Source organism: Hordeum vulgare, chromosome 5H (genome assembly GCF_904849725.1).
Source record: "Hordeum vulgare subsp. vulgare chromosome 5H, MorexV3_pseudomolecules_assembly, whole genome shotgun sequence".
NCBI lineage: Eukaryota > Viridiplantae > Streptophyta > Magnoliopsida > Poales > Poaceae > Hordeum > Hordeum vulgare.
Window position 1 is genome coordinate 192996725 of NC_058522.1, and position 72089 is coordinate 193068813.

General features: G+C 46.6%; 1 pseudogene; it reads right to left on the reverse strand.

The window, feature by feature from the left end:
- Positions 1-30947: 30947 nt before the first annotated feature.
- On the reverse strand, positions 30948-31567 carry LOC123396487 (annotated as a pseudogene).
- Between the last annotated feature and the right edge of the window lie 40522 nt (positions 31568-72089).

The window sequence follows — 72089 nt, forward strand, 5'->3', positions numbered from 1 at the left end:
GAGACTTCAACCCACCAAGGGTAACGGTTGCGAGAGTCCATGGAGGGTTCCACCCACAAGGGGTCCATGAAGAAGCGGCCTTGTCTATTCCACCATGCCTTTTGTCCATACAGGACTAACCTCACTCGGGGTAGATCTTCATGAAGTAGGCGATCTCCTTGCTTGTACAAACTTCTTGGTTCAACTCCACAACACGGAGTAGGAGGCTCCCAAGCGACACCTAACCAATCTAGGAGGCAGCACCCTCCAAAAGGAAATAGATGTGGTAGAATGATGAAGTCCTTGCACCTATGATTCAAAAGATAGTCTCCACAACACTCAATCAGTCTCTCACAAATTTGGCATGGGTAGAAGAGGTTGTTTGGTGGAAAGCAACTTGGGGAGAATAGAGATCAAGTTTCTAATGGATGGATTGGAATATCTTGATCTCGACACATGAGTAGGTGGCTCTCTATAAGAAAATTGATATGGCATGTGTAAGTGTGTTCGAGTGATTCCTCTTCGAATGAGAGGTGGTGGAGGGGTATATATAGGCATCTCCAAAAAATCCAACCATTACAACATTATTTCCCAACTTGGTGACACCCACAAGAATATAGATGGTACCGAGTTGCACTAAATGTGGCAACTTTTGAAATCTCGATGTGACCGATATAGGAATCTCGGTGGTACTGATATGGTGACCTAGGGTAGTTTCCAAACCTCTGTGAGATTGATTCAACACCCAAAAATTCAAATTCTTGCAATCGACACATATGAAAGTTGGCCATTGGTTTTCGGTGGCATCGAAGGGGAAGTTGGTGGTATCGATATTCTAGGGTTTTGCATAGTTTCCATCTCTGAAAAAATCGGTAGGGCCGAGTGGAAATTGTTTGTGGCACCGCTTTTGATGTTTAGGGTTTGGATAATGAATTTTTTGGGAGAATGGATGAGTATTTTCGGTTGCTATCTCTAAGCACTTGAGCAACAAATTCATCATAGATACGTAACCCCCTTTTGATATTATTGGCTTTCCTATGGACTCAAATGTGATTCCTCACAAATATAAATGTAGAGTCTTGTAGCTTGAAGCTTGGCCAATCCTATTCCTTTCCTTCTTTGGGGCTTCTCCACACAATCCTTAGCTAATCATCTGTGTGGACTATATCTTAAATATACTAGGTCAAGGTGTTAGTACAAGAGACAATGTATGTTGTCATGAATTATCAAAAACCGCCAAAGGAGCATATGTGCTTTCAATCTCCCCCTTTTTAGTAATTGATGACGACATATAATCAAAGCTTAAAATAAAGATAAGAAGTAGAATATGACAGCTTTGAGAGATACTATCAGCGTTTTGGGAATGGGGGTACCCAGACCTGCCTGCCTACGGCCCAGGGTTGGCCCACTTCTGTTGGCGTTCTGGGAATGGAGGTACCCAGACCTACCTGCCTGTAGCCCAGGGCTGGCCCACTTCATCAACTAGACACTTATAGACTCGGCATCACTCAAGGCAAGGCCCTCGCGAGGGTCCAAGCCTCACGAGGAGGAACAACATCAGGACCCGCAGGAAGCCTCCTCAGGACCCTTCCGGATCTGGGATATTCCGAGGAGAGGCCCGGTCCTAGGAGTCAAGGGTGACGCAAGGAAGGACAGACGAGCAGCAGGCAGCAGGGTGGTACAGTTTCCCCGTTTAGTGCAAAGGTCGGCAAGGACGTACTGGGTTTCCCAAGGTATCTTCCAAAGGTTTCCCGTCTAGTGCAACAAGACCGTCGCCACCCGCCAGCAGGACAGACGTCATCCCCGGGCCCGGCGCTACAACGCGGGAAACCACTTTGCATGCGAAGACCACCTTTGGGTAGGGGGAGCATGTTCCCATGTTACCCTTCAAAATTGGCCGTTCTGGGATCCCTTCCCGTGGAAACGATAAGGGGAGAGGACCCGGGCCACCACTATATATGGATTATAGGTTGCTTCGTAGAAAGCAGCGAACCATTCATTCACCCACTAACACCACGCAAGGTCACCCAACGTCAGGAGGCGCCTAAGCACTATACTAGTTCATCCACCAACCTCCGCGACAGGCAATCCACCAAAGAAGGATTACGGTTTTACGCTTCGCAGCAGCCCGAACCTAAGTAAACTGCTGGGTTCTATGTCTCCCTCAACATCGAGTGAGTTTACTATGATGTTCATCGAGTAGCGATTTGGGTGAGGTAGAGCCAAGAGAGATCTTCGTACACACTCGTGTGTTCGAACCTTGACGATTTTGCGGAGCGTGAAATCCGACTTTTGGCGTGCCAGGTAGGGGCGTTTCAAGGTCTCTCTCAGGGCCTGGCCAGCCGGAGTTGATCACACATATGGTAGGGAGACGTCAAATCCGCGCGGAGAGGCGCGCCACTTGCATGGTGCGAACGGCTCCAATGGGCCGAGACGCCCCACGATGCTGTGTTGTGCCGCCGGCCGGCGTTCGCACCGGATGAGCTTCCGATGAGCACTGGGCTACCGCCTTCACCAACCGATGGGCATCCCCGCGCTGCTCCGACCCTTCCATGCGTCCAGGCTATTACTTCGCCCTCCGAACCTGCTAGCATCCGACGCACAAACATCTCATGCTCCTGGTGGCGCACGAGCTCAAGCACCAGCGCACGGACTGCCGTCACCGCGTCGGAGGTCACGGGCACAATCTTGAACACAACAGCACAGGCGAAACCCAAGCGCGCCCCCATGAAAGCCACGCCCGTCGGCCCGTATCGCCTGGAGTTGCAATATGAGGACCGCGCGGACGCGCCCCGAACATCTATTCAGGCCCGCCCAGACTGGAGATTCGGCAGGAGCTGATGGAAGCGCGGGATCTGGCATCGCTGGGAAGGCGTCACCAAGCGTTCCCCTGCGTGGTTTGGAGAGCGAGGAGGGAGTATCGCAGGCCTCACTGGATCTACTCTTGGAGGCGCGCACAGTCCGATGACAACCGCATCGGCGCACCTTCTGGCTACGGAGGAAGCAACGCAGAACATCACTACAACACGAGGCACGCGCGCGACCTCGCGGGCAACCCCAGCGTGAATAGGTATGAACAGCACCACGGGGGTGGCCCGCAGGGGTGGCTTCGCGAGGACGCGCAACGCTGGTGTTCTCGTGGGGCACACGTCCTAGCTGGGAGTTGCCTCGAGCAAACGTCTCGGTCTGGGGACCGGGGACCTCTCGCCTTGGACAGGGTGTACGCACTCTCGTGTCTAGGTCGAGGGGCCCCAGCCTGGGGACTGAGGTTGGAACATACGGCCATGTTCCCGGGCTAGATGATCCCAACCTCGGGGCCGGGGGTGGTCTATCTGCCCCCACCCCCACGGCACGCGACGACCGCCTGGGGACTAAGGGTGGAACACATGCCCATGTCACTAGTGCGGGATTCGTTCGGTTGCCAGCAGGTGTTCGGGGTACCCGTCATTGCCCTTAGGCAGGGCTAGCCCGGCCAGGGGGCATGGCCCAAGGAACCAACATGCGAACCTGGGGAGCCCCAGCGAGGCGCGTTGGGGCAGCGCCCAGGGACGCAAGCTCTACCGTCTAGGCGAGCCTTCCGCCCAACGAGCGCTGCCCCCCCATGTTCGAGGGCTCGCTCGGGACGGACCACACCACACCACTGCCCGGGGCCTACGAGCGGGGCACGTGCCTATGGGGCATGGGGTTCCTGAAGCGTCCCCGAGACCTGCATCAACAGAGTCGACCCACGACTTCTGAAGCTCAGGCCCGAATGCCTCGGGGGTAGGGACACTCGCGAGGCCAAAGCGTCCTCGCGACCTCCCAGATCCACCCCCACCGTGACACTCTCACGTAATAACGAGCCGACACTCTATATGCCCAGGGCCCCCCGAGGATGCGAAAGGGTTCCACCCATCGCCTAGTGGAAGCCCTATGCTCAGCGTTGGGGGGAGACGGAGGCGGTGAATAGCTTAGGGGCCGAACACGACCATGTTATCGTTCTTCTCTCGCGCTTGAAGTCACGGCCCTCAGGGGCATCCCCTTTTTTATTTTTAGCTGTCAAAGGCTCGAAGATGTCTTTGTTTCATGTTTTTAATAGAAAAGATGGGCGCGGATTTATTCTCTACGTTTCTCTCGTGTTCTCTTTCTCCTTTTGTTTAGATTAGTGTTTCGTGGAAACCATAGGAGACCACCGGGTCTCCCGAGGCAACCACAAAGGGGGTGGAATGAGGAATCGCTCGAGCGCCAAAGGGGGCTCTTGAGGCGCACTTCAGGAGTCTTACCGGTCATAAGGCCACTTGCCCTCTTTGATGTCGTCCTGGAATTCCTGTCGGTATCAGGGGGGCGGGGCCCCGCTCCTTGGATGTGCCCTTCATGGCCATACCTAATGGGGGTGGGGAAATGTGCGGGACTGGGACCTGTCGGCGTAGAGCGGTTTGAGTGTCAATGGGGACTGATGAGCAACACGCCTCCGAAGCCTTACCAGTCGCAAGGCCACTCGGCCACACAGGTTACGCCCATGTTGGAACCCTGGGCATCGGGGTTTGCTCCGTGGGGGACGACCTTTAACGGGTTGTGCCACACGACGGCAAGGAAATGTGCTGGACCGGGACCTGCACACACAGAGTGCCGAAAGGGTCCTCAAACCGCCCCACAAACAGGGAGGAGGCGCCTTGAACGAAGCCATGCTTGGGGACTACGCCATGAGCCTTGCGGCAACACGGGCTGGCAGCGGCCATGGCCAAGGAGGAAGTGTCGTGCGCACCTCGCCTTCAGAAAACGCGTTTAAAAGGTACCCACTAGATACATCAAAGTTGCTATTCAACTTAATACATAACCCTATCAGGAGAGCTAAGTGGCGGATCTGGGGGACGCATCGTTGCCAGTGTCCGCGCCGTGGCCTTCGGGAGCAAGCCTTTCCACCAGCTCTTCCACGTGAACCTCGACCCATTCGGCCAAGGCGGCACGGACCGTCTCCGGCACTGGATCCAGCACTTCAGCGAAGTCGAAGTCCAGGTCGAGGCGAATGAGATGGCTGAAGACGTCCCAGGCCGCTTGGGTCAAGAGGTCACGACCCTTTTCCTCCGCGAACGCGAGGGCCTTTGCAGAACCTACCTCAAGATGCTCCACGACACGGAGGAAGAAGCCCTAGTACCCAGCGTCGTCATGGACCAAGGGGCCGGAGGCACTCTCACCAGAGATGTCGCTCAAAGCGTGGGAGGCTCTTCTCTCAAGGGACTGGAACATCCGGGAGCGTTCAAATAGAAGGCCGCAAACGCGGGCCGCGTCCTCAGAAGCCTCTCTAACCAGGGAAGCCGTGCCTTTCACCTGTTTGCAAACATGAGACAGTTTACCTTTGGCAGTGGCCTGTGCGTCCAGCGCGACCTGTCGACGTTTCACCTCCTTATCCAACCTCCTCTGTAGGCCAGTGACCTCGTTTTGCAGGTGACCACGGCACTCGAGGAAGCGGGACTCCTGGAGCCTCAACTTCACACGGTAGTCACGAAAAAGGGAGCGCCAAGCCTCCCCCACCCATCTGTTTATCGCCTCCTGGAGCTTCGCTTCACAAGAGGCGAGGGATTCCTCAGCAAGCGACACTTGACACTCCCTCATCTCCAAATGCTCCTGCTCTAACCTCTGCTCCACCAATACAAGCGCCAGATAATGGGCGGACGCTGGAGAACCCGCACTGGCGAGGAAAGACCATGTCGACGGACCCCCTGGCCTGGCCCTCAGCAGGGTTTGCTCTTCAAGATAGGCGATGAGGACGCAAAGATCCCTGTGGCGATCTTCGGAGGCCCTGCGCCGACAATCAGCCTCCTAAGCCTTGAAGAGAGCGCGCTCGCGGGCTTCGACCGCTGAAGCAAGGGACGCCTCCGTCTCTGCGCGGGCATGCTCCAGCTGCAGACGGCTAAGGTTCACGACGACATCGAGCTGGTGCCACCCTAACTCCAGGTGCCGGCTCTCACTTTCCCGACGGGTTTCGTGATAGGAAAGCCGCGCCTCCAGGCATTGAAGCGCACCAGCCGTGGTACGGAGCAAGCACCACCGCGCAGCCTTTGAGCCCATGACAGGCTCCACTGGCCACCAAGAGTCCTCACCTCCTGCGCAGCGAACAGGAGAGGCGCGTGGGGAGCCTCCCGGCCCGAGTCCATGATCGGGGGTTGGGGGCCCACGTGCAGATGTTTGACCAGAAATAAGCGCCCCTAAGTGTTCGAAATATGCCCTAGAGGCAATAATAAATTAGTTATTATTATATTTCCTTGTTCATAGTAATCGTTTATTATCCATGCTAGAATTGTATTGATTGGAAACTCAAATACCTGTGTGGATACATAGACAAACACATTGTCCCTAGTGAGCCTCTAGTTGACTAGTTCTTTGATCAAGATGGTCAAGGTTTCCTGACCATAGGCAAATGTTGTCACTTGATAATGGGATCACATCATTAGGAGAATCATGTGATGGACAAGACCCAAACTATGAACGTAGCATATTGATCATGTCGTTTTATTGCTATTGTTTTCTGCGTGTCAAGTATTTGTTCCTATGACCATGAGATCATATAACTCACTGACACTGGAGGAATACCTTGTGTGCATCAAATGTCACAACGTAACTGGGTGACTATAAAGCTGTTCTACATGTATCTCCGAAGGTGTCCGTTGAGTTAGTATGGATCAAGACTGGGATTTGTTACTCCGTGTGATGGAGAGGTATCTCGGGGTCCACTCGGTAATTCAACATCACACACAAGCCTTGCAAGCAATGTGACTAAGTGTAAGTCACGGGATCTTGTATTACCAAACGAGTAAAGAGAATTGCCAGTAACGAGATTAAAATAGGTATGTGGACACCGACGATCAAATCTCGGGTAAGTAACATACCGAAGGACAAAGGGAATGACATACGGGATTATATGAATCATTGACACTGAGGTTCAACCGATAAGATCTTCGGAGAATATGTAGGATCCAATATGAGTATTCAGGTCCCGCTATTGGATATTAACCGAGGAGTACCTCGGGGCATGTCTACATAGTTCTCGAACCCACAGGGTTTGCACACTTAAGGTTCGGCGATGTTTTAATATAGTTGAGTTATATATGTGTGGTTACCGAATGTTTTTTGGAGTCCCGGATGAGATCACGGACGTCAAGAGGGTTTCCGGAATGGTCTGGAGATGAAGATTGATATATAGGATGACTTCATTAGGTTACCGGAAAGTTTTCACGCATTACCGGGAATGTACCGGGAGTGACGAATGGGTTTCGGAAGTTCACCGGGAGGGGGGCAACCACGTATTTCCGTTGAGATGACACGGCATAGAATATGGTTTGGAGAAACCTAAGCTGTCGTTTCTTGAAAGTTTAGGGTTGCGACGCTTATGTGAAAAGTTTCAGTCTGATAAGCTCGAACCTAAAGCAGATAAATGCATCTTCATAGGTTATCCAAAACAGTTGGATACATCTCTTATCTCAGATCCGGGAGAAAAGTGTTTGTTTCTAGAAATGGGTCCTTTCTCGAGGAAATGTTTCTCTCGAAAGAATTGAGTGGGAGGGTGGTGGAACTTGATGTGGTTGGTGAACCGTCACTTCAACCAGTGTGTAGGAGGGCGCAGGAAGATGTTCATGTGGCGCCTACACCAATTGAAGGGGAAACTGCTGATGGTGATCATTGAGCTTTGGATCAAGTTACTACAAATCTCGTAGGCCGACAAGGTCACGTACTGCTGCAGAGTGGTACGGTAACCCTGTCTTGGAGGTCATGTTGTTGAACAACAATGAACCTACGAGCTATGGAGAAGCGAAGGTGAGCCCGAATTCCGACAAATGGCTAGAGGCCATAAAAGCCTAGAGAGGCTCCATGTATGAAGACAAAGTGTATACTTTGGAAGAACTACTTGATGGTAGTAAGACTATTAAGTATAGATGGATCTTTAAAATAAAGACAAACGATGATGGTGAAAAGTCGCCATTAAGAAAAGCTCGACTTGTCGCAAGGATGTTTTTGAGAAGTTCAAAGAGTTGACTATGATGAGACTTTCTCACTCATAGCGATGCTAAAAGTCTGTTGGAATTATGTTAGTAGTTGCTGCATTATTTTTGAAATATTGCACATAGGATGTCAAAACATTGTTTCCTCGACGTTTTCAATTGAGGAAAGGTTGTATGTGATACAACCAAAAGGTTTTGTCGATCCTAAAGATACTAACAAGTATGCAAGCTCTAGCGATCCTTTTATGGACTGGTGCAAGCATCTCGGAGTTGGAATATATGCTTTCATGTGATGATCAAAGCTTTTGGGTTTGTACAAGGTTTATGAGGAACTTGTATTTCCAAAGAAGTGAGTGGGAGCACTATATTATTTTTGATAAAGTATATCTGGTGGACATATTGTTGATCGGAAGTAATGTAGAATTTCCGTAAAGCATAAAGGTTGTTTGAAAGGGGTTTTTAAAAGGAATACCTCGATAGAGCTACTTGAACATTGAGCATCAAGATCTATGGAGATAGATCAAAACGCTAAACAGAACTTTCAAATGAAATGCATGCCTTGACAAGTTTTGGAATGAGTTCAAAATAGATAATCAAAGAAGGAGTTCTTGGCTGTGTTGTAAGGTGTGAATTTGAGTGAGACTCAAAAGCCCGACCACGGCAGAAGAAAGAGAAAGGACGAAGGTCGTCCCCTATGACTTAGCCATAGACTCTACAGTATGCCATGCTGTGTACCGCACCTGATGTGTGCCTTGCCACAAGTCTATTAAGAGGTACAGATAGTGCTCCATGATGGAATCACTGAACAACGGTCAAACTTATCCTTAGTAACTAATGGACTAAGTAATTTTTCTCGATTATGGAGGTGGTTGAAGAGTTCGTCGTAAAGGGTTACGTCGATGCAAGCTTTTACACTAATCCGAATAACTACGAGTAGTAAAACGGATTCATATAGTAGAGTAGATATTTGGCGTATTTCCGAATAGCATGTAGTAGCAGCATTTATAAGATGACATAAAGATTTGTAAAGCACACACGGATCTGAAAGATTTAGAACCGTTGAATAAAACCTCTCTCACGAGCAATAAGTGATCATACCCCAGAACTATATGGGTGTTGGATTCGTTAGAATCACATGGTGATGTGAACAAGATTATTGACTCTAGTGCAAGTGCGAGACTATTGGAAATATGCCCTAGAGGCAATAATAATTTAGTTATTATTATAATTCCTTGTTCATAATAATCGTTTATTATCCATGCTAGAATTTTATTGATTGGAAACTCAAATACATGTGTGGATACATAGACAAACACATTGTCCCTAGTGAGCATCTAGTTGACTAGTTCGTTGATCAAGATGGTCAGGGTTTATTAACCATAGGCAAGTGTTGTCACTTGATAATGGGATCACATCATTAGGAGAATCATGTGATGGACAAGACCCAAATTATGCACGTAGCATATTGATCGTGTCGTTTTATTTCTATTGTTTTCTGCCTGTCAAGTATTTGTTACTATGACAATGAGATCACATAACTCACTGGCACTGGAGAATTACCTTGTGTGCATAAAACGTCACAACGTAACTGGGTGACTATAAAGGTGTTATACAGGTATCTCCAAAGGTTTCCGTTGAGTTAGTATAGATCAAGACTGGGATTTTTCACTCCGTGTGACGGAGAGGTATCTTGGGGCCCACTCGGTAATACAACATCACACACAAGCCTTGCAAGCAATGTGACTAATTGTAATTCACTGGATCTTGTATTACTGAACGAGTAAAGAGACTTGCCGGTAACGACATTAAAATAGGTATGCGGATACCGACGATCAAACCTCGGGCAAGTAACATACCGAAGGACAAAGGGAATGACATACGGGATTATATGAATCCTTGACACTGAGGTTCAACCGATAAGATCTTTGGAGAACATGTAGGATCCAATATGAGTATTCAGGTCCAGCTATTGGATATTGACCGAGGAGTACCTCGGGGCATGTCTACATAGTTCTCGAACCCGCAGGGTTTGCACACTTAAGGCTCAGCGATGTTTTAATATAGTTGAGTTATATATGTGTGGTTACCGAATGTTGTTCGGAGTCCCGGATGATATCATGGACGTCACGATGGTTTCTGGAATGGTCTGGAGACGAAGATTGATATATAGGATGACTTCATTAGGTTACCGGAAAGTTTTCAGGCATTACCGAGAATGTACCGGGAGTGACGAATGGGTTTCAGAAGTTCACCGGGAGGGGGGAGACCCTCCCGGGGGAAGCCGAAGGGATTTATGGGTGGCGCACCATCCTTTAGTGGGCTGGTGGGTGATACGTCTCCAACGTATCTATAATTTTTGATGGTTTCATGCTATTATCTTGTCAAACTTTGGATGTTTTGCATGCTTTTTATTTATTTTCTAGGACTAACTTATTAACTCAGTGCCAAGTGCCAGTTCCTGTTTTTCCATGTTTATGACCCCTTTCAGAGGAGATTTTGAAACGGAGTCCAAACGGAATAAAATCCCCGAAAATAACATTTTGGAACGGAAGAAGATCAGAGAACATGGGAGCCAAGCCAGAGGAGCTCCAGGGGCCCCACAAGCCCCCACCCCGCGGCCTGGGGGCGCGCCATCCAGGCTTGTGGGCTTCCTGGAGGTCCCCTAACCTAGGTCTTGCGCCTTAATATTCCCAAATATTCCCAAAAAAATCAGGAGATCATCACAATAGCTTTTTCGCCGCCGCAAGCTTCTGTCTCCGCAAGATCCCATCTGGGGCATGTCCTGGTGCCCTGCCGGAGGGGGGATTCGGATACGGAGGGCTTCTTCATCAACACCATGACCTCTCCGATGGTGCGTGAGTAGTTCACCATAGACCTACGGGTCCATAGCTAGTAACTAGATGGCTTCTTCTCTCTCTTGGATCTTCAATACAAAGTTCTCCACGATCTTCATGGAGATCTATCGGATGTAATCTTCTTTTGGGGTGTGTCTGTCGAGATCCGATGAATTGTGGATTTATGATCAGATTATCTATGAATCTTATTTGCGTTTCTTCTGATCTCTCTTATGCATGATTTCATATCCTTGTAATTCTCTTCGAGTTTTGGGTTTTGTCTGGCCAACTAGATCTATGATTCTTGCAATGGGAGAAGTGCTTGGTTTTGGGTTCATACCATGCGGTGACCTCACCCAGTGACAGAAGGGGTAGCGAGGCACGCATCGTGTTGTTGCCATCAAGGGTAAAAAGATGGGGTTTTCATCATTGGTTGGAGAATATCCCTCTACATCATGTTGTCTTGCTTAAAGCGTTACTCTGTTCGTCATGAACTCAATACACTTGATGCATCTAGATTGCGGTCTTTGTGTGGAGTAATAGTAGTAGATGCAGAAAGTATCGGTCTACTTGTCTCGGATGTGATGCCTATATGCATGATCATTGCCTTAGATATCATCATGACTTTGCACGGTTCTATCAATTGCTCGACGGTAATTTGTTCACACACCGTGATATTTGCTATTATGAGAGAAGCCTCTAGTGAACACCATGGCCCCCAGGGTCTACTCGACACCATATTTTCGGCCTTACACTTTTTACTTCTAGATCGATACCTTGGTTCTCAAACTGAGGGAAATACTTACTGCTCCTGTGCTGCATCACCCTTTCCTCTTCAAGGGAAAAACCGACGCAAACAAGAGATGTAACAAGAAGAATTCCTAAGCGCCAGGGAAGGACTTCTGTTGCCGTAGCAGAAGAATTTCTGGCGCCGTTGCCGGGGAGGAAGATCAAGTCAAGAACTCATCCAAGTAGGTGTCGCAAACTCATCTCTTGCATTTACTTTGTTTTCCAGTTGCCTCTCGTTTCCTGTCCCCACTTTACCAATTTGCCTTTTTCGTTTCCCTTTTTTAGTTTCCCTTTTTTGTTCGCCCTTTTCTCTCGCTTTCTTTCTGTTCGCTTGTGTGCCATGTGCCTTCAAGATGCTTGCATCTTCGCTTGCTGAAAATCTAGTGATATGGATCCTCATCCACTTGTTAATCTCTTTAAGAGATCAAATTATGTTGATCCAATTACTAGTGAGTTGATTGCACTTGACTATCTTTATGGAGTTTTGCTTGATATGCGTGAATATGCAAATTGTGAGGAAGAAATTTATGAAGTGATTCACTAGGGCTCCTTGGATGAAAAGCATGATTGCAATGGTTTCACTATAAATTATATTACTGACAATCATGCTAAAAATATGCAAAACCCTAAGCTTGGGGATGCTAGTTTTGCTATGCCCACTACTTGTTGCAATGATCATGAGTGGGCGATGATTTTTCTTATGATCTTGAAAAAATTTCTACTCCTCATGATGAATATGATATTTGCAATATTAATGAAAGTGGGTTTGGATAAGTCATGACTTTAGTTGATGATAATCCCACTATTTTTGAAGAGCGTCAACTTTGCATGCATGTGGATCATGAAAATAATATCCTATGTGATAGTTACATTGTTGAATTCGAATATGATCCCACATGTAATTATTATGAGAGAGTAAAATATGGTGGTAGAAACTTTCATATCACTAAATCACCTCTCGTTATGTGGAGATTGCTATTGTCTCTTTCTTCTTCCTTGCATATGGCAACTATTGGTTGTCTTGACAATCTGTTTTCCTATAAAATGCCTATGCATAGGATGTATGTTAGACTTATATGTGATTTTCACATGCTTTATGATGCTCTCGTTGTGCTTCAATTCTTGTCTTTTATGTGATCTTCGTTGAATTATCAATGCCTAGCTAAGGGCGTTAAACAATAGCGCTTGTTGGGAGGCAACCCAATGAATTTATCTTTTTCCTTTCTGTTTTGTTGCGTCCACACTTTCATAATTCTGTTGTGATTGTGTTTTTTGTGTTTCTTTTTGTGTTTGATCCAAGAAAAACCTTTATGACTAGTCTTGGTAATGGTTGTTTGATCCTTCTGGAAAAAGACAGAAACTTTTCGCTCACGAGATGATTTTTCATTTTTATTCAGGAAGAGCTTGTCAGTTGATTAAGTTTTGCTGCTGATTGATATGATTTTTACCCAGGCCATCGTAATTTTTCCGTTTTTTTGAGGTACCAGAAGTATACGAAGTATACAGATTGCTACAGACTGGTCTTTTTTGACAGATTCTATTTTTGTTGAGTTGGTTCCTTGTTTTGATGAAACTATGGTTAGTATCGGGGGGTACTAGCCATGGAAAAGTGAGAATACAGTACCCATCATCAATATAGATGGAATTCAAGTTTGCTACAGTACCAAAAGAAGTGGTAGTTTGTTTTCTTGTACTAATGTTATCACTAGTTTCTATTGAAGTTTTGTGTTGTGAAGTTTTCAAGTTTTGGGTGATGTTCTCATGGACAAAGAGATAAGGAGTGGAAAGAGCTCAAGCTTGGGGATTCCCAAGGCATCCCAAGCCAAATTCAAGGACACCAAAAAGCCTAAGCTTGGGGATGCCACGGGAAGGCATCCCCTCTTTCATCTTCAATCCATCGGTAACATTACTTGGAGCTATATTTATATTCACCACATGATATATGTTTTGTTTGGAGCGCCTTGTATCTTAGGAGTCTTTTCTTTTTGTTGTGTCACAATCATCCTTGCTACAGACCTTTTTGAGAGAGAGACATGCACTCATCGTGATTTTTCTAGAATGCTCATTGTGCTTCACTTATATCTTTTGAGCTAGGTACTTTTGCTCTAGTGCTTCACTTATATCATTGGAGTTAGATACTTTTTCTCTTGTGCTTCACTTATATCTTTAGAGCACGGCGGTGCGTGATTTGGTAGTTGGCTTATGCTATGAAAGTAGTCCCAAATGTGCTAGGTACCCAAAGAGGATGCAAAAACCTCCATCTTCATGTCCATTGAGTAGAAAGAGATGTTTCAATTCCTCTAAATTAGTTTTGAGACATGGATTCGGTAATATTGAGAGTCATGTTAGTAGGGTGTTGTGAATAAAGAAATACTTGTGTTGAAGTTAGTGATTCCCGTAGCATGCACGTAAGGTGAACCGCTATGTTAGGAAGTCGGAGCATAATTGATCTATTGATTGTCATCCTTTGCGTTGAGGTCGGGATCGCGCGATGGTTTACACCTACCAACCCTTCCCCTCGGAGTATGCGTTTAGCACTTTTTTTTGATTACTAATGAAAACTTTCGCAATAAGTATGTGAGTTATTCATGACTAATGTCAGCCCATGGTATAGATGCACTTTCACCTTCCACCATTGCTAGCCTCTCTAATGCCACGCAATTCTCGCCAGTGCACAAACCCACCAAATTCCTTCCTCAAAACAGCCACCATACCTACCTACTATGGCATTTTCATAGCCATTCCGAGATATATTGCCATGCAACTCCCACCGTTCCATCTCATGACTTGTGCCATCACTCTCATATTGCCATTGCATGATCGTAAGATAGCTAGCGAGATGTTTCAACATCATACGCCATGCTAGATCGTTGCACATCCCGGTACACTGTTGGAGGCATTTCCTATGGAGTCATCATCATTGTGATCTTTGAGCTGTGAGTAAATAAAAATGTGATGGTCATAATTATTAGAGCATTGTCCCATGTGAGGAAATAAATAAAAGAAAGAGGCCAAAGAGCCCAAAAAAAGAGAAAAAAAAGAGAGGCCAAAGAGCCCAAATAAAAAAAGAAATGAGAGAAAAAGAGAGAAGGGACAATGCTACTATCTTTTCCACACTTGTGCTTCATGATAGCACCATGTTCTTTATGATTCAGAGCTTCTTGCTTTGTCACTAGTGGGAATCTTTTTTTTATAACTTGGCTTCTATATTCCAATGATGGGCTTCCTCAAAATTTCCCTAGGTCTTCGTGAGCAAGCAAGTTGGATGCACACCCACTAGTTTTCCTCTTGAGCTCTCACATACTTATAGCTCTAGTGCATCTCTTGTATGGCAATCCCTACTCATTCACATTGATATCTATTAATGGGCATCTCCATAGCCTATTGATACGCCAACTCAATGTGATTATCTCCTCCTTTTTGTCTCACAACCAGCACCACACTCTATTCCACCTATAGTGCTATATCCATGGCTCGCGCTCATGTATTGCGTGATACTTATAAAAAGTTTGAGAAAGTAAGAGTGTGAAAACAATTACTTGGCCAATTCCGGGGTTGTGCATGATTTACATTAGTTGTGTGAGGATGATGGAGCATAGCCAGACTATATGATTTTGTAGGGATAACTTTATTTGGCCTTGTTATTTTGAAAGTTCATGATTACTTTGCTAGTTTGCTTGAAGTATTACTGTTTTCATGTCAATAGCAAACTATTGTTTTGAATCTTACGGATCTGAACATTCATGCCACGTGAAAGAACTTGCAAAGGACAACTATGCTAGGTAGCATTCCACATCAAAAATTCATTCTTTATCACTTCCCTACTCAAGGACGAGCAGGAGTGAAGCTTGGGGATGCTTGATACGTCTCCAACGTATCTATAATTTTTGATGGTTTCATGTTATTATCTTATCAAACTTTGGATGTTTTGCATGCTTTTTATTTATTTTCTGGGACTAACTTATTAACTCAGTGCCAAGTGCCAGTTTTCTTTTTTTTCCATGTTTTTGACCCCTTTCAGAGGAGATTTTGAAACGGAGTCCAAACGGAAGAAAATCCCCGAAAAGTTTTTTTTTGGAAGGGAAGAAGATCGGAGAACTTGGGAGCCAAGCCAAAGGAGCTCCACGGGCCCCACAAGCCCCCACCCCGCGGCTAGGGGGGCGCGCTATCCAGGCTTGAGGGCCCCCTGGAGGTCCCCTGACCTAGGTCTTGCGCCTATATATTCCCAAATATTCCCAAAAAAATCAGGAGATCATCGCAATCGCTTTTCCGCCGCCGCAAGCTTCTGTCTCTGCAAGATCCCATCTGGGGCACGTCCTGGTGCCCTGCCGGAGGGGGGATTCGGGTACGGAGGGCTTCTTCGTCAACAATATGAACTCTCCGATGATGCGTGAGTAGTTCACCATAGACCTACGGGTCCATAGCTAGTAACTAGATGGCTTCTTCTCTATCTTGGATCTTCAATACAAAGTTCTCCATGATCTTCATGGAGATCTATCGAATGTAATCTTCTTTTGGGGTGTGTTTGTCGAGATCCGATGAATTGTGGATTTATGATCATATTATCTATGAATCTTATTTGAGTTTCTTCTGATCTCTCTTATGCATGATTTCATATCCTTGTAATTCTCTTAGAGTTGTGGATTTTGTCTGGCCAACTAGATCTATGATTCTAGCAATGGGAGAAGTGCTTGGTTTTGGGTTCATACCATGCGGTGATCTCACCCAGTGACAGAAGGAGTAGCGAGGCACGCATCGTGTTGTTGCCATCAAGGGAAAAAAGATGGGGTTTTCATCATTGGTTTGAGATTATCCCTCTACATCATGTCATCTTGCTTAAAGCGTTACTTTGTTCGTCATGAACTCAATACACTAGATTCATGCTGGATAGCGGTCGATGTGTGGAGTAATAGTAGTAGATGAAGAAAGTATCGGTCTACTTGTCTCAGACGTGATGCCTATATGCATGATCATTACCTTAGATATCGTCATGACTTTCCGCAGTTCTATCAATTGCTCGACAGTAATTAGTTCACCCACCGTGATATTTGCTATTATGAGAGAAGCCTCTTGTGAACACTATGGCCCCCAGGGTCTACTCCACACCATATTTTCAGGCTTACACTTTTTACTTTGTTGCACTTTCTGCCTTCAGATCTCACTTTGCAAACAATCTTGAAGGGATTGACAACCCCTTTGAAGCGTTGGGTGCAAGCTTGTTCGTGTTTGCGCAGGTACTTTGGACATGACGAGGCCCTCCTTCTAGATCGATACCTTGGTTCTCAAACTGAGAGAAATACTTACTGCTCCTGTGCTGCATCACCCTTTCCTCTTCAAGAGAAAAACCGACGCAAACCAGAGAAGTAACAAGAAGAATTCCTAAGCGCCAGGGAAGGTCTTTTGTTGGGTAGCACTGGGACAGCCCAATAAGGCCTATGTGCCATAAGTGAAAAACCAAAGAAAAAAAAAGAAAAGGTGGGAAGGAAGAGACGGACTCCACTTTCCAATCCTATTTTGAGTAGGATTGGAGTAGGAGTCCTACTCCCCTCTTGGCCGGCGCCCCCCTGGGGACATGGTCCTCAAGGCTGCCTCCTCCCCCTCCCTCCTATATATAGTGGTGATTTAGGGCTGATTTGACACAACTATTTTCCACGTGCAACTCAGATCTAGACACCATAGTTTTACCTCTAGATCATATTTCTACGGATCTCGGGCGAAGCCCTGCAGGAGTAGATCCTTCACCACCACCGGAGCGCCGTCACGCTGCCGGAGATCTCATCTACTTCTCCATCTAGCTTGCTGGATCAAGAAGGCCGAGATCATCGTCGAGCTGTACGTGTGCTGAACGCGGAGGTGCCGTCCGTTCGGCACTAGATCGGAATGGATCGTGAGACGGATCGCAAGACGGTTCGTGCAACGGATCGCGAGACGGTTTGTGGGACGGATCGCAGGACGTTTCGTGGGACGGATCGCGGGACAGTTTGTGGGACGGTTCGCGGGGCGGATCGAGGGACGTGAGGACTTTCCACTACGTCAACAACGTTTCTTAACGCTTCCTATTGTGCGATCTACAAGGGTACGTAGATCCAAATATCCTCTCGAAGATGGACATCACCATGATAGGTCTTCGTGTGCGTAGGAAAGTTTTTGTTTCCCATGCAAAATTCCCCAACACTAAGGCCCTGCATCGCGAAGCAGAAGGGGTCCAGATGGGGGGCGCAGCACGACTCTAGGGGGGGCCACATGCGAGGGGAGTGTCACTCCCTTGGAGAGCCGGAGGCCGCGGGCAAGTAAGACCGCAGTAGGCTCGCACGCGAGAGACCCGGAAGGTTGAACTCCTCGGGATGCAAGGGAAGAGACCGCAGGATGCCCGGTGACCTCAACTGCAGACAGCACAGACCCGTCTCCTCCCTCGCCGGTGGGAAACGTGTGGAACAAAGGCTCAGAAGGATGACGCAGAAGGAAAGGGCAAAAGAGGATTCAGGCGCTTACTCATCTATAGCGATCCACCTTTTCTTCACCGGAGCCCGCCGATTTTGGGGCGGCCGCCCCCGGGCGACCTCCTTTTCCGGCTGGCAAGGAGGCTTGGCGGCCCTCGGCCGAAGCCCAACTAGGGGGCGCCCCTCCCACAGTCGGGGACGGCGATGCACCGCCGCCTGCATCCCCGGCCTTCGCTCCTCGCACATCCACCCCCGTTTCGGCGTCGCGGGGGTCGATTGGGCGGGAACAGGGCCCCGGCCTCGACAGTCTTGACCTGCACCCACTGCCACCAGAACTCCTCTACTTCGGGGAGGAGCTCGGCACCAAGGCCCCCCCCCCGAACCGATGTGTCGGCCGCTTTCAAGGACACGCATCTAGAGCATTACCCCGCGGATATCGATTCGAGGGAGAATAAGTGGTGGAGCAATGCCACGGAAGGGGCGACATCGACAAAGGCCTCACACAAGAACGTGTAGGCCGAAAGGAGAACCAAAGAGCTGGGATCCAGATGCAGCGCGTGGATCTGGTAGTATGAAAGCACTGCTCCGGGGAAGCTCGAGAACTGAGGCAGTACACTAGAAAGGAGGGCGTGGATATGAAGGGGAACCGCGGGGAACACCATCTCGCCCCGAGGCCATGGACCTGGACAGATCTGAGTGGGCCCCCACTCATTCTAGCTGGCGGCGGCCACCAGTCGGACCTTCTCCAACCCCTCGAAGTTCACGGTTGTTGACTGGCTCAACGCGGGCCGAGGCTCACCCTTCGGAGACATGGCGAGAAGAATGAGGGAAAGGTGACACGGCATGCGGGAGTCAGGAGGAAGAATCGGTGACGGAATCGACAAGAGGAGGAGGCGGCATGCAGGCGCGGGTTAGGATTTCTTGCATGGAGAAGACGGGTCTGTCATCTAACAGCCTGGCCCGCAAGCGTTTAGGGCCCGCAATGCTTCGGGCCGACCTTGAGGCTTTGCCAAGGAGCCAACCCGGGCGCGCCTCGTGCCCGGGGGCTACTATCGGCATTCTGGGAATGGGGGTTACCCAGACATGCCTGCTTGCGACCTAGGGCTGGCCTAGTTCATCAACCAGACACCTGTAGACTCGGCGTCACTCAAGGCAAGACCCTCGTGAGGGCCCAAGCCTCCCGAGGAGGAATGACATCAGGATCCGCAGGGGGCCTCCTCAGGACCCCTCCGGAGTGGCGGATATTCCGAGGCGAGGCCCGGTCGTAGGAGTCAACGGTGACACAAGGGAAGGACAGACAAGGAGCAGGCAGTAGGGCCATACAGTTTCCTCTTGAGTGCAAAGGGGGGCAAGGACGTACTGGGGTTCCCAAGGCATCTTCCAAAGGTTTCCCTCCTGATGCAACAAGGCCGTTGCCGCCCTCCAGCAAGACAGACGTCATCCCCGGGCCTGACCCTACAGCACGGGCAGCCACTTTACAGGCGAAGACCACCTTTGGGCACGGGAGCATGTTCCCGTGTTCCCCTTCAAAATTGGCCGTTGTGGGATCCCTTCCTACCAAAAAGATAAGTGGAGAGGACCCGAACAACCACTATATTCCGAGGATAGGTTGCTTCGTAGAAATGGGCCAACCATTCATGCAACCACTAACACCACGCAAGGTCACCCAGCCTGAGGAAGCGCCTAAGCACTGTACTAGTTCATCCACCAACCTCCGCGAGAGGCAATCCACCAAATCAGGAGTAGTCTTTTACGCTTCGTGGCGGCCCGAACCTCTGTGTCTTCCTCACCATCGAGTGATTTATCTTCCATCCCTAGCGAGTAGCTAGTTAGGTGAGGCGAACCCGTGAGAGATCTTCGTACACGCCCCTGAGTTCGAATCTTTAAAGTTTTGCGGAGGCCGAAATCCGACATTTGGCGTGCCAGGTAGGGGTGGTGTCAAGGTCTCTCCCAAGGCTCGGCCCGCTCATGTGCCACGGCCGACGCACGCGGTCCGGGACGCCATGCGATGCTCCGACACCCCGTCGGCCGATGTTCACACCGGACAGGCTTTAAACGAGCGTTAGGGGCTGCCGCCTTCACCAACCACATGGCATCCCCCCGTCGTCCCAAGCCTTCCACGCGTCCAGGATGTTTCTCCCCCTTCCGAGTCTGTCAGCACCCGACGCACATACTTGTCACGCTCCTGGTGGTGTATGAGCTCAGAAGCCGACAAGCCGCCCGCCGCCGCCATTTCGGTGGGCACATGTGCTCTAGGGTGCGACGTCGCGAGTAAGACCCAAGCGTGCCCCCGTCGGAACCGCGCTCGTCAACCCGCATCGCCATGGACTACAATGGGGGCACCACACGGGCGCGTCCCAACCATCCACTAAGGCGTGCCCTGTCGGTGTTCTGGGAACGGGGGTACCCTAGACCTTCCTGCCTGCGGCCCAGGGCTGGCCCACTTCATCAACACAGGGTCGGCAAGGAGCATCAACACCCGGAAGAAGGCCCTCGTGAGGGGCCAAGCCTCACGAGGAAGAGCAACATGAAGACCGGTTGGCGGCCCTCCTCAGGACCTCTCCGGAGCGTTAGATATTTCAAGGCAAGATCAGGCCTCACAAGTCAAGGATGACGCCATGGAAGGGCAGGCGATCAAAAGATGGCAAGACAGGACAGTTCTCCCTTTAGTGCAAAGGAGGTGGGAACGAATCGGGACTCCAAAGGCACTTCCTACAGGTTTCCCTTTCGGTGCAACAAGACCCTAGTCGCCCGCCCGCAGGACAGACATCATCCATGTGCTCACCTCTGTGGCGTTGGCAGCGGATTTGCAGGTGAAGACCACTTTTGACAGGGGAAGCATGTTCCCTTGTCTCCCACCAAAACTGGTTGGTGTGGGATCTCTTCCCGCCTACGATAAGGTAAGGGGACCGAGGCCTCGAGTATAAATAGAGAGGGTAGGATACCTGAGAGAGAGATCAGATCATCATAACCCTAGAGCACCACACCAAACCATTGGGCCTCCGGAGGCTCAAGAGAGCTGTACTATCTCGTTCATCAACCTCCGTGAGAGGCAATCCACCAAAAGGAGGAGTAGGGTTTTATGCTTCATAGCGGCCCGAACATGGTTAAACTCTTGTGTTCTGAGTTCACCTCACCTTTGAGTGAGTTCTTTGTCGTTTCCATCGAGTAGCAGGCTAGGCGAGGTGAAGCAGGGAGAGACCTTCATACATGCCCCAGTGTTCGAATCCATAGGGTTTTGCGAAGCCCGAAATCTGACATGCCCCCACTGGGGATCCGACGGGAGCTATTGGAGGCATGGGATTTGGCAGTGTTGGGGATGCGTCGTCCAGCGTCCCCTGCGTGCTTCACGGAACAAGGAGGGAGTACCGTAGGCCCGACTACATCAACACCTGGAGGCGCGCATAGTTCGACGACGACCGCGTCGGCACACGTTCGGGCTACGAAGGAAGCAACATAGACCATCACTGCGGCATGAGGCACGCGCACGACCCGTGTGCTGCTCCCGCGCAGACAGGTATGAACAACACCGCGGGGGTGGCCCGTGGGGTTGGATACGTGGGGATGCCCAACGCGGGTGTCCCCACGGGGCACACCTGCTAGCCGGGAGCTACTTCGGGCAGATGTCTCGGTCTGGGAACCGGGGACCTCTCTCCTGGGATAGGGTTGACGCACCCTTGCGTCTAGGCCGAGAGGATCCAGTCTGGGAATGGAGGGTGGAACACACGCCCATGTTCCCGGGCCAGACGATCCTAACCTAGTGGCCGGGGGGTATATCCGCACCTTCCTCCGGGGCTCGCGACGCCCGCCTGGGGACGGAGGGTGGACCGCACGCCCATGTCGCTAGTGTGGGCTTCGTTCGATCGCAAGAGGGTGTTCTGGTACCTGTCGTTGCCCTTAGGTTGGGCTATCCCGGACTGGGAACATGGCCCAGGGTACCAACGTGGGAACCTGGGGGGCCCAGCAAGGCGCGTTGGGGCCATGCCCCAGGGACACAGGACCTACCGTCTGGGCAAGCTCTCCCTCGAGCGAGCGCTGGGGGCTCCTCCCACGTTCGAGGGCTCGCTCAAGGCGGACCACGCCATGCTGCTACAAGCCCGGGGACCATGAGTGGGCATTGCGCGTGTGAGGCATGGAGCTCCTGAAGCGTCCCCGGGACCTACATCGACCCATGACGTCTCTGCATCATCCTTCAATCCTTCTGGAACCTACTTCTTCCCATGACACTCTCACATAATAACGAGTTGCGGCTGTATACGCCCCCCCCCAGGACGCGGAGGGGTCCCTCCCACAACAAGTGGATGACCTATGCCCCATGCTGGGTGATGACCCAAAAGGAATCAGGCGCCTATGCCTACGCCCCCCCCCCGCATCGCACTCTCACGTAATAACGAGTTGCGGCTGTATACGCCCGGGTCCCTCCCGAGGATGCGGAGGGGTCCGTCCCAAGCCTAGTGGAAGCCCTATGCTCCGCACTGGGGGAGAGGGTGGCGTAGAATAGCTTAGGTGCCGGACGCGGCTGTTTTCTCGTTCCTTTCTTGCGTTTCAAGTTGTGACCCTCATGGGCCTCCCCTTTAGTACTTTCAGCTATCAAAGGCTCGAAGATCTCTTTTCTTAATGTTTTGAAAAGAAAAGAAGGGTGGAGATTTCTTCTCCATTTCTCTCATTTTACCTAACTCGAGTTCTCTTTCTCCCTTTGTTTTGATTGGTGTTCCGCAGAAACCTCGCGACACCGTCGGGCATCCCGAAGCAACCATAAGAGGGGCGAAATGTGGAATCACTTGAGCGCCAAAGGGGACTCCTGAGGCGCGCCTCAGGAGCCTTACCCGTGATAAGGCCACTTGCCCTCTTAGATGCCATCCTGGAACTCCGGTCGGTATCAGGGGAGGCGCGCCCCCGCCCCGTAGACGCGCCCTTCATGGCCGTACCTAATGCTCGCAGGGAAATTTGCAGGACTAGCACGTGTCAACTTAGAGCGGTTTGAGTGTTAAGGGGCACTCCTGAGCAACATGCCTCAGGAGCTTTACCGGTCGCAAGGCCACTCGGCCACCCACGTGCCGTCCGTGTTTGCACCCAAGGCGTCGGGGCTTTGCCCCGTGAGGAACAACCTTGGTAACGGGTTACACCTCACGGCAGCAGGGAAATGTGCAGGACCAGGACCTGTAGACACAGAATGACGAAAGGGTCCTCAAACCGCCCCACAAGCAGGATGGAAGCGCCACGAATTGAGCCATGCTCACGGGCTACACCATGAGCGTCGTGACAACATGGGGCTGGCAGCAATGCGGCCAAGAGGAAAGCATTGTGCACACCTCGTCTTCAGAGAACGCATTGAAAGGTACTCTCCAGATACATCCAAGTTGCTATTAAACCTAGTACATAACCATTTCAGGAGAACAAGGCAGCAGATCAGGAGGACGCATCGTTGCTAGAGCTCACGCCACAGCCATCGGGAGCAAGCCTTGTCACCAGGTCTTCCACATGGACGTCAACCCATTTGGCCAGGGCGGCGCCGATTGTGTCTGGCACTAGATCCAATACTATGGCAAAGTCAAAGTATGGGTCGAGGCGAAGGAGATGGCTGAAGACGTCCTAGTCCGCTTGACCCAAGAGGTCGCAGCTCTTCTCCTCTGCGAGCGCGTGCGCCTTCTCGGCACCTTCCTCAAGGCATTCCACATCACGGAAGAAGAAGCCCAAGTACCCAGCATTGTCGGGGACCAGGGAGCTTGAGACACCCTGGCAATAGATGTTGCTCAAAGCCCGGGAGACTCTCCTCTCGAGGGATTGGAACATCCGGGAGCATTCAAGCTGGAGGCCGCGAGCATGGATCGCCTCTTCGGAGGCCTCTCCAACCAGGGAAGGCGCCTTTCGCCTGTTTGTAAAGAGGAGACACTTTACCTTCGGTAGTAGCCTGGGCGTCCAGTGCGACCTGCAAACGTTTCACTTCGTGATCCAAACTTTTCTGGGGGGCATCGAACTCGTTTTTCAGGTGGCCGCGACGCTCGCGGAAGCGGCACTCCTGGAGCCTCACCTTCGCACGATAGTCAAGGAGAAGGGAACGTTGACCTCCGCTACCCCCCTGTCAATTTCCTCCTGAAGCTTCACCTCATGAGAGGCAAGGAATTCCTCAGCAAGAGACACCAGGCGCTCCCTCACGAACAGGCGCTCCTGCTCGAGGCTCTACTCCACCTCTACAAGCACCAGCGAATTGACAGATGCCCGAAAGCCCATGCCGGCAAGGAAGAACTCAGCAGGCGGACCTCCTTGGGTGGACCTGAACCGAGCCTGCTCCTCAAGATCGGTGTTGAGGGCCCAAAGCTCTCTATGGCGATCCTCGGAGGCCCTATGCCGACAATTAGCCTCCTGAGCCTCGGAGAAAGCACGCTTGCGGGCTTTCACCAACGCGGCAAGCGACCCCTCTGCCTCCGCACGAGCATGCTCACTGTGCAGATGGCCAAGCTTGACGGCAACTTCAAGCTGGCCCCACCCTGACGCAAGGCGTTGACACTCACCTTCCAGAAGGGATTCGTTGCTGGCAAGCCCCGCCGCCAGACGTTGAAGTGCCGCCAGACGTTGAAGTGCGTCTGCCACGGTGCGCCGCAAGCCCCACGGTGCAGCGCATGAACCTTCAATAGGTTCCAGCGGCCAGCGAGAGCTCTCGCCTTCCTGATGGTGGACGGGAGAAGGGCACGAGGGGCCCCGCAGCCCAGTGCTATGCTCGCGGGCTGGGGGATCCCGTGCAGGCGCTGCGTCCGAGGGAAGCGCTGCCTGAGGGCCCACATCACCAGACAGGAGGGGGCAGGAAGGGAGGCGCAACATGGCTCTAGGAGGGGCCGCAGGCGAGGGGAACGGTCCCTTTTCGGGGAGCCTCAGGCCAAAGGCGAAGAAGACAGTGGTAGGCTCACGCGCCAGGGCTTCGGAGGAACGACCCCGCAGAGTATGAAAGAAGAAACCATGGGATGCTCGACGGACATAGGGGCGGGCAGCGCTGACTCGCCTCTCCTGTCGCCAGTAGGGAGCCTGCAGGAAAAAGGCTCACGAGGGAGGTGTTGAAAGAAAGACAAAAAATGGGCTCGAGCGCTTACTCGTCCACGACGACCCAATTCTTCTTCACCGGGGCTCATCGGGTCGAAGGACGGTCGTCCTTTGGCGACCTCCACTTTCGGCCGACGTGGGGGACCTCGCACGAAGGCCCAGCAACTAGCGACCGAAGCTTGGAGATGAGGACAACAACTTCTGCTGTCAGCCGATCGCCCTCGCAGAGCCGGGCAGGTGGGCGGCAAAACACCACTCGCCCTGGCCGCCGAAGGGGCAGGATGACTGGAGCTCATGGAGGCTTGAACCCCAAAGGTTGGGGCCCCTCGGGGCACGCGTCCCTCCCAGGGAGGAACCCCCATTCGACAAAGAGCGGCATCTTCGCGACGAGGGCTTCCGGGGCCTTGAACTTGTACAAAGGAAGACCGTTTAGGGGGAAGCTCGTCGAGATCGCCGCTTGTTAGCCGGCGGAGCAGCTCACGCAAGACGTCGGGAGGATGCAGCAAAACCTACATCCTCATTGGGCCCCAAGGCCCCCTAAAGGTCCACATCGGGTGGGAGCGGCGCTGGAGGGGAGAAATCCACCAACAGATGAACTCCCGCTCCACCATCGCCATCGTCACCCCCGCCCGCATCAGCTCCTCCAGCCGAGTCGGGACCGGCGCGAATCGAGAGTCGCTAAACTCCCGGTGCGTCCACCCCTGATTCCGCGTTGCGAGGGTCGACGGAGGTCGGAACAGAGCTCCCGCCTCGGACGGTTTGACGTGTAACCACTGCTGCCGGAACCCTTCCGCCTCGGGTAGGAGCACGGCATCGAGAGCCCCAGGGGCTAATGCGTCGGCTGCCTTCAACGACATGCACCCGGAGCATTGTTGTTTAGAAACCAGCTCGAGAGAAAAGAACTGGCGAAGTGATGCCACGGAAGGGGTAACACCAACAAAACCCAAGCACAGAAACACGAAGGCCGAGAGGAGAACAAAGGATCTAGTAATGCAAGAGCACTGTGATGAGAATGCTCGACAATGGCGGCAATACCCAAGCGAGAAGAGCATGGATGTGAAGGGGAATCGCCGGGGCCGCCATCTTGCCCCGAGGCCCTGAGCCTGGCCAGATCCTGGTAGCCCCCACTCGTTGGAGCTGGCAGCGACCACCAGGCGAACCTTCTCCAACCCCTCAGAGTTCACTACCATCGGCTGGCCCACCGCGGGCTGAGCTGCCGTTGGCACTACAAGAAATAAGGTCAATTATGACTCCCTATATTGGTCATTGATTCGTCATTGTTGTCGTTTATTGACCTTTTTGACCTTTTTTGACCAAATTTACAACGTCAACAGTTGGCCGTCAAGAATGAACAAACATGACCTTTCTAAAATTTTGGTCGCAGGCCTATATTGACCAAAATTTTGATTTGGTCATTACCCATTTGTGTGAGCCACGTAGGATCTGACGGTGGCCAAGCTGACGTGGCATTGCTAGTGACCAAATGGAATCATCATAAATTTCAGATCCTGGCCCAATACCTATTTTACTATTGAAAATGTCTGATTTGTTTGGGTTGAAGCATTTTTTTCTAGAAGCACGCATATCTCAGGATAGGCCCATTAAAAATAAGTATAATAGAATAAAATATTGCAAATAAAATGTATATTTCATTTCAGTAGCATATCACATAAATACAAAACATCATCCACCGACTCCAAGCATTAAGGTTCAACGCCTAACAAGGGCACATCAAAATAATTTTACATGTGCACAATAGAATATTTCGGCAAGTGCAAGAAAAAAGGACCGAACAAGTGCATAATCGCACATCAAGAGAGTTCCACAAAGATTGGATGAGAACCACAAGTTTCTGCTCATCCTCTTCCTCTGCAAAATATGCTCTTACCATTGCCGTCTGCAAGAACAAAATGGTGGTAAGGCTTTCAGACCAAGGAAACTAGTAAAATTACACGCACGATAACCAATGATAAAACAGTAGAAAATTGTTTTCTCATTCATCTAGTTATGACTTATGACCACAAATATTGGATGTGCTTAATTGCCTTGCAGGAAGGTTAAGGACAGGGATTCACAAGTTGGCAGCTGCCCCACGGTTGCATTTATTTCCAACCACACACAGGCTAACTAATTTGCATGGATGTCTGATTTCTAGTGTCTCCTAGATCTCTTCAATTCATACTTTTTTTGTCAAAGAATTTGTACAAATGCTTACTGCCTCATTTTAGGGTTCTCAAAATCAACTAAGTGCACTAGGCATCCATAATTATGAAATGATTCTGGATTTTCCTATGGTAAATTTCTGGAATATCTAATTTGTAAGTGTATCTGTCAGCCATCATAACCATTTGTTTATCCAAAAGTTTAAAAATAGCATAGTTCGTTCTCTACACTGAATTTTAACTTTTATGTGTACTGTATATATACACACACGAGAAGCAGGTATTTAATTAGCAATTTTTTGCGGAAATTTAATTAGTAATTTGCTGGTATAAAAAGATGGATATGTTATTACTAGACATAAAGTAGTTCTTACGTTTGCTATAAACAATATATTATATAGTTACATCAAGTAGTTCTAACATGTAAAAGTATATGTACAATGGGTTCGACCTTTTATGTTGTCATGTTACTTGCATATATAAATGTATAACATACAAGAATCGTGAAGGCATGCATTGATCCGAATATACTTCGACCAAGGTTGCAATACAAAAGAGTGCAAAAAAATTGCAATTAGAAAAAGAGACGGGTATAAAAGCCATGCATGACCACGGAGGCTCACATGCATGTACTAGAATTAAGAGTCCTTTCCTTAAATGATAAGTAATTTTTTTAGTCATAATAGGAATCAGATAAGGTAATGATCTGAGTATAGCCAATAAAAAAGAACTGTTATAGCTCGTTGCTCTTGACCGTTCCTTCAAAATAGCCGATGTTAGAATTTAGTCAATTATGGTTGGCAAGATAATAATGTAACTACTACTTGGCCGATCATGTACATGCTTAAGAAGAAACTAATAAATGGGATTGAGGGCCAAAACTTAGGCGCACCAATTTTTAACCAATTTTGTAGCAGTAAACATGAGGGAGATCCATAGGTACAGTATGTTGTATATGTTTGGTAACCTGAATGTTGTATATGTTTCCATCAGGAGCTTCTAGCTTCATAACTTTAGAGATCCTGCTTCTGAAATTGTTCACAAATTTCTCTGTATGTTCTGAAAAACAAACAACAAAGCAATCAGCAAATTACATATGTCTGATCAAGAAGACATTTCGTCAAGACAGCCGGAAGGGTATTGTTCATCTAGGGTCTTACCATTTCGTGACAGAAATCGCCAACCATGAGCCTCAAGAAATGCTTCTGCCTATATCCATGTGATGCCAATAGAAATATGTTATATAACCATGGCTTCAAAACTTCCATCGACGACTGTCCTATTGTCGAAATGACCAGGAATAACTCAATGGCCATCATCCAGCTATGTACACCTCCGCGTTAGTACCTTTGTCATCGGTTCCCAACACAAGATGCATGCACGTATGTTCTTTCTCAAGTTTAGTATCTACGGAGTACTCCCTCCGTTCCTAAATATAAGTCTTTTAAAGATTTCGACAGGAGACTACATACGAAACATAATGAGTGAATCTACACTCTAAAGTATATCTATATACATCCGTATGTAGTCCCATAGTGGAACCTCTAAAAAGGCTTATAATTAGGAACAGAGAGAGTATAATATATGTAGCTGAATTTCTATGCAGATATAGCTACCTTGATGTAAACAGTGTCCGTAGAGTAGAAAGGAGGTATGGACACTGATTGTTCACACAAGTTTGGTGGCAACCGGAAAATTCAAGTAATTTTGGTAAAAAAATAGAGCCAACAATATTTACATCCACCATTTCAGCACAATACAAGATGCAAATGGGCATAGCTTCAACATTTCTGGAAAACATGAACGTACTCACTACTCACGTGGAATGATAGGAAATAAAAATGTACTCCAGTGCAGCAAGTAGAACGGCTGCCCGAATGATTTGTGTACACTTGTCTTCTCCCTAAAAAAGAACAGAAGATATCATCATCACTAGAAAGAGATACTACTGTCTTTTCACGTTGTTTCATCTTCTACCACATATGAAAGAACAGACAATTGAGGGTGGGTGGTATTTGAGCAAAATAAAATACAAAAAATATACTGAATTAATTTTGGCAGTGCATCAACATGAGGTTCATTGAGATGTAATCCCATAGAAATCCATAGTCAAAAAAGTTTATGAAGAGTCCAACAATACACATGCTTCTGAAACTAAGAAAGAGAAACAATCAGCACGATAACAATTAAGCCTAAGTTAATGCCAAACCCTATCTAAATTCTCATTTGTAGCAGAAACCTGAATACCTTGCACCACTTTATTTGATGCAATGTAGACACTTTCAACTCATTTGACAAAATTTCTATTTCTCCAGTAGCAGTCCACTTTTTCATCATGAAAACACTATTTTGTAGCAGCAATAATACTGAACATATCCAAACAACAAAGATATATGAACGCTTTTCAAACAGAAATATCCTGTCTTCCCGACTCAACTAAATTTAGACATTTTGCAGAAAAAGTAGGGGGAAACATTGAGGTTCCTAGATGAAAATAATCTTAGCAGTGGCATAGTGCCTAAACAAGAATGTTTTCTGTAGAAAGTCTTGTCAATTTTACAATCATCTAACACAATACAACAAAAGATTCAGTTGGAGGGGAACCTTGGAGAGATAGGAATCTTAGAAACCTAGACTTTTGGACAAGGAATAGGATGATGGAGGAATACTTATAGCAAAGAACCAAGCAGTCATTGTCGTCGCTGATGCATGTGTCACTGGAGATCAGTCGGTTATTATGAGCCTAAAATATGAAGATGTAGTAGTGTGTGTTATTATGAGCAGTCGGTTTCAACCTCACATGGATGCATCTATTTGATGTTAGATAAATCAAAGAAAGATGTCCAATACTGGAGCATGTTTTTTCAGAACAAACAGAAAGTAAAGTATGCGCTTGAGGCGATCCATAGATTTAGCAAGTTAATGATCTACTAGTAGAAAGACAAGAAGCCTCTCTTATCTTTGCAAACAGCAGACGCTTCTTTCAGAGTAAAATAGGAAGATGTAGTAATATGTGTTAATATCATCAGTATGTTCCAACTTCACATGGATGCACATATTTCATGCCTGATAAACGAAAGAAAATGTATAAAACTAGAGCCGTTTTTTCATTTCAGAACAAATAGAACATAAGCTATTGCACTTCAGTATCCTGCGTGCCACCATAAACATGATCTTAAACTGCAGCAAGTTTATGCTCTAACTCTAAGGATGTAGAGAGTAGAAAGACCAGAAGGCTCTTACCTTTGTCATGACCCAATACTTCAGCAGAGAAGCAGACACAATGGCAAGGATGCCCAAGCCCAGAGCAAAAGGGCATACATATATGCAGATGCGCAGCATACCAGCTGACACTTGTGGGTCTTGTTCTTGCAGTGCCATTATAACGGAATTTGTAGCAGCAAACAATCAACAAAATTCAGAGAGGCACATAACGGAATTCTAATATACTGAATTTCTAGCAGCAAGCAAGAACTCAATAAAATTCAGAGAGGCACATAACGGAATTCTAATATACCGAAGTTGTAGAAGCAAGCAAGAACTCAACAAAATTCAGAGAGGCACATAACAGTATTCTAGCAGCATAACAGTAGTAGCAACTGAATTTGTAGCAGCAAGCAAGCAAGCACTTAAACAAAATTCAGTAAGACATGTAGCAAACTTCTGCAACTGTATTTTAATCAGCAAGCAAGTAAGCAAATCAGTTGGTGAGCAATGCAATGTCTATCCCATTCAGAAGTCAGAAGCAGAGCAGGTATGTTGTCTAACAGCAGTAGCAGCACTGAACAAAATAAATTCTGATGATTGGCATGTAACCAATTTTGATAACTTCTGCAACCAATTTTTGATGACAGCGCTGAGGGAGTGGTCCGTGAAGGTGAGCGTGTAGTCCGGGTACCGGTCGAGGAGGTCCCGGAGCAGGTCGCACTCCTTGTCGAGCACCCAGCCGGCGGCCCGGAGGAGGCCGTTGTGGACGTAGCTGCCGTCGAAGCGGCACTTGCCGAGGCGATTGTCGAGGAGCAGCGCGTAGTCGGACTCGCCGCCGAGGTTGAGGCCCCGGAGCGGCCGAGGTCGAGGTAGAGCAGGTAGGGTGTGACCCGGCCCCCGGTGTCGGCGTAGGTGTGGCGGTGCACGACATTGGAGGGGTCGAGGAGCAGGGCGGCGAGGTCGGGCTCGTAGTTGGCCATGACGAGGCGGCACATCCGGCGGACGAGCGCGAAGTCGGCGGCGGCGGCATGGCCTCAGGTGGCGCTGTCGTGGTAGCCCGTGTGGACGCACCGCTTCCACACCCACCGCACGCACCCGAGGCAGTAGACGCACTCCAGTTGCGGCAGCCCGCATGCTAGCGACATGCATGGAGATTCCGTCGAGCAGGCGGCGTGCGGATGTGGCAGATCCTGGCGAACCTAGGGGTGGTGGCCGAAACCCTAGCCGGAATCGAGTGGCAGAGATGACGGCGGTGGAGGAGGCGCGTGAGGGGAGAAAGAGACAAGAGAGATCACGGGGGAGAAGGGATTTTTTTCCATTCCAATTATTCCAAGAGAGGTGAATGAGAGACGTCAGATGGGTAAGACATCGACGGCTCAGATTGGCTACAAGGGGTGATCCATGCGAAGAGTTTTCTGCGTCTTGATTGGTTCGATATTTAACATGTACATAGAGAGATGCATACCAAGTTTGTTTATGCACATTTCCTCTTAAAAGAAAAAAAATTGTCATGCACATGTACGTGAACGGCAAGCAGATATTGATTGTGGGAAAGGACATTCATGTGTAGCATACGACCTGTGGAACCTTTTTCGATTCGAACGTATCTCGTAGTACTGCGGATTCAAGTGTCATTAGGAAACCAATCTAAATATCTTTATCAGACGAAGGATGGGTGGGTGAGAGACGTAGGATACGTATTGCGTGAACGGCTCAGATGGTCTGCAGTGGTGTGATCCAAGGGAGAGGGATTATGGGTCCTCATTGGTTAGAGAAAGGTGATATCTAAAAGTGCTAAAAATAGAAGGGGTTTGTGGAACATGTACCAAAAATATTTTCCCAAACGACATCACTAAATGTTTCACTCAAGATTACCACATTTAATGGACAATAACCAACTTATTCAATTTTGATCTTTAAAGCTATTTTTGTCATTTAAACGGTTTTTTATTGAATCAGAAGGAAATCAGATGGAATCGGAAGGAAATCGATCAAACAATTTTGCACAAGGGTGCATCTTGGAATGGCAAACAATGTTGCTAAAGGGACTTTTCGTTTTCTTTGGACGTAAAATTTATTTTCCATTTGTGGCCTTGTCGACACCTATACAAGACACGTAAGCAAAATTGTTGAGTTTTCTGCCCAGTCACCTCTATTTAAGCCTATGACCTTCTTAATTTTGTCATGGAGGACCTACAATGCGGGCATAAATAAAGCTACACATGCCAGTCACCTTTTTGGGCAATGGAATTATAACCTTCTTGATAGAGATGGTCAAACTTTTCTACAGTTTGGACCCTCTTAGACACCTCATGACCTTTTTGTAAATTTTAGTCATAGATCTATGACCAATAAAACCGCCGTCACTATTTTTTGTCATAAACGAGCCTATTTCTTGTAGTGTGGGTTGATCGGATCCCACGGACCCCCCCCCTTTTCCCCTTCGTAGGCATGGCGAGGAGGAAAGATGGCAAAAAATGACACGACACGAGGCTCGGAGAGGGGAACTAGGACCGAACAAGAGGAAGAACTGGCGGCGAAATCGACTGGAGGCGGAGAAGGCTTGCACACGCAGGTCGGGAGGTTCTACGCTGAGAAGATGGGTCCGCCTTTTAAAAGGCCTGGCCCGCAGGCATTTGGGGCTCACGACGTTTCAGGCCGCCCTCAAGGCTTCACCTAGAAGCCAGCCCAAGCGAGCCTTGGGTCCGGTGGCTATTGTCGGTGTCATGGGAATGGGGTACCCAGACCTGCCTGCCTGCGGCCCAGGGCTGGCCCACTTCATCAAGCAAGCACAATCGGGTGCGGCACCACTTAAGGCAAGGTCCTCGCGAGGGGCCAAGCCTCGTGAGGAGGAACAACATCAAGACCCGCAGGGGGTCTCATCAAGACCCCTCCGGAGCCACGGATATTTCGAGGCGTGACCCGGCCTCAGGAATCAAGGATGATGTGGAGGAAGGACAGGCGAGCAGGACATAGCGGGACGGAGCAGTTTCCTCTTTAGTGCAAAGGGGGGCAAGGACGAACCGGTGTTCCCAAGGAATGTTCGAAAGGTTTCCTTTCGGTGCAACAAGGCCATCGCCGCCCGCCAGCTGGACAGATGTCATCCCTGGACCCGTCCCTGCAACGCTGGCAGCCACTTTGTAGGCGAAGACTACTTTTGGACAGGGGAGGCATGTTCCCCTGTCCCCCTTAAAAATTGGCCGTTGTGGGATCCCTTCCCGCTGAAACGATGAAGGAAGAGGACCGGGGCAACCACTATATGTAGAGAGAGTAGGTTACTTCATAGGGGACCTGATGGATTCATTCACCCATTGGCACCACACAAAGGCCACCCAGCCTCCGGAGGCCCTCAAGCACTGTACTAGTTCGTCCACCAACCTCCATGAGAGGCAATCCACCAAAGCAGGAGGAGGGTATTACGCTTCTCAGCGGCCTGAACATGTGTAAACTGCCGTGTTCTGTGTATTCCTCACCATATAGTGAGTTCTCTGCCATCGCCAGTGAGTAGTGAGTTAGGTGAGGCAAGACCGCGACAAATCTTCTTACACACCCCTGAGTTCGAATCTTTAGGGTTTTGCGAATCCCGAAATCCAACAGATACATGACTAATACAAGCTCCCCCCAAATGTGTGCAATCCCTTTTAAGAGATGTTGTCTTTGGATAGCATGAGTACACACATAGTAGAAAGGACAAGACAAGTAATGTGAATCTTGGCTATATGCATCAAACATATGTGAATGAAGGATTACCATGTTCAATGCTCACTTTTGGAAATAATATGTACAAGAGATAAGAGATCATCGTGAACAAGGATATGATGCATATACTGACCTTGAGGTTCTTAAGCATCTTTGCAGTAGGAGTTCACTTGGGAGAACAAATGTTAGATAACAAAAGAATATTCTATTGTAAAGATGCAATGAGCTTCAAAAGAAGCAAGATATGGAAGCATATTGAAAAATAGAATTTGATGAAAGATATGTCTCCAAAACCATTTAGAACTTCCTCCCCTGAATGAATGTGAATATGTAGGATTTGCTCTCCCCCTGAATCATAGCATGTAGATATTGGAGTAGGTAGGGTGAGACAAGTTCAAACCAAAGTAGGCAATAAAAACTCAAATGAAACATTTTATACCTCTCCCCCTTAATGGTATCTCTCCCTCTGAATATGTAGGGTTTGATATATCTCCCCCTTTGGTAGATCTTCACTTTTGGTATATGCATGTGGAAGCTTTGATATATCTCCCCCTTTGGCATTAATTCCCCGAAAGTTCGGAGGGTAAGGGTTCGCTGAGAGTAAGGCGTCCTGTATTTTTCTTTCTTTGTTAAGGGTACATTGAATTTTTCTTCCCCTTGAGTATAGATAAGGGATCCTAGATGTTTGTCCCCCTTATGTTGTGGGATGACTCAACTTTCACCTTCTTGAAGTTTTCTACCCCTTGATAATTTTGGGATCACAATTATATGTCACCCTTTGGCATAAATTAATTAGTTAAAATAAGAGCTTAGGTTATACTGAAAATGGGAGTGTCCGAGGCAATGTCGTTTGATAGAACCAAAATTTATGTTAAGCCTTTGGGAGATTTCGGTTAGACCAAGTTTCCCATATAGGAGAGACCTAGTTGCACTTAAAAATTCAACTTCTCTACTCAACTAGACATAAATATCCAAAACTTTTGAAGAAGAAAAGAGAAAATAGTTTTTTTAAATGTATATACACATATAGATGTGTGGGGACCCCGACTTACAAGTCTAGATCGCCGAATGAACATGCTCAGTGATCCCAGAGATCAATGCTCACAGAACACACCGATACCGAATATTAAGAGTCTTGAATCCCACATATTGTTTGATATAACAAATGACCATCATGGCAAAGTCTAAAATAGATAGGTCCTATAAGGCCAATCACACCGAAACATCTACAAGCAGAAATCTTGGTAGTAAACGGGAGCCCATGCCATCAGCCTTCATCAACAGGCATTTTGAATGGGAAGTGTCCTAGTTCACGTGTCTCTCTCTGATGAGGAATTCTTCTCCAAACTCTGGTTCCTCCATGTCTTGTCAATAACATAACCACTGGCAAGCCAGTGAGTACTTTGAATGTACTCGCAAACAACCCATGATTTGGATAATGCAGTTGGTGCGATAATAAAGTAATATGCAGACTTTGTGGAAAGAAAACTCTACTTAAGAATAGGCATGGTCAATTACTTGTATGGATATGCAACATAAACTAGATGGTAATCACAAGAATAGGTTACAAATATCAACATATCTGCTCAGGGCTGAACACTTCGGGTTCACCCAATATGCCAAGTCACCAAACTTGTCATATCATCTTTCTCAAAAAACACCTTTAAACACATACACACTTGGTTTATGCGGAAACGACTGGGCGGAGTTTAAGCAGCACCACCCAACTGTGCTTGACCATGGACACGGCTATTGGAATAGTTTTACACTCTGCAGAGGTTGTACGTTCTACCCACGAGATCAGGGAAACTTCCGTGTCATCCATGACTCGCGCTATGTAACATACCCGAGGTAAGTACCCGATCATTGCCTTTCCCCCGAGGATACTAGATAAAGAGTCCACTCGATTGGTACCCATCCCACATGATGTATGTCTTACGAGCACCAACTCTGGACCGTATTGATTGTTCTGCTGTGTATCCCTTGCAACGGTGCCAGAAATACTTTTGCTACCTCAAAAAGATCCCCGGCAAGAGTGCCAGGAAGTAGTTGTGTCGATGGCACCAGGAATCCTTCAGCTACGGCTACGCCTTAAGGGACTTCCTAGGCAAGTATGCAAAGGATTTCCCTCGTGGCCTTGGAGCCTTGCATTGGTGTTCCCTCGAAGCGGAAAGGGTGATGTAGCACAGCGACGGTAAGTATTTCCCTCAATTTGAGAACCAAGGTATCAATCTGGCGGAAGAGTATCTCAAGATCCTGCACAAACACAAAAGCTTGCACCCAATGCTATGAAGGGGTTGTCAATCCCTTATAGATTGTTTGCCAAGTGAGAACTGAAAGCAACAAAGTAACAAAGCAAAGTAAAAGCGGAGTTGTAAACGATGGATGTGAATAGACCCGAGGGCCATAGTGTTTACTAGTCGCTTCTCTCATGAAAGCAAGTAGATGGTGGGTGAACAAATTACTGTGGAGCAATTGATAGAACTGTGAATGTTCAGATCCATTAGATTCAAAACAATAGTTTGCTATTGACGTGGAAACAATAATAATTCAAGCAAACTAGCAAAGTAATCATGAACTTTCAAAATAACAAGGCCAAAAGAAAGTTATCCCTACAAAATCATATAGTCTGGCCATGCTCTATGATCATTGCACAACGAATTTATATCATGCACAACCCCGGTATTGGCCAAGTAATTGTTTCACACCTTTACTTTCTCAAACATTTTCAACTCTCACGCAATACATGAGCGTGAACCATGGTTATAGCACTATAGATGGTGTGGAATGTGGTGGGGGTTGCAAGACAAAAAGGAGAAGATAGTCACATTAACTAGGCATATCAATTAGCTGTGGAGATGCTCATCAATAGATATCAATGTGAATGAGTAGGGATTGCCATACAAATGATATACTAGAGCTACAAGTATGTCAAAGCTCTTAAAGAAAACTAGTGGGTGTGCATCCAACTTGCTTGCTCACGAATTCCTAAGGCAATTTTGATGAAGCCTATCATTGGAATATACAAGCCAAGTTATATAATGAAAATTTCCCACTAGCTATATGGAGGTGACAAAACGAGAGACTCTCAATCATGAAGATCATGGTGCTCAATATGCACAAGTGTGGAAAAAGTGGTAGCGTTGTCCCTTCTCTCTTTTTCTCTCATATTTTTTTTGGTGGGCTCTTTGGCCTCTTTTTTTTATGGGCTTCTTTGGCCTCTCTTTTTTATAGGCTTCATTGGCCTCTTTTATTTCCTCACATGGGACAATGCTCCAATAATGATGATCATCACACTTTCAACTTAAAACTTAGAGCAATTATGACTCTATATGGAATGCATTCGGTAGTGTACCGTGGCAATGATCTAGCATGGCATAGACATCAATGGAAACAACATGATAGCTATCTTACGATCGTGCAAAGGTAATGTAGACGTGGTGGCACATATCATAGTGGTAGTTGCATAGCAATATATCTCGGGATGACTTTGAAAAAGCCATAGTAGGTAGGTATGGTGGCTGTTTTGAGGGAGGCTAATGGTGGGTTTTGTGCACCGGCAAGAGTTGCACGGCACTAAGAAGATAGTGATGGTGGAAGGTGAAAGAGCATCTAAACCATGGACTCAACATTAGTCATGAAGAACTCATATACTTGTTGCAAAAGTTTTATTAGTAATCGAAACAAAGCATTCAACGCATACTCCTAGGGGGAGGGTTGGTAGGTATAAACCATCGCGCGATCCCGACCGTCACGCAAAGGATGACAATCAATATACTAATCATGCTCAGATTTCACCACGTAGCGGTTCACCATACATGCATGCTACGGGAATCACTAACTTCAACACAAGTATTTCTAGATCCACAACACCTTACTAGCATGACCTCAATATTACCATAACCACAACTCAGAACTAATTGAGATGAATCAAACTTCTCTAACTATTCAATGCACATGAAGGTGGTAGTTTTCGTATCCCTTTGGATAACTACCCCTTTTGAGACTACTTTCAATGCATAGATCAACTACCAAGCCACGCAGCGCTGTGCTCCAAAAGATATAAGTGAAGCACATAGAGGAAAAGTATCTAGCTCAAAAGATATAAGTGAAGCACATGTGACCTGAATTGTCTACCAAAAGATGTAAGTGAAGCTCGACAAAATCACGGTGTGTGCATGTATCTCTCTCTAGGTGTGCAGCAAGGATGATTGTGTCACAACAAAAATAAAATACTCCTATGATACAAGATGCTCCAAGCAAAAACATATAACATGTGGTGAATAAAAATATAGCCCCAAGTAACGTTATCGATGGATTGAAGACGAGAGAGGAGATGCCTTCCCGGGGCATCCCCAAGCTTAGGCTTTGACGGCATCCTTGAATATCTTGGGGTGCCTTGGGCATCCCCAAGCTTGAGCTGTTGCCACTCTTTATCTTTTTGTCCATAAGAACTTCACCCAAAACTTGAAAACTTCACAACACGAAACTTAAACAGAAACTCGTGATAACATTAGTACAAGAAAGCAAACCACCACTTCCTTAGGTACTGTAGCAAACTCAAATTCTACTTGTGCTGATGTTGGGTTACTGTACTTTCAATCTTCCATGGCTAATACACCCCGATACTATCCATAGTTTCATCAAAATAAGCAACCAACACAACAAAAACACAATCTGCTAACAGCAGACCAGTCTGTAGCAATATGTATGTTTCGTATACCTCTGGTACTTCACAAATTCTGAAAAATTACGACAGTCTGAAGAATTTGCGTAGCAATCAGCAGCAAAAAGAATCAACTCAAAAGCTCTTACAGAAAAAAAATGAAAAGAATCAACTCAGTAGCAAAAAGAATCAACTCAAAAGCTCTTGGCGGAGTGGGGGCTTGTGGGCTCCTTGGAGCCCACATGGCTTGGCCCAAAAGCCCCCTGGACTTCTTCCGTTCGGGAAAAAATCATTTCGGGGTTTTTCTTCCATTTGGACCCCGTTCCAAAATCAGATCTCAAAAGAGTCAAAAACACGGAAAAACAGGAACTGGCACTTGGCACTAAATCAATAAGTTAGTCCCAAAGAAGATATAAAAAGATACATAAAACATACAAAGAAGACAAGATAACAGCGTGAAACCATCAAAAATTATAGATAAGTTTGAGATGTATCACATATCATCCATGCGGGGACCAACGGTGTGCCCGAAACACGTAAAAACGACATAATCGACCTACCTGGTACGACCCCGTCACGAGAGTGACCACATATCACTCCCGCCACTAGTACTGTCGGCTCTTTGCAAGCACCGACCAAAGTAATCGACAAAGTCCCATCCCATAAAGGGGTATCGTGGTCGCACATGTAAGGTTGGGACGGCCGACACATCATAAATCTAATCCCGTTTACGAAACAACTCACACAAAACACTCCTCGTGCACCACATCTTTCACAAGTGGTCACCTAACGCAGCATCATCACCCTCAGGCATTAGTGGCACCCGACGGGGTTTTCGTGAAACCTTTGGTATCAAATATGTGTTAGAATCATTATGCACATGCACTTACTATGCGTATGACTAGTGTCTACCTGTCAACATATTGTTAGCATGACCCTCGTAGATGGTAAGGTCATGCTCAATGCAAGTGGTCTGGAGGAGCCATCGGTAACACCATGTTGGGTGCACCGAATAACCTTAACTATATGCATCAGAATAAAGTATTTAACTTGGCATGCATGAAAATGTTTTATCACACATGGTCAAAGGGCTTCTTGCCTTGATTAGCTAGGTATCTGAGGTCTTCGATGTCTTCGAGTCCAACTCCTTCATCGAACGCGCAATCTATTGTCGTAATAGTAGTAATAAAATAAGAAGCTCATTCGAAAACAGAGCACAAACTCACTTGAAAAATGTTATCCTTTTCTGATAAATCTATATTGTAGTTTTAAAAATATTTGTCTCTGGTGTTTATGAAAAAAGGTACTTTTAAAACCTAAATAACAGAGGCTAAAATATTTAAACTATGCATTTTAATCAAAGCTATGTATAAAAGTTTTTACACCAATTAGTGCAACAACACAAATAAATTCTATACATTTTAAGGAGATTTTTGGTGGAAAAATATTTCAATTTGATTAAATATTTAATTCTACAAAAATCATATAGAATCATAGACAAAAGGGGCTTAAACCTGGCCTGGCTGGGCTAGTGGCTAGGCCGGCCCATCTGGCCAACCGACCAGCTAGCCAGCCAGCAGCCCAGGTGCGCGCACGCCGTCAGGTTTAAACCTAACACACGGTCCCCTGCGGTCAGCGGTAGAGAGAGGAGAGAGGGGGAGAGACTGGTCACCGACAGGTGGGGCATGCTTGTCGGGGTCGTCTTCCTCGTGTGGACAGAGGGAGGGGAGGCACGCCGGCAGTGATACCGACGCCCTCGAGGCTAGGAGAAATGGCACCCTGGCATTGTCACCTACCTGCTAGTGGTTGAAAGAACGACGGGGAGGCCGTGGGTAACCGACACGAGATGCCCGCGGCGGAGGTGCTTCGGGTGGTGGTGGAGTTGGGTGCTACGGGCAGGAAAACTTTCAAGGAAGAGGTTGAGGAGCTTCCTGAGCTTACTACGGTCACAGACGAGGTGAGAGGAGCGCGAGAGCTGGACTGTAGCCCGAGATCGAGGGAGCTCCGAAACGGCGGGGCCTCGGTCGATCTCGAGCGTTGGAGCTCCCTGTGCTCGAATGGGGTGGCTAGGGCCTCGATTGTGGGTCTAGAGGAGTGGTGTGAGGTGCTGGAGTGAAGGGGGAGGGCCCATTTATAGGCCAGCAATGGTGCACCGAGCGGAGGAGCGCCGGTGGTTTCACCGCGGCTGTAGGAGAGGGAGAGAGGGCTTGGGGTCGATACCACGGTCTCGTGGACGTGGTCTCAGACCCCATAGGCTCAACGAGAGAGAGAGGAGGCCCAATGCGCGCGTACTGCAGGGCCGCACTCTTCTGGCCGAATCTGGCGTGCGCGGGCACGCGTCACCTTGGTTAGCAGAGAGGGGGAGAAGGGGCCCTGAGGCTGCCCTAAGTCAGGAGGTTTGTCGGAGACGCAGAGAGACACCGAGCGGAGGTGAGAACCGGCCGAGGCTGGCCACCTTTGCCTTGGGTGCACCTTGTAGCGCGCCCAGAACGCAGATATGGCATGCCACAGCATGCTGGCACGCTCTGGGGTGCTTTGCCACTGTCTGGCGTGTCCGGGGGTTATCTTAGATGCCCCATAGCCGTTTGGGACCCGAGGGTGTCACTTCTAGTCAAAAGAAGAGATTGGAGAGCAGCTGTCTGCCTTGATTCATAAACTAAAATGGGGATTTTGGTTTACTTGCTTGGAACCAGGGAGGGTCCACTCATATGCAGTTGAGGAGTGGTGCTGGCAGCTTGAACTAAGAGTTTATTGGAAAAGGTGTGGGTTTAGAGCGTGTTAAGTGTTGTTTGACCATGCTAGAAGAAGGTGTTCGACATGTATTTGGGCTAGTTTCCCTTCACCATTGATGTTGAATGCTAACAGGATTGGTTATGATGCAAAAGTGCGATGGTCCACCAAATTTGAGATCCATTTGGCAAGTTTGACAGTGCAAACTTGAAATCACCCCCAAATGTGCAGTTATGTCCTTTCAAAAGGGAATGTGGGTAAATTAATCCCCACAAATCCGATTTTTGGCAGGGTTTCCTCATTTGGGGTGTTGAGCACTCCTGCAAAGTTTCAGGCCATGTGGACAAACTTTGCTATGTAGAGTTGCTACAACTTGATTCTGGACAGAGAGGGCTTTAGGATTTTTGGTAAACCAAACCATCTTGTAATGAGGTGAAACTTGGCATGACTATCAGATATAGCTTGGGAAGCATGCTAGAATTTTCTGGGAATTTATTGAAAATATTTCCTTTGGAAATATTTCAAAAGGTCAAAACAGACAAAATAGGTTTTCATGGATTCCCTCAAATATTTTGAACATAAATAGTGTTTGAAAATCTTATGTATGCAAAATATATGTCCTAATTTTCTCATATTTTTCTAAGGCAGAAAAATAATTTATAAAATAGTGCAAATATTTTATAAAATTATTATTTTATGATTTTAGAGAGTTAAAATAGTGCTAAAATCGGAATACAATCTTTGGGTGGGCAATCTTTGGGTGAAGGCCTCCCTTGGAATCTGGGACTTGTAGTGCAAACCCAAAGCAATGTTTTGAATAGTCAAAAAATGAGAAACGGGTCTTTTTGGAAATATCTTATTAATAAAAATATTGTTTTTGGATCCACTCATTCAAGCACACACACAAACAATGGCAATCATGGCACTCATAACACTTTGCTTAAAAAGTATTAATAAACCAAGGTTTTTGAAGAGACTACAATTGAAGTAAGGTAAAAACAGGGTGTGACAGACCTATCCACCATACAAGAATCTCGTCCCCGAGATTCCTAACCTAGGTGCTAAAAAGGTACGGAAATTCGAATCGGAGATAGTCTTCCCGCTCCCATGTTGCTTCTGCTTCGGTGTGGTTGCTCCACTAAACCTTGAAGTACTTGATGGTGCGGCTCCAGGTACAACGCTCGACTTCATCGAGGATGTGGTTCGGCTGAAGGTCAACGGCTTGATGGTCGATGTCCTTATAAAGATCTGGACGGTTTGGCGCTTGAAGGAACTTCCGAAGTTGTGACACGTGGAAGACGTTGTGCACAACCGAAATTCCCGGAGGTAGCTCCAAATGGTATGCAACTTCTCCACGCCTTGTCGTGATCTTAAAAGGTCCAGTGAACCATGGAGCAAGTTTCCCCTTAACGTGAAATTCTTGGTTTACTTGAGAGGGGTGACGCGAAGGTACACCTGGTCTCCGGGGTTGAACTCCACTTCTCTGCGGTGAGAATCCACATAGCTCTTCTATCGCGACTTAACTGCTTTCAGGTGCTCCCTGACAAGTTGCACCTTGTCCTCTGCTTCACGAAGAACGCCTGGCCCAAAAATCAATCCTTCACCGGTTTCGGACCAGTTGAGCAGGGTTCGGCATTTACATATGTATAGCACTTCAAATGGGGCCATTTGGAGACTAGACTAATAGATGTTGTTGTATGAGAACTCAGCGAATAGCATACAGTCCTCCCATTTCGTCCCATGTGCTATGACACAAGCACAGAGCATATCCTCAAGTATATGATTCACTAGCTCCATCTGTTCGGCCGTCTACGGGTGGAAGGCGGTGCTGAAAGAGAGCTTGGTTCCCAGAGCTTCTTGGAACTTCTTCCAGAATCTTGAGGTGAACTGGGTGCCTTGGTCATATACAATCTCCTTGGGAACTCCATGGAGGGTCACAATACGGTGGATATATAGGCTGGCTAAGTGGCTACCATCGTAAGTGGTGTTGACCGGAATAAAATGGGCCACCTTGGTCACGTTGTCAACAATGACCCATATGGAGTTGTGTCCTTTGCTCGACTTGGGTAGACAGGTGATGAAGTCCCTGCCGACTCTGTCCCCCTTCCATTCGGGCACCTGGAGAGGTTGTAGCAGCCCATAAGGTCACTGGTGCTCAGCCTTGACACGTTGGCACATATCACACTTGGCGATATAGGAAGCTATTTATCTCTTCATGCTGTGCCACCAGGACCTTACACGGAGGTCTTGATACATGTTGGTCCCACCGGGATGAATAGAGTAGGGCGCGTCATGGGCTTCTTGCAAGATTAAATTCTTGAGTTCAACCTTCTTGGATAGGCATAAACGTTTCCCAAACCACACGACTCTTTGTTCATCCTCTGAGAATTCTGGGGCCTTGCCATCCTGGATCTTGTTCTTGATGCCTTCAATGCTCTTGTGTCCCTTCTGGGCCTCTGTGATGTCGTCTGCTATAGTGGGTTTGACTTCGAGGTTATCTAGGAATCCTGGTTCAACTAGCTCCAACTCGAAGCTCTCTAGCTCATCATATAAGGCGGGTAGCCTTTCCTTGATTATAGAATTCAAGGTGCAGGCCTTTCGGCTTGAGGCATTGGCCACCACGATGGCCTTACCGGGGTGATATTGAATGATGAGGTCGTAGTCATAGATCAGTTACAACCATCTTTGCTGCCTCAAATTCAACTCGCTTTGAGTAAAAATATACTTCAGACTCTTGTGGTCGATTTATATTTCACATCGCTTCCCCAGAAGGTAATGTCGCCATGTCTTCACGGCATGCACTACTACTACCAACTCGAGGTCATGAGTGGCGTCGTTCTCCTCATGCGGGCGCAGTTGCCATGACAAGTAAGCCACGACCCTGCCGTCTTGCATTAGGGCGCCACCGAGCCCGATTCTGGAGGCATCACAGTATATCACGAATTCCTTGTTGATATCTTGAGTAGCCAGTACCGGGGCGGTAGTAAATCTCTTCTTCAGTTCCTGGAAGCTTTCTTCACACTCCGGCGTCCACTTGAACTTTTTGCCCTTCTTCAAGAGCTGGGTCATTGGTCAGGCGATGCGGGAGAATCCTTCCACAAACATGTGGTAGTATCCCGCGAGTACGAGGAAGCTTCTAACTTCCTTCACATCGACTGGCGACTCCCAGTTGGTTACCGTGGTAATCTTGGAAGGATCGACTGCCAATCCGTTTACCGTCATGGTATGACCCAAGAATCCAACTTCGTGCAGCCAAAATTTGCATTTCCTAAACTTGGCATAAAGTTCGTGCTCTCGAAGCTTTTGCAGTACTAGACTCAAGTGTTGTTCACGTTCTTCTTCCAACTTGGAGAAGATTAATATGTCATCGATGAAGACGACGACAAACTTATCCACGTATTCCATGATGACTTTGTTCATTAGGTACATGAAGTATGCTGGGGCATTGATCAACCCAAATGACTTGATTGTGCACTCGTATAGACCGTAGCGGGTCACGAATGTCGTCTTAGGTATGTCCTTGGGCCGGATCTTCAGCTGGTAATATCCAGATCTGAGGTCGATCTTGGAAAATACCTTGGCACCATTTAACTGGTCTTCAATATTCGGGAGTGGGTACTTGTTCTTTATCGTGACTTCACTGAGGGAAGGGTAATCGACGCAGAGCCTAATAGTTCCATCCTTCTTGGACACGAATAGAACACGTGATCCCCAAGGTGATGCACTCGGATGGATGAATCCCTTCCTGAGTTGCTCATCCAACTGCTTCTTCAACTCTGATAGCTCTTCAGATCCCATCCTATAAGGCTTCTTATAGATAGGCCGTGATACGGGCACGAGCTCAATGATGAACTCGATGTCTCGATCAGGAGGCATCCCAGGTAGCTCATCAGGAAAGACGTCCAGGTATTCGCAGACTACTGGTACTCGGTCCAACTCTTCTTCTGAAAGGCAATTAACCTGAGGAACTTGAGTGGAGGTACGTACTTGACTTTGACCCCTTGGTCACTTGTCATGGTAATAACACTCTTGGCACAGTCTAGCATACTTTGGTTCCTGGGCAACCAATCCATACCAAGGATCACGTCCAAGCCTTGTGACTTAAGGACGATGAGATCTGCTAAGAAGCTTATCACATTAATGTTGATCCCGACTCCTCTACTCCTAGGTTGGTCCTTAGCACTGCTCTCGGGGTATGTATTGCCATTTTCCCATTAAGGAGTGTAGGCTTCAAACCACATTTTCCCGCAAATTTTGGGTGACAAAGGAATGCGAAGCACCACAATCAAACAATATTGTTGCTCAGTGGTGTTGACGAGGAACGTACCCAGAATGTTGTCCGGGTCCTCCTACACTGCTTTTGCAGAGATGTGATTCACGCATCCCCTGCTGTGATATTGCTGGTTGTCGGGAGCGTGGTTCCTGTTTGGTGCTCCATGACCTTCTCCTTGCTTAGGCGCATTGGGGCATGGTGCATCGGGATTCGTGTTGGGGGCCTGCCTGGAGAAGTGCCCAGTCTGACCACATCCAAAGCAGGTAACCTCCCATGGAATGTTGGGCTTGATCCCACTGCTATTGGGCGGATTGATAGCTGGCTTGGGGTTGGCATGTTGTTGGGGCTGGTAGTTCTCACGGAACGTTGGTGCCTTGTACTGTTGTGGCTGATAGCTGGGTTTTGCCGGGGCGGATTGCGACGGACGTGTCTTCAGGTTACTGGAACCTCCATCGCCCATCAGCTTACGCTTTTGGGTGTCATCCATTGCATGGCACTTATCATCCAGCATGAGGGTCTGGTTCACAAGATCACAGAAGGTCCGACGTTCACAGACAACAAGCTTGTACACAAGCGTCTGTTGAAGTTCTTCCATTAAGCGTTGACGTCTTCTGGTGCATACCTTGACAAAAGGTTAAACTTCTGTAGGTACTCCTTGATCGTCCCGCTGCCTTGCCTCAGAGCTGGAAATTCCCACTTCTTAATGTCATCATTCCAGGTGGAATGTGAGTAGTGCGGAATCCTTCCTTGAAGACAGTCCAAGAGATAGCATGTCCTTCCCTCATGATTTGTAACCCGTCCCACCAAGCCCTAGCCATGCCACTGAGATAGTGAGAAGCATAGAGGACTTTCTCACGGTCGTCGGTACATTTAACCAGTGCGAGGAAGTCTTCAATGGTGCGGATCCAGTCATCGGCATCCAAGGGTTCAGTTGTCTCCGTGAATATGAGAGGAGTAGTCCTCATACACTCAGACCGAGTGGATTGACCGTTGCCATTTCCATTCTGCGGCAGATTGTTAACTAAGACTTGAGACAACTGTTGGATTGCCTCATTTTCGGCTTGACGTTCCTCCCGGAGGGCGTGGACGAATTGAGCCACGGTCATGCTCTCCGGAGGAGGTGGTGGCGGGGGAATGTCGCCTTGCTTCTCAGGGTGATCTCCAGCTTGGGCAGACCCACCGGTTCCTGGCTGCTACCTAGAAGTGCCATTGTTGGGGTTGCCGAAGGTGCTGGTGCGAGTTGAAATCACCATCCTGCTTGGGAGCAGACATGTCAATATTCCGAAGTGGTCGGGGAATCAGAAGGGATGACGCGTCTAGATAGGGAGTCTCGTACAGTGTAGGTGTGTGGGACAAACAAAAAGGTTTTGCAAATACTCAAAACAGGAAGCACACAACACTCGTGGTTCTCATGAACCAATACACGGACTCGACTTCGTTCGGGAGACTCCTAACTTGCCTAAGACGTTCCTCTAAGCGGAAGACTGCTCGGTCTCGTATACAGGTTCTACAGGGTCTTCTTCTTCATCCTCGTTGGCGTCTTCTTCCTTCCGAGGTGTGGGGGGTGGAAGAGGTCCATCACGGCGTTGCTTTGTTGGAAAAGCGGTGAGGAGCTCAGTGTAATCTTCCGCGGTTAGACGGCGACTCTGAATAGGAGCGCTTGGAGCGGTGGTATTCCTCCTCAGAAGGCAATGGTAGGCTGTCCTCCGGGTGCTCCTTCCATCTTGAACTTGCGGGTCTTCATCTTTTCCAGGCGGAGTATGTCATTGACTTGGTGTAGTTCTTGTCTAAGCATCACGGATTCCTTGATCAAAAGGTGAGTTAGGGTATTGGTGGAGAGGTTGTAGTAGGTCTGAAACCTGAGTGGCATCCCGTCTTCCGGGGATGGGTTGAGTGTCCAGCTCCCATCAATATTGTCCTTAACAAAAGGCATGTGACGAGTAGCCAGCTTGTTGGCCATCTCGGGAATGATATCACGGAGATGCACGATCGCCTCTTGTGTTGCTGTCTCCACTGCCAACATCAGATTATCCATCTGTTGTCCTTCAAAGAACCAACAAGTTGGGGAATCGTTGGCCTTTAGTATCACGTCCACATGATATTCTTATGTGTCGGCGTTGACCCAATGCTCTATGTAGAGGAAAATTGGCGTGCGGCATAAGTGACACTTCTCCCGGCTGTCTCCCAAAAGTAGGGGAAAGCCAGTTTCCAGAAGCATCTCAGGTACGATGGCCATCTACAAGGTTTTTAGGAGAGGGTTAGAAATTTGTGGGTGGTATTAAATGGTAGTAGGGTGCAGCTGTCTCAAGGGTAAGGGCTGAGTGTGCTAACCATCTCAGCTATCGTCCATGCTACCTAAGGTTTCCTATAGTTAGGATGGCTCTGATACCAGCTCTGTGGGAACCCCGACTTACAAGTCGAGATCGCCGAATGAACATGCTCAGTGATCCCTGAGACACTTAATATTAAGAGTCTTACATCCAACATACCGTTTGATACAACAAATGACCATCATGGCCAAGTCTCAAATAGATAGGGCCTATAAGGCCAATCACACCGATACATCTACTAGCGGAAATCTTGATAGTAAACGGGAGCCCATGCCTTTAGCCTTCACCAACATGCATTCTGAGTGGGAAGCGTCATAGTTCGCGTGTTCGTCTCCGATGACGAATTCTTCTCCAAACTGCAGTTCCTCCATGTCTGGTCAATAACATAACCAGTGTCAAGCCAGTGAGTACTTTGAATGTAATCGCAAACAGCCCATGATTTGGATAATGTAGTTGGTGCGACAATAAAGTAATATGCAGACTTTGTGGAAAGCAAACTCTACATAAGAATAGGCATGGTCAATTACTTGTATGGATATGCATCATAAACTAGATGGTAATCATAAGAACATGGTACAGATATCAACATATCTGCTGAGGGCTGAACACTTCGGGTTCACCCGATATCCTATGTCACCAAACTTGTCATATAATCTTTCTCAGAAAACACCTTTAAACACACACACACACACACACACACTTGTTTTCTGCCGAAACAACTGGACGTAGTTTAAGCAACACCACCAACTTTTCCTTGACTGTGGACACGGCTATTGGAATAGTTTTACACTCTTCAGATGGTGTACGTTGTACCCACGAGATCCGAGAAACTTCCGTGTCATCCACGACTCGCGGTATATAACATACCCGAGGTAAGTACCCGATCATTGCCTTTCCCCTGACGATACTAGACAAATAGTCCCCTCGATTGGTACCCAGCCCGCATGATGTACGTCTTACAAGTACCAACTCTGGACCGTATCATTTATGCGGGGACCAACGGTATGCCCGGAACACGTAAAAACGGCATAGTCAAACTACCTGGTACGACCCCGTCACGAGAGTGAACACATATCACTCCAGCCACTATTAGTGTGGCCTCTTTGCTAGCACCAGCAAAAGTAATCAACAAAGCCCCGTCCTATAAAGGGGTATTGTAGTCGCACATGTAAGGTTGCGATGATCGGCACATCATAAATCTAATCCCATTTCTGAAACCACTCACACAAAACACTCCGGGTGCACCCCTTCTTTCACAAGTGGTCACCTAACTCAACATCATCACCCTCGGGCATTAGTGGCACCCTACGGATTTTGTAAAATCTTTTATATCAACTCCATGTTACCATCATTATGCACATGCTCTTACTATGTGTAGCACTATTATCTACTTGTCAACATATTGTCAGGGTGACCCTCATAGATGGTAAGGTCATGCTCAATGCAATTGCTCCGGAGGAGCCATCGGTAACACCATGCTGGGTACACTGAATAACCTTAACTATATGCATCGGAATAAAGTATTCAACTTCGCATGCATGAAAATGCTTTCTCGGACATGGTCAAAGGGCTGCTTGCCTTCATCAGCTAGGTATCCGGGGTCTTCGGGGTATTCGAGTCCAAATCCTTCGTCGAACACGGAATCTATCGTTGTAATAGTAGTAATCAAAGAGGAAGCTCATTTAAAAACAGAGCACAAAATCACTTTAAAAATGTTATCCTATTTTGGTAAATCTATATTATAGTTTTAAAAATATTTGTCTCTGGTATTTATGCAAAAAAGTATTTTTAAAACAAAAATAACAAAGGCAAAAATATTTAAACTAGGCATTTTAATCAAAGCTATGTTTAAAAGTTTTTACAAAAATGAGTGAAACATCACTAATATATTCTACATGTTTTTAGGAGACTTGTGGTGGAAAAATATTTAAATTTGATTAAATATTTAATTCTACAAAAATCATTTAGAATCAGAAACAAAATAAAAATAAAAAGGGGCTTAACCCCGGCCTGGCTCGGCTAATGGTTGGGTCCGCCCATCTTGCCAACCGGCCAGCTAGCCAGCGAGCAGCCCAGGTGCACACGACCCGTCAGGTTTAAACCTAACGCGTGGGCCCCTGCGGTCCGCGACAGAGATAGGAGAGAGGGGGAGAGACTGGCCACGGACAGGTGGCGCATGCTAGTCGGGGTCGTGTTCCTCCTCTGGACAGAGGGAGGGGAGGCACGTAGGCGGCGATACCGACGACCTCGAGGACAGGTGAGGGCAGGAATGGCACCTTGGCATCATCGCCTACCTGCTCGTGGTTGAATAACTGGCGCGGAGGACCTGGTTCACCAGCGAGAAGGTGGCCGCGGCGGAGGTGCTTCGGGTGGTGGTGGAGTTGGGTGCTACGACCAGGGAAACGCTCGGGGAAGAGGTGGAGGAGCTTCCCGAGCTTACTACGGCATGGAGGAGGTTAGAGGAACGCGAGAGCTGGCCTCTAGCCCGAGATCAACGGAGCTCCGAAGCGGCGGGGCCTCGGTCGATCTCGAGCACCGGTGCTCTGTGTGCTCGAATGGGGTGGCTAGGGCCTCGATTGAGGGTCTCGAGGAGTGGTGTGAGGTGCTGGAGGGAAGGGGGAGGGCCTATTTATAGGCAACAACGATGCACTGATCGGGGGAGCGCTGGTGGTTTCTCTACGGCTACACGAGAGGGAGAGAGGGCTCGGGGTCGATACCACGGTTTCGTGGACGATTTTTGAGACCACAAAGACCCAACGAGAGAGAGAGGAGGCTCTGTGTGCGCGAGTTGCGGGGCCGTGCTCTTCTGGCCGAATCTGGCGCGCGCGAGCACGCGTCGCCCTGGTCAGCACAGAGGGGAAGAAGGGGCCCTGAGGCTGCCTTGAGTCAGGAGGTTTGTCTGAGACGCGGAGAGACATCGAGGAGAGGAGAGAACCGGCCGGGGCTGGTCACCTTTGCCTCGGGTGCACCCTGTAGCACGCCCAGTGCGCAGATTTGGCATGCCATGACATGTGGCACGCTCTAGGGCACTTTGGCCCTGTCTGGCGTGTTCGGGAGTTAGCTTAGATGCCCCTTAGCCATTTGGGACCTGAGGGTCTCACTGCTGGTCAAAGGAAGAGCTTGGAGAAGAGCTGTCGGCCTTGATTCAGAAACTAAAATGGAGATTTTGACTTACTTGCGTGGAACTAGAGAGGGGCCACTCATCTGCAGTTGAGGAGTGGTGCTGTCAGCTTGCACTAAGAGTTTAGTGGAAAGGGTGTGGGTGTAGAGGGGGTTAAGTGTTGTTTGACCATGCTGGCAGAAGGTGTTCGACAGGTGTTCGGGGTAGTTAACCTTGACCACTGGTCCTGAATATTAACAGGATTGGTTTTGATGCAAAAGTAGGATGCCCCACCAAATTTGAGCTCCATTGGACAAGTTTCACTGTGCACACTTGAAATCACCCCCAAATGGGAAGTTTTGTCCTTTCAAAAGGGAATGTGGGTAAATTAATCCTCACAAATCCAATTTTTGGCACGGTCTCCTCATTTGGGGTGTTGAGCACTGCTGCAAAGTTTCAGGCCATTTGGAAAAACATTGCTACGTAGAGTTGCTACAACTTGATTTTGGAAAAAGAGGGGTGTAGGATTGTTTGGTGAACCAAACCATCTTGGAATGATGTGAAACTTGGCATGACTACCAGATATATCTTGGGAAGCATGCTAGAATTTTCTGGGAATTTATTGAAAATATTTCCTTTGGAAATATTTAAAAAGGTCAAAACAGACAAAATAGGTTCTCAAGGATTTGCTCAAATATTTTGAACATAAATAGCGGTTGAAAATCTTATGTATGGAAAATATATGTCTTGTGAGTGTCTCCAAATTTTCTCTTTTTCTAAGGCAGAAAAATAATTTTCCACCCAGAAATATCATTTCTGGCGTGAGAAAAGGAAATGCAAATAAAGTAGAAAAATATTTTATAAAATAAATATTTTATGATTTTGGAGAGTTAATATAGTGCTAAATTCAAAATACAATCTTTGGGTGAAGGCACTCCTTTGGAATCAAGGACTTGTAGTGCAAATCCAAGGAAAGGTTTTGAATAGTCAAAAATGAGAAAAAGGTCTTTTTGGAAATATCTTGTTTATAATAATATTGTTTTTGAATCCACACATCCAAGCATACATACAAACAATGACAATCATGTCACTCATAGCACTCTGCTTAAAAAGTTTTAATAAACTCATGTTTTTGAAGAGACTACACTTGAAGTAAGGTAAAAACAGGGTGTGACAAGATGAGAATTAAATGGTTCGAAGAAAGCATGCAACCTAAGTGTGAACCATACAAGAATCTTCATCTAGATGTTTGGCGGTGACTACCTCACCTATATTGGAGTATATTGACTTGAGGAACGAAACAAGATTACTAGATCATTGGTCATACTCATTGTTAAACACATAATGGGTTTGTCATTTTATGAATAAGCATTGAAATGTCTTCATATCACTTGAGTTGCTTTACCGGATAACTTGGTGTAAAGCTATATCAAGGATACGAGTACATACCTTCTGTTGGGGAACGTTGCATGGGACACAAAAAAATTCCTACGCACACAAAGACCTATCATGGTGATGTTCATCTACGAGAGGGAGATCGGATCCACATACCCTTGTAGATCGCTAAGAGGGAAGCGTTAAGAAACGCAGTTGATGTAGTGATACAGCTTCGTGATTCAAATCACCGTCGTCCCGCAATCCGTTCCGATCTAGCGTCGAACGGACGGCACCTCCGCATTCAGCACACGTACAGCTCGATGACGATCTCCGCGTTCTCGATCCAGCAAGAGAGACAGGGAAGTAGATGAGTTCTCCGGTAGCGTGACGGCACGTCGGTGATGGTGATGATCTATTCCCGCAGGGCTCCGCCCGAGCTCCGCAGAAAACCGATCTAGAGGAAGAACTGCGACGTAGAGGTTTTAGTTGCACGTGGCAAAGTTGTGTCTCAAAAACCCTAAAACCTCTAGTATATATAGGAGGAGGGGAGGGGCTAGCCTTGGGGCTCTGGCCGAGAGAGGAGAGGAGGACTCCAACTCCAATTCGGTGTGGGGAAGGAGGAGTCCTCCTCTTCCTTCCCACCTCCCTCCTTTTTTTTCTCTTTGCTTTTTTCCTTAGCCGACATAGCCCACTTAGGCTGGCCTCACCAGCCCACTAAGGGCTGGTGCGCCACCCTTGGGCTACTAGGCTCACTCCTGGGTGGGTGGGCCCCTCTCGGTGAAAACCCGGAACCCATTCGTCACTCCCGGTACACTTCCGGTAATGCCCGAAATCTTTCCGAAGACCAAAATAAACCATCCTATATATCAATCTTCGTTTCTAGACCATTCCCGAAACCCTCGTGACGTCCGTGATCTCATCCGATACTCCGAACAACCTTCGGTCACCAACACCTTTAACTCAACTATACCGAAAATTCACCGAACCTTAAGTGTGGAGACCCTGCGGGTTCGAGAACTATGCAGACATTACATGAGACACACCCCGGCCAATATCCAATAGCGGGACCTGGATGTCCATATTGGATCCTACATATTCTACGAAGATCTTATCAGTTGAACCTCTGTGCCAAGGATTCATATAATCCCGTATAACATTCCCTTTGTCCTTTGGTATGTTACTTGCCCGATATTTGATCGTCGGTATCCCTATACCTATTTCAATCTCGTTACCGGCAAGTCTCTTTACTTGTTCCATAATACAAGATCTCGTGACTAACACTTGAGTCACATTGCTTGCAAGGCTTATATGTGATATTGTATTACCGAGTGGGCCCCGAGATACCTCACCATCACACGGAGTGACCAATCCTAGTCTTGATCCATGCTAACTCGACGGACACCTTCGGAGTTACCTATAGAGCTCCTTTATAGTCACCCAGTAACGTTGGGACGGTTGATACACACAAGTTATTCCTCCGGTGTCAGTGAGTTACATGATCTCATTGTCACAGGAATGAATACATGACATGCAGAAAACAATAGCAACAAAATGACACGATCACATGCTTGGGTTTATTATTTGGGTCTTGTCCATCACATCATTCTCCTAATGATGTGATCCAGTCATCAAGTGACAACACTTGCATATGGTCAGAAAACCTTAACTATCCTTGGTCAATTGGCTAGTCAACTAGAGGCTTACTAGGGACATTGTTTTGTCTATATATCCACACATGTATCTATGCTTTCATTCAATACAATTATAGCATGGATAATAAACAATTATCTTGAAACAGGAAATATAATAATAACTATTTTGTCATTGCCTCTAGGGCATATTTCCAACAGTCTCCCACTTGCACTAGAGTCAATAATCTAGTCTCACATCGCTATGCGATTTACATTGGAATGAATCTAACACACATACAGTTCTGGTGTTGATCATGTTTCGCTCGTGGAAGAGGTTTAATCAGCGGATCTGCAACATTCAGATCCGTGTGCACTTTGCAAATATTTACGTCCTCTCCTTCGACGTAGTCGCGGATGAGGTTGAAGCATCATTTGATGTGTTTGGTCTTCTTGTGAAACCTTGGTTCCTTTGCTAAAGCAATGGCACCAGTGTTGTCACAGAATAGAGTTACTGGATTTAGTGCACTTGGCACAACTCCAAGATCCGTCATGAACTGCTTCATCCACACACCCTCCTTAGCTGCCTCCGAGGCAGCCATGTACTCCGCTTCACATGTAGAATCTGCTACGACGCTTTGCTTGGAACTGCACCAGCTTACCGCACCCCCATTAAGAATAAATATGTATACGGTTTGAGACTTAGAGTCATCTAGATCAGTGTAAAAGCTTGCATCAATGTAACCCTTTACGACGAGCTGTTCGTCACCTCCATAAACGAGAAACATTTCCTTAGTCCTTTTCAGGTACTTCAGAATATTCTTGACCTTCGTCCAATGATCCACTCCTTGATTACTTTGAAACCTGCCTGCCATACGTATTGCCAGGGTGACGTCCGGTCTGAGTTTTGCTCATCTTTTATCTATCTTCCGTAGTTACTGGACACTGAGTTTTGCTCCAATTTATACCTTGTAACACTGGCAAGAACCCCTTCTTGGACTGCTCCATTTTGAACTTCTTCAAAACTTTATCAAGGTATGTGCTTTGTGAAAGTCCTATTAGGCGCCTTGATCTATCCCTATAGATCTTAATGCCTAATATGTAAGCAGCTTCTCCTTGGTCTTTTATTGAAAAACATTTGTGCAACTAATCTTTTACGCTCTCTAAAAACTACACGTTGTTTCCAATCAGCAGTATGTCATCCACATATAATATTAGAAACGCTACAGAGCTCCCACTCACTTTCTTGTAAATACAAGACTCTCCAACAACTTGTATAAACCCAAATGCTTTGATCACCTCATCAAAGCGCTTATTCCAACTCTGAGATGCTTGCACCAGTCAATATATGGATCGCTGGAGCTTGCGTACTTTGTTAGTATTCTTCGGATCGACAAAACCTTCGGGTTGCATCATATACAAGTCTTCCTCAAGAAAACCATTAAGGAACGCCATTTTGACATCCATCTGCCAGATTTCATAATCGAAAAATGCAACTATTGCTAACATGATTTGAACGGACTTAAGAACCACTACGGTGAGAAAGTCTCATCGTAGTCAACTCCTTGAACTTGTGAAAAAACCCTTTTAAAGATCCATCTGTTCTGAATAGCCTTCCGACCTTCAGGTAATACTTCTAAAGTCCACACTTTGTTTTCATACATAGATCCTATCTCGGACTTCATGGCCTCTAACCATTTGTTGGAATCCGGGCCCACCATTGCTTCTTCGTAATTCGCAACTTCATTGTTGTCTAGCAACATTATAGATAAGACAGGATTCCCGTACCACTCAGGAGCAGTACGTGATCTTGTCGACCTGCGAGGTCAAATAGTAACTTGATCCGACGATTCATGATCATCATTATTAGCTTCCTCCTCAACCGGTGTTGCCTCGGTAGTGATTTCCCTCTGCCCTACGCCACCATCTAGAGGGAGTAGAGGTTCTACAACCTCATCAAGTTCTATCTTCCTCTCACTCAATTCTTTCGAGAGAAGCTCCTTCTCAAGAAAACCTCTGTTCATAGCAACAAACACTTTGCCCTCGGATCTGAGATAGAAGGTGTACCCAACTGTATCTTTTGGGTAACCTATAAAGATGCATTTTTCCACTTTGGGTTCCAGCTTTTCAGGCTGAAGCTTTTTGACATAAGCATTGCATCCCCAAACTTTAGGAAACGACAACTTTGGCCTCTTGCCATGCCATAGCTCATATGGTGTCGTCTCAACGGATTTTGATGGTGCCCTGTTTAAACTGAATGCAGTTGTCTCTAATGCATAACCCCAAAATGATAATGACAAATCGGTAAGAGACATCATACATTGCACCATATCTAACAAATTATGATTACGACATTCGGACACATCATTACCCTGTGGTGTTCCAGGCGGTGTCAACTGTGAAACAATTTTACATTGTCTTAAGTGAGCACCCAACTCGAAACTCAGATATTCTCCCCCTCGATCAGATTGTAGGAACTTGATCTTCTTGTTACGATGATTTTCAACATCACTCTGAATATGCTTGAACTTTTCAAACGTTTCAGACTTGTGCTTCATCAAGTAGATATATCCATATCTACTCAAATCATTAATGAAGCTGAGAAAATAACGATATTCGCCGCGCGCCTCCACACTCATTAGACCGCACACATCAGTATGTACGATCTCTAAAGAACGGAGTCTTGGTTATCTTGCCCATGAGGTATGGTTCACATGTGTCAAGTGATTCAAAATCAAGTGACTCCAAAAGCCCATCAGTATGGAGTTTCTTCATACTCTTTATACCAATATGACCTAAGCGGAAGTGCCACAAAAAGGTGGTGCTATCATTGCTAACTCTACATATTCTGGTCTCAATGTTATGTATATGTGTGTCATCACAATCAAGATTCAATATGAACAAACCCCTCACATTGGGTGCATGAGCAAAAAAGATATTACTCATAAAAATAGAACAACCATTATTCTCTGACTTCAATGAGTAACCGCCTCCCAATAAACATGATCCAGATATAATGTTCATCGCAGGTACTAAATAACAATTATTTAAGTTCATTATTAATCCTAATGGTAACGGAAGTGAGACTGTGCTGACGGCGATTGCATCAACCTTGGAACCATTTCCCACGCGCATCGTTACTTCATCCTTCGCCAGCCTTCATTTATTCCGTAGTCCTTGCTTCGAGTTGCAAATATGAGCAACAAAACCAGTATCAAATACCCATGCACTACCAGGAGAGTTGGTTAGGTACACATCAATAACATGTATATCACATATACCTTGTTTGGCGTTGGCCGCCTTCTTAGCAGCCAAATACTTGGGGCAGTTGCGCTTCCAATTACCCATCCCCTTGCAATAATAGCACTCAGTTTCTGGCTTAGGTCCAGCCTTGGATTTCTTCGTCGGATTGGCAACAGTTTTTCCGACGTTCTTGGAGTTACCCTTCTTGCCTTTGCCGTTTCTCTTGAAACTAGTGGTCTTATTGACCATCAACACTTGATGCTCCTTCCGGAGTTCTGACTCTGCGACTTTCAGCATTGCGAATAACTCGCCGGGTGACTTGTTCATCCCTTGCATGTTATAGTTCAACACAATGCTCTTGTAGCTAGGTGGCAGTGATTGAAGAATTCTGTCAGTGATAGCCTCTTGCGGGAGTTAAATCCCAAGCTCAGCTAGACGGTTTGAGTACCCAGACATTTTGAGCACATGTTCACTGATAGACGAATTCTCCTCCATCTTGCCCGCATAGAATTTATCGGAGGTCTCAAACCTCTCGATCCGGGCGTTCTTCTGAAAGATAAACTTCAACTCTTGGAACATATCATATGCTCCATGATGTTCAAAGCATCGTTGAAGTCCCGGTTCTAAGCCATACAAGACTGCACATTGAACTACTGAGTAGTCCTCCTTACGTGATTGATAAGCGTTCAAAACATCTTGGTCAGACGTAGCGGGTGTTTCATCTCCTAGCGCAGCATCAAGGACATAATTCTTTTTCCCAGCTTGTAGGATGAGCCTAAGATTACGAGCCCAGTCTACAAAGTTTCTACCATCATCTTTTAGCTTAGCTTTCTCTAGGAACGTATTGAAATTTAGGGTTGCTACTGCGTGAGCCATTGATCTACAACATAAAATATTGCAAAATGGACTTAGACTATGTTCAAGACAATTAGAGTTTAACTAATCAAATTACTAATAAACTCCCACTCAAATAGACATCCCTCTAGTTACTTGAGTGTGGCATGATCCAAATTCACTAACTCAAATCCGATCATCACGTGAGTTGAGTGTAGTTTCAGTGGTAAACATCTCTATGCTAATTATATCAACTATACAATTCATGCTCGACCTTTCGGTCTCTTGTGTTCTGAGGCTATGTCTGCACATGCTAGTCTTGTCAAGTTTAACCAGAGTGTTCCGCGTGTGCAACTACTTTGCACCCGTTGTATGTGAACGTTGAGTCTATCACACCCGATCATCACTTGGTGTCTCGAAACGACGAACTGTCGCAACTGTGCACAGTCGGGGAGAACACAATTTTATCTTGAAATTTTAGTGAGGGATCACCTTATAATGCTACCGTCGTTCTAAGCAAGATATGGTGCATAAAAGGATTAACATCACATGCAATTCATACGTGACATGATATGGCCATGATCTTGTGCTTCTTGATCTCCATAACCAAAACACCAGCATGATCTTCATCATCACCGGTGCCACAACATGATCTCCATCATCGTGCCGCCATCAAGGTTGTCGTGCTACCTATGCTATTACTACTAAAGCTACAACCTAGCAATATAGTAAACGCATCTGCAAACACAAACGTTAGGGCGAGTGATTGTCCTGGTTTGTATATTACCGAAGATTTGATTCAGCGGATGATCCTTGTCCACTCTTGGTCGAACTAGTGACAACTTTTTCCTGTTGGATGGTTGAGCTTCCTCATGATCTTCTTCTTTGTTGTCATTGAAGGTGTCATCTCCTTGAGGTGGTGGTGAGGAAGGTTGAGGTGGATCATCACGATGTACTTCTTCCTCTTCTTAATCATGTCGTGTACCACTTGTAGATGCTTCCATGTTGTTTTGTGGTTTGCCTTGATGCAAAGTAGGAGCTTCCACTTGAGTTGATGAAGTGATTTCCTTCACCTCCATGGAGCTTCCATCTTGGATGACTTTTAAAGGTTCCTTATCTCCTACACCATTCTGCAATTCTTCGACTTGAGAACAATTAGATTCATCAAAGTTCACATCTACCCAAAGTTGTTAGAATCACGATTCTGGATCGGATCAGAGCTCCGTTGCTAGGATCGTGAATCGTAGAATTATAACTATCAGGATTGTAGAAACTTAGAGTCTATGAGCAAAATCGTAGTCGAAGAGCCTAATTTGGATCGTAAGATCATAAGATTCTAAGACTTGAGTCTCGATTCTCATAACTTTTCAAGTGAAGTAGGATTGAGGTTTGTTACTGGTGAGTAGCTCGTATGCCGTTTTACCGAGAAGCTTGTGTAAGTAGAGTCGGCTTATTCCATGCCGCGCAGTTTCCACGGCTTCAGCCCAAAAGTGTCTAGGTGTCTTGTATTCATCAAGCATCGTTCTAGCCATCTCTATGAGAGTATGGTTCTTCCTCTCAATGACTCCATTTTGTTGAGGTGTGTATGTCACCGAGAACTCATGTTGAGGTGTGTATTTCACCGAGAACTCAAGTTGAGGTGTGTATGTCACTGAGAACTCATGTGAGAGTATCCACATTTGTGTTCTTGAACTCCGATACGTTGTTGCTCCGAACTTTCTTGATCTTCACTTCAAACTGATTTTGAGCTTTCCGGGCAAAGTTCTTGAAGATATTTTGTACATGCGACTTGTCATCAAGAAAGAATACACACATAAATATGCAAAAATCATCAGCAATAACTAGACCAAAAGAATTTCCACGGAGGCTCTTGTAAGCATTGGACCAAACAGATCCATGTGAAGCAGCTCGAGTGGCCTTCTAGTAGTCATGATGTTCTTCACGGGATAACTTCCATCGACTTGTTTTCCTGCTTGACAATCACTACAAAGTCTATCTATGTCACAGGTAACATCTTTAGCAACAAGAATATGACAACCTTTGATAAGCCTATCAAGATTACGCATAGCAACATGTCCTAGCCTTCTATCCCATAACAAACCTTTAGAACATTTTGCAATAAGACATGCACGAGGTTTGGATTTTTTTGTGAAATCGATAATGTATAGATCACCTCTATGAAAACCAGTAAAGATCATGTTACGATTGTCGCTACGAAACACCTGGAAGTGAACTTACGTAAATGGCACATTGAAACCAAAGTCTTCTAGTCTATATACGGAAAGAAGATTGTATCCAAGGGATTCAACAAGCATGACATTTTGAATGGAACTATCATGAGATATGGCCACCTTATCGAGAGCAAGTACGTTACCCTTGGAGTTGTCCCCAAAAGTCACATACCTTTGTTGTCCATGGTTTGGCGTGATCTCATGAAACATGTCTCTATCTCCGGTCATGTGATATGTGAATTCACTATCAAGTATCCACTCCTTTCCTCGGGCCATCTAGTCTCTAAGGTTTGCCATAAAACTAAGGTTCCTCATGGTCTTATCATAATCGATATCAATCTCTTTTTCTTCATCGTAGTAACCATGCTCCACATTATCATCGTCAGATGGAATGTCCTTGTCACAACAATCAAAAGATTCATCAGAATTTCGACAATGATATTGTTCATTTTTATGCTTGCGAATGGCTTCAACAATGATGTTATCAATTCTGGAGGGGTATATATAGGCATGTCCAAAAATCCAACTATTACAACATGATTGCCCAACTCGGTGACACCAACTTTAATCTCGGTGGTATCGAGTTGCACTAAATGTGGCAACTTTCGAATTCTAGGTGAGATCGATATAGGAATCTCATTGGTACCGATATGTTGACCTAGGGAAGTTTCAAATCTCAATGAGACCGATTTAAAAACTTGGAAATTTCGATTCTTGAAATCGACAAACAAGAAATTTGGTCACTGATTTTCGGGGGCACCAAAGTGGAAGTTGGTGGTACCGAGATTGTATTGTTTGCCATAGGTTATGTCTCTCGAAAACTCGGTAGGTCCGCGTGGAAATTGTTGGTGGCACCGATTTTGATGTGGCTTTGGACACAGAATTTTGTTGGAGAACGGCTGAGTGTTTCTGGTGGCTATGTCTAAGCAGTTGAGAAACCAATTCATCGTAGATACCTCACCCCCTTTAAATATTATTGGCTTTCCTAGGACTGAAATGTGATCTCTCACAAATATAAAATATAGAGTCATGTAGCTTGAAGATTGGCCAATCCTATTCATTTCCTTCCTTGGGGATTATCCACACAATCCTTAGTCAATCATCTCTATGGACTATATCTAAAATATACTGGGTAGAACTGTTAGTCCAAGAGAGAATGTATGTTGTCATGCATTATCAAAACAACCAAGGGAGCATATGTGATTTCACATGTGGAAGAAGTGAGACCAACGTCAGGTTTTGAAGGACACACGCAAGGAGGATGCATGCACCACCATCAAGCGGCGCGCGAGACACATCGCCAATGAAATGAGCATGCAGATCCAACTATCGATGGGCCTACACCTGGGGTGCCCGGCAGCATTCCTTGTGAGGTAGGTTGCCCTGCATTCACCCATAGCGCTGCGGCAAGCCCACTAGACCTCAAGTCGTCTCTTACGACATCGGTTGCACCGCACTCACCCGCGAGCGTCAATAGGCCACCTCACACGTATTGCACCCTGGCCTCGCCCCGCTCTCTCTCTCTCACCCACTTCCATCGTGGAAGGGTACCATGAGTGCCGGAGACACCCCAGCCCTCTACCAACGGCCATGAGGGCCGGTTCCTAGTATGCTCGTGGGCACCGTCCATGATGGACTTGATTCCCGACTATATAAGTCAGCCTAGAGCCCCCCTTTGGCACTTTTATGGTCCCTCTCCCCTCTAGTCACCTCCGGAGCCAGTTTGACGCATCTACCGTTCTTCCTTCCTCCTCCCGTTACCTGCATTACTATGGGTGCCACAGCTTGAATTGGAGATCTCCAGTACCCCTCACTCACTCTTAACCACTTCAGAGAACCCAGGAGACATCCATTAACCTCCCCTAAATCCTAGCCTTTCTCTGCTCGACCATGCCAACTTGCCCGAGCTCATTGCCGCTATCACCCGCTGTGCCCGTCATTATCGACGCTCAAGTGGCTCTCGGCGTCCGTGCAAAGCATGGTAGCCCGGGCATTACCGGAGGTGGCCTTTGCCGTCGGAACGGCACCGGCGCACGCTCAACCTCACCTCACATATCTATCCCTCGTTCGAGCGGGAGGAGGGAGAGGTACCTACCAGGTGGGGCTTGTCTGTAGGCAACCCCAACGGCCGGGCCCGATGCTTCAAGTGGAGGCCGCTCTGCCTCTTCCTGTCTTCCTGCGCAGGAGATGCACTCCTTGGAGGGCGCCTCCGATGTGGGCACTATGCATGCCCAACTACACTACTATACCTGCCGAGTATCTATCCCTCACCCGGTGCACCAAATTTGCCTCTTGGGTAAACATATTTTTCCCTTTTCATTTTTAAAGGGAGGCAAATAAATTCATATTAAATTCATTTGACCTCCAAAATTGGTGATTCAAATTCCTACAGATTCCTAAAATCATGGCCTAACAAAATATAAGAGTTTCACATTTTTATAGAAAAATTCCCTATACTGTTCAAATTTATATTTCAAATTGAAAATTTTCAAGGCCACTTTGCAAAATCCCTACAGCTTCCAAATCAACTCCGAACTGAGTTATTCCAATTTCTAGGTACCCTAAACATCATGCCCTATTTATCTAGCCATGATTAAATTTACATATTTTTCTTGTGACTAGAGGTCTGTAAGATAAATAAAACTCCTATTTTAGAACACTTCTATTTCGCTGATTTTTCTGTTTCTTATTGTGGTTGTTTCCGACGGTAGTTGAAAAAGTAGAGAAAGTGCTTGAATTTGGACCAGAAGTTTTTGACGACCTCAAAGATTTTGTAGAGCTAGGCAAGCAGCCCTTTGACCATGACTATGAAACCCTTTTTGCCTGACATGGAGCACTTTATCTATTTCATCAAATCATGAATGAAACAGTGACCACCATGGTGGGTTACCTTCGTTACTTTCCTCGTAGATACTAGCACTTAGCATGACCATACATTCCTATGAGGGTGGTGCGGATGGGGATTAGATATGATGTAAGTAGTTGCTACGCAAGGGGGCGGGTATATGCATTTTGTCGTCAAAGAAATGATTTCAAAGAACTTTTGAAAACCTCGTCATGTGCCACTAATGCTCGAGGCAGATGGTTTTGAGATAGGTAACCACTTGAGAAAGAAGTTGTGTACCAAACCTAGTTGAGTGTGTGTTTTCGAAAATGGATTAGATTTATGAGTTTTCGACCTTCCTAACCTTACATGTACAACCACTATACCCATATATGGAATCGGCTTTGTTAATTAGTTTGGTCGATGCTAGTAGAGAGCCCGCATTACTAGTGGCAAGAGGGCCAGAGATACTCTCTCAATATGGGGTTGTGCCTGGTAGGGTGACCATGGGATTTTTTCAAAGACACCTGGCACAATGTTGAGTCCCCTCTTGGATGATATGATCTGGAGCGAGTCTCGTATGATGTACATAACAAGGGTCATGTACCAATGACAGGACTCTTTGTTTAGTGTCGTCATAGGAAAGGCATTGTTCGTGTGCTTACGTCGGGTATGTAATATACCGCGAGTTGTGGATGTCATGGCAGTTCCCTGAGTCTCGTGGGTAAAGTATGCAACCTCTGCAGAGTGTCAAACTATTTGAATAGTTGTATCCACAGTCAAGGACAGTTGGGTGGTGCTTTTTAAACAACGTACATATGGTTTCACAAAAACTTGGTGTGTGTGGGAGAAAGATGAAAACTTGAGCCAAGTTAGATGACTTGACATGATGACCGAACATGGGATGTTCATACTCTATTGAAATTAATATTTGTAACTTGTTCATATGGATATTTGCAACCTCATCAAGCATGCTTTTTCAAGCTTAGTGACCATATCATTCACTCAAACATGAACTTTTTGTAACTTACCTACTTAATGCTATATCATGCATTGTTATTGCCTTGTTCCAAACATGGGTTTCTTGCGAGTACATTCAAAGTACTCATTGGCTTGTCACTGATTTTTATTGTCCAATCTTCAAAACACAGGATATTATGAAGAGTACCTTGGTGACATACGTGTGAGCTGGGACGCTTCCGAGTCAAAATGCATGTAGTGTTAAGGCAGATGGCATGGGTTCACGCTTCTGTTCAAGATTTCCGCTGCTAGTTGTGTTTGGTATTTGGCCGTCATGGCCCTATCTATGTAAGACTTGGCCGTAATGATCATAAGTTCTATAAGATAGTATGTATGGATGTAAGACTGTTGTTATCCAGCTTCTGTGTGTTTAGTGAGCAGTGATATCTAGAATTACTGTACACGTGCATTCGATGATCACGACTTATGAGTCGAGGTCCCCACAGAGCTGGTATCATACCTAGGTTAACTGTAGGAAGCCTTAATTAGCATGGACATTAGTTAGGACAAAAATATTTCCCCTCCCCCTTCAAATCACTTACAAAAACTCTATATTTCTCACCTCCTCTAAGTTCTGAAGGGAAGCGAAGGTATTTGCATTAGCACTTCCACCCTTATTCTCTTGACTCACCTCATCTGCTTTATCAAAACTTCCAAATTGTCACTAGCATCCTTATGCCCCTAATCACTAGACTACTTCAAATCCTCGTGGGTAACCCGGAAGGAAGCCAACTTGCAAAACGTTTGCTCACATTTCTTCAACAAATGCTTGGATACACCATGACAATATGATACCAATAGAAGACACCTTCTCGAGGAATGAGGACATCAAGACTAAGAAGATGGTGACACCCTCAATGCTTCCCCAGCCTGATGCAACCTTGTCCTACGATGATTATGGCATAAGACATGTAAGGTCATGATATGCATCACTACTAGAGCAACCCTGTCCTTACCGTTGTTGTGTAGACAACAGCCGGTGGATGAGAACCTCGCCATTTGGTATGCCTCACCATAGTGAGAAGGAAAATGGTTCTCTTCATCCCCTACTCTTGGTGTCGACAGTGCCATCAACATAATCGACAGGATGGAACTCTATCATGTCTTCTTGACATTACACAAAGTATTGCCCACTTAGAACTCTCAATGCCATGGAAGATAAGAAGATAACAGAAGATCCTGTCGACGATATCCATGAGGAACCACCTTCTGCATTAACTCACTGAATGAGAAGTTGTCAAGGACTGTTTCCATCTCAATCCGGATCGTTTCGTGAAGCAACAAGAAGAGACGTAGCGACACCTAAGGAAGACCCATAAGGCTAAGAGGAATCCTCTCCAAGACACAAATCAAGCATGACTACTGAGTCCGAGGACCCATAGGGCAAGATAAGTCATGTATAGCCCATGCAACCTCTATAGCGGCAAGAATTTATTGCCGAGGAAATCCAGAAACTAGAAGAAGTAGCTCTGATTAGAGGTGTGTTGCACCCCACGTGGTTTGCAAATCCAATGGTGGTGCGGAAGGTTAATGGGAAATGGAGACTTTCCATTGACTCCATGGATGTCAACAAGGCTTGTCCAAAGAATGCTTTTCCCTTGCCGAGTATCGATCAAATAATAGACTCATTTGCTTGCTACAACCTAATGTCGCCCCTTGATGCCTACTGTGGCTACAACCAGATCTTCATGGCTGAGGAAGACAAAGAAAAAACAGCATTCGTTACTCCATGTGGCACATACGTATTCAAGCGTATGCCTTTCGGGTTGAAGTGCGTTGGTTCAACATTTGTGAGGGCCGTCCAGATTGCTTTTGGGCTGCAATTACAAGAAATTTGGATGCCTACATGGATGACATAGTCGTAAAGACCAAGGACAAGGCCACGCAGATTCAAGACTTAGAAGAGACTTTTTCCAATTGTGTAAGATCAACTTGAAGCTCAACCCTGAGAAGTGCGTTTTCGGAGTCCCATCTTTGTATCACATCACAGGATGGAAACAAACCCCGCCAAAAGCAATGTAATGGAGATGATAGAGGCACCGAAGCGCGTCAATCACGTACGCCGCTTGGCGGCCTGCCTAGCCCCCTCAGCAAATTCATTTCCAAATCTCAACAACGCGCCCTGCCGTTTTTCAAAATCTTGAAGAAGGCAACCTTAATGAAATAGACTCGGGACCCGGAGGCTGCGCTGCAAGATTGCAAGAAATATCCATCAAAAACTCCAATACTAGTCGCACGAAGACCGCGAGGCCATTGCTGTTGTACTTCACAGAAACTAATCAAGTGGTGTGAGCCGCGTTGGTAGTGGAAAGAGAAGCCGAGGCAGAGGAGGCGGCAACCCCTAGCCGGCAGCCGGCAAGCCAGATTCAACTCCGGCAAGCCAAGGAGCCGACAAGATGAATACGACGCAACAAGCAGAGTAGCAAATCGTGCAAAAGAAGAAGATGGTGCAGCGGCCGGTTTACTTTTTCAGCTCCCTCGTGCACGCATCTAGGTCAAGGTAATCTAGGATGCAAAAGATTCTTTTTGGCCTACTCATGGCCTCTCAAAAGTTGCGCCATTACTTCCAAACACATCACATCACCATCGTCATTCGCTTTCTATTTCAATGCATCTTGAGGAATCCAGAGGTAATTGGCAGGGTTGTCGAGTGGGCATTGGAGTTGGCTAGGTTCGACCTGAGCTTTAAAAGCAAAACAACCAAACATAGTAGGGCTCTAGTAGAATTCATTGTTGAATGGACTCCAATGCAAGATGAAGAAGTTCCACAAACAATCCTCGCTAGAAGGGATGCACCTAACGAATGGATCATGTACTTTGACGGGGCTTTCTTGGTTGCAAGCCGCCAGTGCCGAAGTGCTGCTTGTTGCACCCACTTGAGAGCACCTCAAGTATGTGGACCAGATGCACTTTCCTTAGGAGGTATCGAAGAACAACATGGTATAATATGGAGGGCTTCTTTCCACTATTCAAATTGCAGCTGAACTTGGTATTAGGAAGCTGATAGTCCGGGCAAATTCGCAACTAACTGTGCGTCAAGTCAACTATGATTATCAAAGTCCTCTATTGGAAGATTATGTAGATGAAGTGACGAAGTTGGAGGAGCACTTTAACGGTCTATATACGAAACTGGTTTTGTGGGCAGAAAACAGTATTGCTGATGACCTTTCAAAGCAAGCTGCTCAAAAGTTGCGTGTGTAGCCAGACACTTTTGTGCTTCGACTGACTCGACCATCCATAACACCATCAGATCGACATGTAAATAAAAGAAAGATCAGTTGTAGCGACTATCTTCCGGCAGAGCTACCATCCACCGCCAAGAGTGTTCCCTCAAACGACAAGATGCTTGTAGGTGAGCTATGGATTCTACTTGACCCAATGGTCCTTGCCATGGAAGCCAACGCTCATGTGGTCAAAAACTTCCTTTAGACCTTGTCGTCGAGCCCTAGGCTCCGACATGGGCGCAACAAATAGTCCAATACCTCTAGACAGGTGAACTTACTAAAGAATAGGAAGAAGCTGAAAGAGAAGCCCGACAGTCGTGCCTGAACCAGTTCACGGACAACACTGTACACAAGAGGAGACCTGATGGTGGGAAATTGGAGTGCATTCCCCAGGAGGAAGGACAACGGCTATTGGCCGAAATACATGAAGGAATCTATGGCACCCACCTGGGATCACGAACCCTTGTCAGAAAGGCTTTCGGACAAGGCTTTTATTGACCGATGGCTCTTCAAGATGATTTGGCAGTGGTAACTACATGCGAAGCATGACAGTTCTAGTGAAAATAGATACATCGGCCAACACAATCCCTCCAAACCATCCCACTCTCCTGACCATTTGCAGTATGGGGGCTCAGCATAGTTGGCCCTCTCCCCCGTGCTATCGGGCCATTGAATTCTTGTTTGTAGCAAACAACAAGTTTACAAAGTGGACTGAAGTGGAACCAGTGAGGAAGGTAATGGTGCAAGCGATAGTCAAGTTCATCAGAGCGATTGTTTGCCATTTGGAAGTACCCAAAAGGACCATCACAAAAATTGCATGCAATTCACCAGCAACATCTGTGTGTAGTACTGCCAAGACATCGGCCCCAAGATCTGCTTTGCCTCGATTGCACACCCTAGGAGCAGCAGCAAAGTATAAAGGCCAAATTCTCAAGTGTTGTGGGGCCTCAAGACAAGGACTTTCGACAAGGTGCACAAGCACGAGAGGAACTTTATTGTTGAACTGACGATGCTTCTTTGGTCAATCAGAATGACACTGAATCGAGCCACCGGCGAAACACCCTTCTCCCTAGTCTATGGTGCAGAAGCGGTACTCTCCACGGAGTTGAAATATGGCCCACCTAGAGTACAAGCTTTTGATGAAGAACAGTAAGAGAAACTACGGCAAGATGATGCCACGCTCGTCGAGGAAGACTGTCTCTCGGCTACACTATGTGTCGCTCGGTACCAGCAAGCCATGCGCTGCTACCACAGCTGCTGGGTGCGCGCCAGGGGCATTGAGGAAGATGACCTTGTATGGTAGGAAGGCCCTTACTAGGTAGTACAAGTCACCAGGCTCAGCGCAGTCTGCCTGGAGACCACATATGCCACTCTATTGTGTTGAACTCATGGAATATCAAGCCTCTTCACAAGTTCTAGGTGTGAGGCATGATTGTGAGGCTGCCGATTATTTTTTGAACCGGGCGCGCCCCTTTCCTTTACCAGCATAACAGAAATACAAAGTTCAGCAAAAGGAAAAAATAGAAAGGGTTGCGAGTTCAAAGCATTTTTGGGCAACCTACCATAGGCACTCGTCATCGAGCAGCCTACTGCAGGGCGAAAACCCAAAAACACCGTAGAAACGCAACTGACAACCTAGATCCAAAGTTCAAATACAGGACACACGTTTGAAAAAACCCAGGATATAGTCAGATTCACTCACGCACCGACTAAATGCCCACACAGGGTGTCTAAAACACCTCACAGCAAAGGCTAAAACTTGTAGTATCACCACTATCCTTGGGCACCCTTTGGAGCAGCACAAATCCGCATCATGCTAGTTGCATTGTTCTTCAGCATCTTAGCTCCATGCTCCATTGCCTCACGATCATCCCCCATCAGCAAACCTGCCGAGTATGTAAGATAACCACAAGCAGTTTTGTCCCTTTTCGTCACTTGATGACAAAGGGGGAGAAATCTGAGTTAGTCTTCAAACGGGATCTATTTTGGGGCTTATAAACTATATTAAGTTACAAACTCTTGGTTCTTCTGAAGTGTTTTGATGTAATGAGTTGTAACTTAAGCCCAATGGTGCTCTGACTCTTTTGAACGTTTTTCTTCACATGATTATTCCTCAAAGTCTATTAATGCGGGCATGTTGAAATTCGTCGGACATCATTTTTCATCATGTATTTTCAATTCCTCATTTTATATGTCAAATATATGCATGATTTACAAGATACAGGGGGAGATCTCTATGATATAAATCATCAATGTGCATCTGCCGTGAAAAGCAAATTCCTCAAAATATGCACATCTTCACGGGGACTCTCTCAGTATCTTGATTTCAAATTCCTCAAACTCGGTACTTCCACTTCATATTTTTATCCCCGTTGAAAACTTAACCTAATTGTCATCAACCACCAAAAAGGGCGAGATTGTAAGTGCATCTAGTGACATTAGTGATTTTGGTGGTTTGAAGACTTATAGGTTAAGTAACTAATGTGTTTATAAGTGTACATGGGCTCTATATGTCACTGAGGAGTTTGAGTTATACGATGAATATCGACCCCTAAAAATGTATGTCTTCGGGTGAATAAATTGGTCTAAACTTGAAGACTTTGATCACCAAGAAATTGCGATGAAATTGATATTCCTCATGAAGATATTGAAGATGAGGAATTCGGTGTCTCCTGAAGAAAACCAGTCTAAAGACTTTGAAGCGTGAAGATTTACTCTTTCTGTTTCATTTTCTGTACTCTTGAGTCATAGGAACACTGTATTGTTAAAGGGGGTCGAGGTAATACTACGGAATGAATTTCCTCATGTTGCTCAACCCAAGCCTAAACCTACAAAAGACTCAAGTGAGGAATCTGGGAGATATGAGGACTTTCACAGTTGAAAGTTCCGACCGGTGCCGCAATATGCGCCACCTCACCGATCTTATCCACACCAACGACCACAATATTTATGGGCATTTATGTCAAATCATGTCGGGATTCTCCCAGGCTATAAATAGCCACCCCCACCACCACTAGCTGGTTGGCTGCTCCGTGAGAAACTGACACTTGTCATTTAGAGAAACCGAAATTCCTCAGAGTCTTCGAGAGTAAATCATCAAGTGAGGAAATACCCCAAACATCAATCCTCAAACCAGAAACCAAGTGATTGAGCATCACTGAAGAATTTTTTCCTGTGTGGAACTGTAGCCTTTTACCTTTGAGGACTGTGAATCCTCCAGACGGTTAGGCGTCATGGTCTAGAGCATCCAGCACTCAATTGTGGATCATTGGGTGACTGAGTTTGTGAGGGTTTGGAAGTCTGCCCTGAAGACTTACCACGAGTGTTGGGCGAGGACTTTGTGTCCTTAGCTCAAGGGGAATACGATAGGGACTGTGTGTCCTTTGGTTTCAATACCAAGCCGCTCCAAACCAGACGTACGACTATCATAGCAGTTGGAACTGGGTCATCAACAATTGTCTTCATCGTGATACGGGTTCTATTTCTTCAACTCTTTAAATTCCTCCATATTGTATGTTGAAGACTTTCATTGTCACTGTTTGAAGAATTTCCTGAAGACTTTCTCTGAATTTCTTCAACCTCAAATTCTTCATACCAGTTAATCTTCACCTGCTTATTTGTGCCTGCATACTGTGCAAACCGATTCTCATAATCTTCATCAAGTAAACTTCTGATGTAATCTTTGCACCTCTGATCATGTGCTATTTCCGCTGCATGTTATTCATTAGTGAGGAATTTCCTCAAAAGGAATTTCCTCAGCGATGAAATTCTAAAAATCACCTATTCAACCCCCTCTAGTCGATATAACGCACTTTCACAAATGTATAGAATCTGGCTCCATTAGGAAGAAACACAAAGCACCATGAAAAGTATCCATATATTGTTAGGGCCCACACTAGTACCAAGCATGCAACCAATTGTTCTCCAGACCACCCTAGCAACAGGGCAAGTAAAGCCCCATGAGAAGTATTGCCAGATATTGCGAAGTTCCCCACTCTTTACAGAACGAGCAATTAGGATGACCACCTCACTTCTTCCTTTTCATCACATCACGAGTAAGGAAATCATCCTGAAACACTTGCCAGAGAGAAATCTGAATCTTAAGTCGGATTTTAGCTCTCCAAATCCATCTATAATCACAGCCTGCAATATTTCTTTTTAGGTATTCTAACAAAGATTTAGTAAATAAAATTGTCCTACTCCCTAGCGTCCACACAAAATTCGGGTTGGAGCATCAGAAATAGTCCATCCTTCAACAATTTTTTAAGATCTTCCCATCAACATACAAGGGAATGGTTCATCTGTCTCTTAAAGAAATCATTCTCCACCCCAGTTTTTAATCTTCCCACAGTTATATTCTGGTGGATACATATGTAAAACAAATGAACATATGTGTTTTTCAGCGGCGGGTTACCGCGAATGGGATCAAACCAGAGTCTCGTAATGTTGTCAGAGTTTTATACAACTTCTCTACCAGCCGTGTAGTAA